The sequence below is a fragment of the Lissotriton vulgaris genome, chromosome 5 (genome assembly GCF_964263255.1).
Source record: "Lissotriton vulgaris chromosome 5, aLisVul1.2, whole genome shotgun sequence".
Taxonomy (NCBI): domain Eukaryota; kingdom Metazoa; phylum Chordata; class Amphibia; order Caudata; family Salamandridae; genus Lissotriton; species Lissotriton vulgaris.
The window spans coordinates 219,905,647-219,977,735 of record NC_141693.1 but is presented as its reverse complement, the minus strand read 5'-3'; positions in this window follow the sequence as shown (position 1 = coordinate 219,977,735).

Genomic DNA, 72,089 nt, shown 5'->3' with positions numbered 1-72,089 from the left:
CAACCATGTGTTCCACACATATTTCATGTTTTCTTCCATACGACTAGATTGCGGTCATCGGAGCTCTCAATATGAATTCAGTCTTGCTTTATTAATGGCAGAGAGAATTACACTCTATGTCCTCAGATTTTGTTAAAGGATGTGACAAAAAGCATTCCTCGATGTCTGTGCTGACTACTGCCTTCGATCTACACTGCGGATAGCAGAGCTCACTATTCACATCGAGTCGCAATTGCAGATGACGCAGTCCAGTAGGCACAGACATTGCTCCCAGTGTGGCCAGCCCGAACCACGCATCATCGCAGGCTGCACACACTGAATGCTTCTGATGCCCGTACCTCAGTGTACCACAACTCAAAGACCCTTTATGATAGAATGTTTTGTGTATGATTTGAGATCTGCTGCCCCTACCGCAGTGTACCACAAGTCATAGACCCTTTACGATAGAATCTTTTGTGTATTATTTCACATGTAGTGCTCCTATCTTACTGCCGCACAAGTCAAATACCCTTTATGATGGAATCTCTGTCTATGATCCAATGATTACTGTTGTTCTTGTTACCAGCACCATCTATTCCCGGAGGGCTGGCTTACACTCACCCCACATGCACCCAGCTCAGACATCACTGGACATGTGACCCTGGTAATAAAAAGGAGTCAAGCGCACATGCCCGTACCCAGTTCAACTATCTATCTGTGTCCGTGTATTCATTTTGTTTGCAAGATGCTGCCCAGGGTCCTACCACATTACATTGTGCTGTAGACAGCGTATGCAACGATGTTACCTCTGGCAGTAGGAAAAACTTTGGTTATGTAACTTTCTCTCGCTCCTTCTACAAGTACGAATGCAGAGACTGGATCATTAGAGTACTGCAAGCAAAGTGTATAGTAAATTTATAAGTGAGTGGGGGTTGCCAGATTTATTTTTTGGTTGCATATTTATATTGCGCGAACTCAACCCAAATTTATTTCAGATCTTTACATGACCACCGTATTTACATTACACATTCAGGCATGCAGAGATTACGTCATTTGCCCACAATCACAGGATGTGGATGCGACCCCGAGGTTCGAACCCTGGTTTCCAGCACCAAGTTCGGCAGTCTAGCCGACGGACCACATAAGTACATATGTTGGTGCAGCCCAACTCCGACCACGAGCTTCGCTCTAATTAGCTGCCCTCCATGTGCCAAAAACTGCAGCCTGAACTTTCCATGGCCCTGTATTGCTACAGTTACAACATTCCAGTGAATGTGCAATAAACATTCATATCCACAGAAATGTGTCAGGTCCACCATCTTTCATGTGTGGAACTATAGATGAATGTAGGGTCAGTGATTCCCCATACCTTCCATGTTGGCCATGTTGTGGGACTGTCACTTTACTCACAGAATGACACATTTGCGCTTGCAACCCAGATGACGGCAGTACTACAATACAGACACCCGCATCGGTTGATTTCTCATATACCTCACGACGGAGCCACGCCCATAGCTCTGGAGTCATTCTTCACAGCCTCACGCAGTACTAGCATACGCCACACCAGCACACTCCGCTTGCGCTTACAGGAAAGGACAACAACACTGCATGGCGCAGATTTTCATTGTAGTGATCTGCTGCTCACAGGTCTAGTTGTCAGTACACAGCCACTCCATCACAGCTGCTATACACTCACACCACACCCATCAAGCACTGGCATCACAGGACACGTGACCCTCCCAATAAAAAAGACCGGGCACACGTGCTCGACACCATTGTAGAGTTGCTTGCAGCGGCTGCACTGCGGTCGGCACAGGCACACAGCCACGGAATGGTGAATTTCGGTCCACTGAGGTAGGGGCATTGTAAGTGCTGATGGGGTATGCAGCCTGCGGTGATGGCCCATCCCGGTGGTCCGGACACCTCATGTATTGTGTGCCCTGCTCGACCACAGTGTAGGCCTGAGCCATGCAACAGGAGGGCCTACCGCCACGCAGTCACTGAGTTATTGGCACCGGAATGACTGAGCGGGTGAACAACCTGCGATGATGATGGGTGCACGAGTATGTCCTTTGCCATGGCGATATCAAGACTCAGCACCAAATGTGAGACTTCTTGGTTGCAGAGCGAGGCTGCATGATGTGGAGGGTGCCCTGTCCATGAAAAGGTGAGCAGCAAGGCCTGGGTGCGCAGTGGCGGGCAGACAACTCTGAGCCGCAGGAGTGGATGGGGTGCAACAGCCTGGATACAGAAAAGGGACACAGCGATTTAAGTGTACGCAGTCATATATACCCTATCTTATTGCATTTTGATTTTTTTTCCAATAGCTGGACAGTTTTTACAGTCGGCCAAATGTCCGTCGCTCCCACATCTATAGCAAAGTAGTGGAGTATTTATTTTTTCATAGTTTGTACCCTTAAATCTACTATCTTATTTTGAAAACCTTTCCTTTCCCTGTTTTTTTAGGGCTTGTGCCTGCATTGCAGTGTGCAGCACTGCTCGCGCAGCAAGAGCCCTTTTGTATGGGTTTTTTAAAGTTGACCACACGCTCGTGCATGTGATCAGCTTACGCCGTCAGGCATTGGCTTTTGTGTGTTTTAAAAAAAAAGTCATGCGATTTGGCAAAGGCGGGCGCATGTCCTGCCTTTGTAATGCCCATTTCTGATGGTGGCTCGCACGTGCAGCAGCGCACGTTTGCCTCGCTGCTGCTGCCCTGCTCCCTCTCCTCTGTGGTGCGCGCGCAACACTGGTTCCCAGACTCCACGGGACTGGCCTGGCCCCTCACCCGTATCTCCGTGTAGAGATTGAAGTAAATATCGCGACCCCCAGCCCTGAGGCAGACACAAGGAAAGCTTTCCGCAGCCCCAGCAACACCAGCCAGTGGGCGACGCTACTATGGCTTACACAGTACCTTTTGAAGTATATTGTCATCGGGGACAAGGTGAGTGACACCCAGCCCTCAGGTGAGGCGTGAGGTGGCCTTATGAACAGTGCAAGCATTTCCATACTGTTGATGCTGATGACGTGGGTCAGAACGGCCCCCGCAACGCCTCCCACACCAAAGCCTACTTGATAGCAGAGGAGGGATCTCCTCTTCTGTGTAGGGTACCCTTTTCCAAGGCTGGCCCCCAACAAGAGAGTATATTGCAGTTTTAAATGTGAGAAGGTTGGGAAGTAGAAATTAACAGGAGTTCAGTCATTCTTGATTTATACTTGCTGCATACAAGACGTGTTCTGAGGATCAATCCACATCAAGAGAATTACCGTCTCTGTCTTTTCATTCCTGCATACTGGACATTCCTACAATTACTAATTCTCTACTATAGGGTGCACTATGTCCCGGCACGTGGTGGGAGACACACCAGTGACAGAAAGGTGAGCTGCGAAGATTCTTTTCAGTGTCACTCTTTCTCTCTCTCTCTTCCTCTCTCCTTTGATGAACGCATGACGCACAATCTTATCTTGCTTTTAATCGAACAGGCTGTGTTTCACAAATTGGCGTCCCCCCCAACACCACCAGAGCTCAATGCCTGTAGAACCTGCGATGATGCGTGGACATCCTGACAATGCCTGAGAAGGTTGCTTCGGCACGTGGTGGATCCTCTTTCACGCACGCCGGTGGCTCAAGGTGAGCAGAGAAGCTTATTTTTGCAGCAGTGAGAAGTCACCTCTGGGCGGTGGAAGGGGATAGTGTGCAGCAGCCTGAGTGCACAGGAGCAGGCAAACACCTCTAGGCAGTGGGAGTGGATGGGGTACAGCAGTCTTAGTGTGCAGGAACCGGCAGTCACCTCCGAGCAGTGGGAGTGGATAGGATGCAGCTGTCTGGGTGCACAGGAACTGAGAGTCACCCCGGGCAGTGGGTGTGGATGGGGTGCAATAGTCTGGGTGCGCAGGAATGGACAATCACCTCCGGACAGTGGGAGTGGATGGGGTACAGCAGTCTGGGTGCGCAGGAATGGTCACTCACCTCCGGGCAGTGGGAATGGATGGGGTGCAGCAGTCTGGGTGCGCAGGAATGGGAAGCCACCGCTGGGCAGTGGGAGTGGATGGGGTACAGCACCCTGGGAGCAAAAGAGCGCACAGACACCTCCTTGCTGTAGGAGGTGATGGAGTGCAGCAGCATGGGTGCACAGAAGCAAAACAGAGAAATATGTGTGTGCAGTTGAATATACTCTGCAATTACAAATTGTATACTATCTTTCAGATCACTAAACTTGAGGGTGCACTATGACCCGGCACGTGGTTGGACACACACCGGTGGCAAAAAGGTGAGCTGCGAAGATTTTATCCATTGTCAACACTCACTCTCCATCTCTTCCTTTCTCTCTCTCACACTTTGTCTCTCTCTGACTCTTCCTCTCTTTCATTCTTAACTTATAAGGCCATATTATCAAGAACAGCGACAACACAGGCTCTAAGTTGTGAAACCAACTCTCCGTTGTGTTCAAAAGGGAACCATAAGGTGTACACTCTCCTACGATCAACACTCCACTTGAATTGTGAGCTCTGCTGCCTGTAGTGTTTGCTCACACAACAATGACATTATGAAAAATGGGGTGACCCAATATGGTCATAGACCTGGGTTATGTATAGTATCAAAAACAGTGGTCCAACCCTAACAATCAAAGTTCAAATTAATGCATACTTGTAATCAATATTTGTACAACTTAGTAAGCCTTCAAACTATTTGGTTCTGTGGTCTCAATCCGTTCAGTAGTTACTCTGGAAAAAAGTAGAGAGAGATGCAACAACCTGACAGGAAACACTAGATGATCAGAAGGAGTTTTAGTGAATCACTCCATCATTTAACTCAATGGTATACATTTTTCTCATACATTTTCACGGTACAAAGGAGAGTGGTGCTTCTAAGAATGTGCAAAGAAGGAATGTGCAGTGAGTAAGGAAGGGATGAAAAGCTAGTAGAGCTCGTGACACAGAACTGTAATTAAAATCAAATTTGAGATAATTTTGAAAAAGCTGGTTTAAGAATTCCAGCCCTGTGGGCAAATGGCCACTCCTTGCTGTATTGATACTTTGGTGTTATTCATTTTCATTTATACAGTCCGAAACATGAATTCCAAGGTAACATGTATAATGAGATTAGGTAGAAGGTGGTCCAATTTGCAATTTGAAAGGCGTCGACGATTCGACCCGACCCGACTAAGGGATCAGGGGTGAGTAGGGGCCTCAGCCTGTGGGTCTTCTTCAGGACGAAGGGGGCAGCCTTAGTACCGTGGGTGTGACGAGGTCACATACCCATGAACGATCGTGTATGGCCTGGTCCTCTAAGTGGTGCCTTGTGTGGTAAAAACTCTCGCTGGAGCGTAGTCCGTATCCGTGTGTAAGGGGTAGCGTGTGTCTAGATCATCTTCTAGGGTCGTTTTCCGTTATGCATAACATGCCGCTGCTCAATATCAATATAACCGCTGTCAGTGGATCGTGCGGTGGGGAATCAGCAGGTTTCCCTGCTCTCTCTTTCAAAATCCAAACCACACTTTTCTATGACAGGGCGGGAGCCATGAGGCTCCCACCCTGCCATAGCAAACAGCAGTGTCCCGGGGGTGGGCACCCCAGGACTCTGCAGGAGCCGTCCCTGGGGGGTGGCGGACCCCAGGGCCCTCGAGGGCTCCAGGAGGGGGGACACACAGCCCCCCTCCCACAATGTACAAAGCCCCGTCGGCTGGTGGTTCCCGGGGCTTGGGGGGTCCTTTGAGCCCCGCCACCTATTTACTAGTGAAGCCCCGGGGGTGGTGATTCCTTGAGCCGGGGGGGGGGCCTTTGAGCCCCCATCTATTTTGTAGCCCCGGGAGGTGGCGGTCCTCGGGGCTAGGGGGCTGTGACCCCCCACATATTTCATAAAAGCTCCACAGTGTGGTGGTCCCCGGGGCTGGCGGCCCTTTTGGGCCCCCCATTACATTCAATTTTTTGCCCCCGGGATTTGGCCACCCCGGGGGCTAATTATTAAAGAAGCGCGGGAGCCAGCGGGTCTTTTTTTTTCACGGCAGGATCCGCACACCCTGCACAGAATTTGCTGTTTAAAAATATCATAATTTTTTGGGGCCCTGGGGGTCCTTGTGGGACCCCATAAGCAGGTCTAGGGGATCAGGGTGTTTCTACCCTGCCCCCTTTTTACCTTTTGCGCACTTGTTGCACTGATTTCCTGTGCCTCGCTTCACACAATGGCTGCCAACACTTCCTGGTTTGGAGTGTTGACAGCCAGTTGGCAGGCAATTAGATTGCTGCTCGTGATCGGGAGGGTGCGCGCAGGGTGCGCGGATCCACCACCCCCATAGATGTATATGTGATTTTACTTTTGATTTTCTCAGTAACTACTGAACAGATTTACACCATTTAATAAAAAGGCACGAGTCTGAACCAAGGGATACCTCTTTGCAAAATTTGGTGTAACTCCATTCAGCAGTTCGGGTTGTAGCTGCGGCTAAAGGTTCCTATGGAAAATTGCATGGGGAAAACACGTTTTGGGACCCCCTTTTTTCTCACCCCTGCTTGATGAACCACCGCCAAACTTTCAGGATAGGAGCAGACTGGAGCGCCCCACGGGTTTTGAAAATTTGGCGAAGATTTGTCAATCGGCGCCAAAGTTATTCCAAATAGAATGTTGCGGATTTCCTATGGAAAATAGGTCCTAACTATAACTACCTACTGGCAACCGCCAGTAGGTAATATATATATATATATATATATATATATATATATATATATATATATATATATATATATTACCTACTGGCGTTCGCCAGTAGGTATATATAGTTAGAATTTTTTCCCTATGGGACTTTTGAAAATTCTATGTCTAATAACTTTGGCGTTTGTGGATGGAATCGGCTGAAATTTTCAGGAAAATGGCACATTTTGTTTCTGAGCAGCTCCTGAAAATTTGGTGGGGTTTCGTCAAGGGGGGGCTGAGAAAAAAGGGGGGTCCCAAAACGCGTTTTTTGCATTGAGTTTTCCATAGGGCGGTTGGACTCACTTTTAGCTCGAACGGCTGAATGGATTTGCACGAAACTTGGCAAAATTGTAGGGACTGTTAGCCCGATGTGCCTTTGCTAGGTCTCAATATATGTGCTCCAGTAGTTTTTGAGAAATTAACGTTCAAACCAAGATATATATCTGTAACAGCGCTCTGGGCAGCGATCCGGTCCGCTTACTTTTCGCTTATCGGAACTTTGCGCGCAGAAAGCTGATTGGCTCTCCGGTGTCTGTCAACATTCTAAACAGTCCGGAGCGGACGCCATCTTGTCTCTCGGTAGGATCGAGAGAGAAGAAGAGGTGGAAAACGAAGGGGGAATTTAATGAAAGGGGGCAAGGTATCCCCCTCTTGACCTCCTAGGAATGTTGTTGGGGTTATTAAAGGGTCCCGTGGGGAAAATAAAAAAAAAATGATTTTTCACGGTAGAAGCGCGGCCGCGAACTGGTAGCGAAACGGGAATTCGCCATTTTGTGCTTCGTAAATTAAATTACTAGTTATAAGTGGGTACGGGAGACGTATCCTAATCCCCTATGTTTCCTGAGGGTGGGTGAGGAGGCTGATATATGTTGATACATCTCTTCCAGCGGCTGTGCGTGAGCTTTTTTTTTTTTTTTGCTGCGTGACAGTCCGGAGCGGCCGCCATCTTGTCTCTCGGTAGGATCGAGAGAGAAGAAAAGGTGAAAAACTAAGGGGGAATTTAATGAAAGGGGGCAAGGTATCCCCCTCTTGACCCCCTAGGAATGTTGTTGGGGTTATTAAAGGGTCCCGTGGGGAAAATAAAAAAAAAATGATTTTTCACGGTAGAAGCGCTTCACGGGCCGCGAACTGGGCCGCAAACTGGTAGCGAAACGGGAATTCGCCATTTTGTGCTTCGTTAATTAAAGTACTAGGTATAAGGGGGTGCGGGAGACATATCCTAATCCCCTATGTTTCCTGAGGGTGGCTGAGGAGGCTGATATATGTTGATATATCTCTTCCAGCGGCTGCGCCATCTTGCCTTTTTTCGAATGCCACAATTTTGTCGTGCACGGCAGCCATTTTAGATGCCAGGCTGGTCCCAGGCTATCACCTACCCCTGCGGATGTAGTTTATGGCCCCAGCTGTAGAGAATTCAGACATGCCAATTCTCCTGATTCAGGCGTGTGAGTACTGATTTCAGTGCTAGTCTCCCGCCTCCCGATTTCTGCAAGCAAAAACCCGGGGGCATATTACTAACAACTAGCGATAATTTTTGTCTATAACTTGTTTAGAGACAAAAATTATCGCCGCACATCGGCGATTTTTATCGCAGATAAACCTTGCTATTATCGCAGAAAAGTCAGCGATATTCATGTATTATTGACCTAATGCTCTTAGCCATGTTATCCACCTCCCATTGGATAACATGGCTAAGAACTGCTCAGGGCAGGTGTTAGCTTTTGGAGATATTCGCGCTTAGTGCGAATATCTCCAAAAGTTGGTAATAGAAGGTAGCGATGTTAGGGACTGTTTCCAGTCGCTAACATCTTGGCACGCCACTTTGCATGTCATTAGTGATAAGTATCACTGACATGCAAAGCCGGGCCCAAGATGGTCGCTATCTCCTTTTAGGTGTCACTAACTGGTGTTAGCGACAGCTTGATAATAGGGAAATAATTTTATCTCCGCTTTCATGGTTTTTAAAGCCAAAAAAGCGGAGATAAACCCCCTTGATAATATGCCCCACGATTCCTTGGGGGTTTCAGCTGATAGGGCTTGGTATTGTGTTACATGGTAATTTTTCCATGAAACGTCAGAGGGTCGATGTAGGGGTTCTAGAAGAGGTGATAAACCATTTAAGCCTCATGAACAAGCGCATGGTCTTTTAAAGATTTCTGAAGTACTCGGGGCGGCGGTGTGTGTGTGCCCTCTTTCAGGAGCGGGCGGGGGGGCACTGCCAGCAACTTGCCAGGTCAGGTAGTGTTCAACACGTGCATCACCCTTTCTCTGCCTGCTATTGCGCTCCATGCTTCGGAAAGGTAAGAAAAAGAACGTGCATTTGAGTTTGAAATGTCCGATCCTGCAGCAGCACACTTCCAAAGCCCACACATGACAATAACCCGATTCAAGGCCCCATTCACCCGTTTTTCAAAAAATAGATAACACTCCAACAAAGTAAGGTTATAAAACTTTATTAACTTTTAACGATAATGAACAGAACAAAAACTAAAAACATTTAAACATTTATTAACACAAAAAGCAACAATGGTTAGAAGCTGTCTTTTGTGCGAATAGTCCCAAGGCAGCACAACGTGCAGAGTTCTGGACGGCACCCAGGTGATGTCGCCTGGGTGCCGCACTGGTTTAGGGATCCTACAATGCTGCTCCGAAAATTGGCGTGGGGCGTCCCGGGTGGGGCGGGGGGAGGCCTCGTCAGTAGCGGTCTGTTGTGCGAATAGTCCCAAGGCAGCACAACGTGCAGAGTTCTGGACGGCACCCAGGTGATGTCGCCTGGGTGCCGCACTGGTTTAGGGATCCTACAATGCAGCACAGAAAAACAGCGTGGGGCGTCCCGGGTGGTGCGGGGGGAGGCCTCGTCAGTAGCGGTCTGTGTCCAGTGTCACATGGCTGACACAACATGTACGACAGGCACCCAGGTGATGTCCAGTAAACTGCCGCACTGGTTTTGGTATCCTACAATGCTGCTCCGAAAATTGGCGTGCGGCGGCCCGGGGGGGGGGGGGGGGAGGCGGCGTGAACGGGCCTCCCCAGGTGGCGGCCATTCAGCTGTTTACCGCCCGCTCTTGCGACTACAGCGTCTCGCTCACCATGTAGTTGAGTTGTTCCCACTCTTGCGGTGCAGCGATAGGCGGCTGCCACATGACTCTTAAAATGGCGGACGGCTCTTCGGTTTTGGGCCTGGTCCACTGAAATGGCCCTGGGACACCTTGGAAGTCGGATGCTTGCCTGCTAGGGCTTGGGCTCCATTCTCGAAAAGCGTCCCCTCAGCCGTGAAGATTGTATAAAAGTCTTGGGGGCTCCCGACTCCCGCAGGCTTTCGGTGGGGAGCGGCTGCCATGATTGCTCGCGGAATGACCACGACGGAGCCACGAGATGGTGGTGCTCTCATGCTGACGCCAGCTTCAGTCTGAATGATCCAGAAACAAGGTGGGGCTTTCATCGTTTGGGAAAAAAAAATGTTCTAAACCAATGAAAAGTGTTATTTTTAGGTCATATGACCAAGCCTTCCATCTTTAGGAAACCAAAAGTAAAATGAACCAATGAAAAGTTTTATAAACAAGTCACATGACCTGTTATGCGACATAGGGCTACAAAAAGCGTAGAAAATCCGTTGGCACGTGAGGCGGCGTCAGTAGCGGACCGATGTGCGAATAGGCCGAAGGCAGCACAACGCGCCGAGATCCGGATGGCACCGAGGTGGTGTCCAGCAAATTGCCGCACTGGTGTGGCCATCCTACAATGCTGCGCCGAAAGACGGCGTGTCCAGCTGAATTGCGGTCACTGTTGCGGTACAGTGACTCGAACGCGCCGAGATCCGGATGGCGCCGAGGTGGTGTCCAGCAAATTGCCGTACTGGTGTGGCCATCCTACAATGCTGCGCCGAAAGACGGCGTGTTCAGCTGAGTTCCGGTCACTCTTCCGGCACAGTGACTCGAACGCGCGGAGATCCGGATGGCACCGAGGTGGTGTCCAGCAAGTGGCTGCACTGGTGTGGCCATCCTACAATGCTGCGCCGGAAGTCGGCGTGGGGTGCCCCGTTGGCTTATGAGGTGATGTCAGTAGTGGACTGATGTGTGAATAGGTCGGAACCAGCACAAGGCGCCAAGATCCGAATGGCAAGTCCTGGATGTTGAGTGCCTCAGTTGAGATTTCTGAGCAGTGCTTGTAGAACTGTCTGAAGCTTATTTGCACCTGCTGCAGCTTCACTAGGTCCGGCGGAACTTGTTGCTTTTTCCTTTCTGCTTCTTTTCCTACAATGCGTTTCTTCTGAAGACACGACCAGGTCCCTGAATGTGTGCAGGGGGACGCTATTGAATGAATGAACGCGCCGAGATCTGGATGGCACCGAGGTGGTATCCATCAAATTGCCGCACTGGTGTGTCCATCCTACAATGCTGCGCCGAAAGTCGGCGTGGGGTGCCCCGTTGGTTTATGAGGTGATGTCAGTAGCGGACCGATGTGTGAATAGGTCGGAACCAGCACAAGGCGCCCTGCACTGTTGAGCCTTTTTCAATGTCTGTTTTTTGTTCTTTCCCTTCCATCAAAAACAAAACAAAAATACAAGGCGCCAAGATCCGAATGGCAAGTCCTGGATGTTGAGTGCCTCAGTTGAGAGTTCTGAGCAGTGCTTGTAAGACTGTCTGAAGCTTATTTGCACCTGCTGCAGCTTCACTAGGTCCGGCTGAACTTTTTTCCTTTTCCTTTCTGCTTCTTTTCCTACAATGCGTTTCATCTGAAGACACGACCAGGTCCCTGAATGTGTGCAGGGGGACGCTATTGATTGAATGAAAATGGCGGCTTGACACAAAGCTGACTCAAGCGTTACTGTTGGTGCTATACAGACAAAAATTGGTTTTCAGTTTGTACATTCTTCAGGTTTTTTTTTCCATCCAAGTCTGATTGAGAGTTTGTAGAAAAATGGCTTCAGATTTTCCACATACTACTCTTCAACATTCTTCCTAAATGTAACAATGTGAAACTCACTAGGAGAACGGCTGTTTCTGTTTCCTTTCAAAATGCTGCCACCAATATTTTCTGAATGGAAGACATCATCTTGTAACATAAAGGGCCGAAAGGGGTTCTGGTCTGGCCGATGGTTGGTGGAGACATTTTGACTATATCTTGGACCTGCCCGGCCTCGCCCAAAATGGCGCCGGTATAAATGGGACTCGTAACTCTTTGCCCGCAAATGTATATCTAGAAAATGTTATTGTAAGTGGCCCTGTCGTATTTTAATTACAAAATGTACGTCCACCGATACCGCAACTGTTAGACACCTTTGTTCTTGTCACCTAATGGCCCGCTCGTTACGTTCTTCTACAGTGTAAATGTCTCCTCATCATATACGATTTGAGTTTGCTCCGTGGCCGGCCCACGTGGTTATAGGCCCGTATTTGTATACTGACATTTTCACAATAAAGGTTTTTAAAACAAAACACGGTAGTAGTATTTTCATTTGTAAAGTTTTTACTTTTAGTGACTGTTTTCGAATCAGTAAAAGGCAAGTGAAATAAAGCAGTCCAATTACATGACGGATAAAAGGTATAATATGTAGGAACGCAGTAAAGATAAATGGTCAAGGGCAGTTGTGTTTTTCATGTCTGCAACATAAAGTGATCGATAAGAATCTGATAATCAGGCGTATCGGCGACTAAGACAGCAGGCCGAATCTCTTTTACTCAACGGCTCCGTCATGGAAGGAAGAAACGCCCTTTTTCTCGAAAAAGGAATATATTTTACTTGCCAGACAGTTGTAAATTTTCCGGGAAAGTACATTAGCCTGGAATATTATAACATATGTTTGAAAAAAAAATATTGTTCGAAAATAATAAAAAGCGTAATTTTTAGGTCATATGACCAAGCTTTTCATCATTAAATTAACAAAAGTAAAATGAACCAATGAAAAGTTTTATTAACAAGTCACATGACCTGTTATGCTTACGTTACGCGCTGCGCGCCGCGCCTCGGATCACTTCCGGGTGCGCTAACGCGGCGTGTCATAAAACGCATTACGCGACAACGTAGGTCAAGAATATAGTCTAAATGTCTCCACCAACCAGCGTTCAGAACACAACCCCTTTCAGCAGTCCAAAAAGTTCTGTTAAATGACAACAGAGGGGACAGGCAACAAGAACCATCAGTCAAAGAGGGGAGGGCAAGTTCTTCTCTTCCGGGTCATGTTGGGGCGCTACCGGAACTGATCGAATTGGTAGTCTACAGTGTTTCTGGATGTTTCAGACTAAAGCTGGCGTCAGCATGAGACCACTACCATCTCGTAGCTCCGTCGTGGCCATTCCACGAGCAATCATGGCAGCCGCTCCCCACCAGAAGCCTGCGGGAGTCGGAGGCCCCCAAGACTTTTGTAGAATCTTCACGGCTGAGGGGACGCTTTTCGAGAATGGGATCCAAGCCCTAGCAGACAAGCGTCCGACTTCCAAGGTGTCCCAGGGCCATTTCAGTGGACCAGGCCCAAAACCGAAGAGCCGGCCGCCATTTTGAGAGTCCTGTGGCAGCCGCCTATCGCTGCACCGCTAGAGCGGGCGCATCTCAACTACATGGTGAGCGAGACGCTGTAGTCGCAAGAGCGGGCGGAAAACAGCTGAATGGCGGAAGAGGCACAGTGTAGCAAAAGCGGGCGGAATGGCAACTAAAACGATAAAGGGGCGCCTCACTACAGCTTGTCTTCAGGTCAAACGGATTGTGGGACAAGGTCCAGAATTGAAGAGTCATCAAAAGGCAAAAAGTACCGCCGGACCCCGGGAGCCGGCCGCCTATGTCGGGGGCGATCTCAGGCTACACCAGTGCTATAAGACTTGGGGAGGGTGTCGGAGCCAAGCGTCTTCTCCGAGTCCATGGCCATCACAGCGCCCCTCAGGGGCCTCCGTCAAGCTGTTTAGGAAGGTAACATATCATATTGTTTTCTAATGCAGTCAGGTCCACAAACGACACTCACTTACTTTGAGAATAGTGAAGCTGCAGTAGGAGGAAATAAGCTTCAGACAGTGTTACAAGCGCTGCTCAGAACTCTTAACTATGGCACCCAACATCCAGAACTTATGCTATTTGAGAATGGTAGTGACATCGAAGCATCTCGGGGACCAAAACCATTAACGTACTTTCACGTATGAAAATCTTACTTGGGGAGGGGGCAGGAGCGAAGCGCCCCCTCCCAGTCAGCGCCACCACACCGTATGTTGAAAATCTGAAGCCATCGTTCTACAAAGTCAACCAAACTTGGATTGAAAAATCTAGAAAAATGTACAAACTGAAAACCAGTTTTGGTCTGCATAGCATCAGTAACAACGCTTGAGTCAGCTTTGTGTCAAGCCGCCATTTTGATTCAACAAAGCACAGGCATTGAAAAAGGCTGAAATTCAGAACTCTAAACTATGGCACCCAACATCCAGGAGCTTGCTATCCGGATCTTGGAGCCTTGTGCTGTTTTCGATCTATTCACACATCGGTCCACTACTGACATCATCTTATAAACCAACGTTATGTAAATAGTTTTTTAATAAAATGTTTTACCCTATTTCTTTGCTGGTGTGTTGTCTATATTTTTAATATTTGCATAGGGTTTGTCATTATTTTGTGCGGGATGGGTGATGGAGCCGAGCTGTCTTGCAGCCCTCATGGTGTGGAGCTCAGTTCATCTCACTATTTTCGTATTTCTCAAGAAGGGTTGTTCCTAATATTTCTATTTTAGCGAGGTCAAAAAGAGATCCAATTAGTGGCCTACTGATTTTGCTCGATTACTTTTATTTTTTTACACGATTTTTCACTATCTGCAAAGACTAAACAGAGTATTGCGACTTTGTGCTTGTTTGTAAATAGAGAATGATCCAAAGAGAACCAATTCTAAAACAGTAAATGCTTGGACAACAATCAATCAAATGGAGAGACAAGGAGGTACGACGGATTACAACGGGGGTAAAGGCCTGCGTTAACTACCCTTCTGTATCTGCAAAGAGAGAGTACTAACAAAGGCAAAAGAGGGGAGGGGGGGGGGGCAGCGTTCAAAGCACATCAGCGTGCATAAATACGAAAATGTTTTTATCTATCACGTACTTGACATTTTAAAGCTTTTCATATTTGCTATTAAAAAACCAATGAAATTCACAGAAAAAACCATAGGTTATAGTGGATATATAGTTAGGAATTTGCATTTACAAAACCTTGAAAATTCAATGAAAAAACCATAGGTTATAGGCCATATATAGTTAGGAATTAGCATTTACAAAACCTTATTTTACTCGCATAAAACCATTGAAATTCCATATATAGTTAGCTAACTATAAGCGCTAACTATATATCGCGCACCCGCAATCCACTGCTGATGATGTCACATATTACATCATTCATGACATGGTCAGTGACATCACTGATGACATCACTGATGACATCTCAAATGACATCACTGATGACAACTCAAATGATATCAATGATGACATCTCAAATGACATCACTGATGACAACTCAAATGACATCACTGATGACATCTCATTTGTCATCACTGATCACATCACTCATGTGATAATACAATGAACCTCTTCAGACTCTAATATAACCTTACATACACTCAGTATAAACAGACACTCACAGACTGTCACTCATCCATGGACTTACTCACACACCTAGTCAGTCATGCAAAGAATCAATCACACCTCCATTTCCTCAACTATACAGTTATACACATCTTACTTATTCAAACATATAATAACACATATTTACTCTCTTATATAATCCCTGATACAAGCTCACAGTGATCGATACAGCCACTCACACATTCACTGGCTCTTATGTTCAGTTATTTATATATCTCAACTCTCACATGTATTGTGTTTTACATACGTACTTACTTGCACATGTAGCAATGAGAAATCCATTCACTCACCAACACACCCATGCACAGTCAACCGCTCATATAGCTGTTTCCACATGCACTCTTGAACTCATACTCCTAGTGAATCAACTGCTTACACATCTATGCACAGAGTCACGCACCTCCCAGCCACCCACACACACACTCAGCCTCCCATTCAAATATTTTTGGGCAACCAATCAATAACCCATATGGCTACTCTTATAGCTACTGATCAACACATGCAGCAGCTTACACAACAACAAACATACTGATGCACGAATTAAGACAGTTTAGTCACTAACCCATGTACTCAGTGAGACACATTTAATCACTCACTCATACAGTCAGTCATGCACCTACTAAATTCTTCATCCAGACACTTATACATCCACTCATTCTTCAATATGTGAAACATATTTTAACTTTACAGAAACATACAGTCACTGGATGTTGTAATCAGTGATGTCATCAGTGATGTCACTGACCATGTCATGAATGATGTAATATGTGACATCATCAGCAGTGGATTGCGGGTGCGCGATATATAGTTAGCGCTTATAGTTAGCTAACTATATATGGAATTTCAATGGTTTTATGCGAGTAAAATAAGGTTTTGTAAATGCTAATTCCTAACTATATATGGCCTATAACCTATGGTTTTTTCATTGAATTTTCAAGGTTTTGTAAATGCAAATTCCTAACTATATATCCACTATAACCTATGGTTTTTTCTGTGAATATATATATATATATATGTGCAAAAAAGCAGTCTACAGCTTCAGGTGAAAGTTCGACTAAGTTTGAAAATGCCGAAACAGTGCAGTTTTCTGCATGATTGCTATCATCGATGTTTGGATCAGCAATGCTCACAGAAGGTTGTACCTGGGTGATGTTGCTCTCATCTCGTACTTAACTCCCACCTAATCGTAGTGGTGAAGTCTCAATTAATGCCGTCATCAGGATTGGTAACCGCTGGGGACAACACGATGCATGAGCCGTCACAGGACTTAGCAAAGTATCGATATTCATTGGTACTGCTGATTGTAGTGTAAGACAGGTGTCCAACACGCATTCTTCTCTGCATAGCATACATCGAAGCACAGGTAAGATGCAATTTTGCCAGATTGGTCTGAATGAAATAAACCAGGTCATGTTCAGATCTCTTAGCCGGGCTAGTCCAAGGACTCTAGTTATACGGTCCGATAGCGTATGGCTAGGATCATTTCTTCCATTGTTGCTGGAGTCTTGTCTGCAACTTGGCTTGCCATATCGGAGCAGAAGTATTAAAAATAGAATTCCTGCTACGAGTCCCAAAAGTAGAGGTAGACCGCCAAAGACAGAATGAACAACATTGGGAAAGATGCCCAGGACTGCTTCGAAGGGTGTCAACAGTCCCGAAAAAATTGTCTTAAATACATGTGCGATCCCACTGGTATCTGACATGTTTAGGATTTGGCTTAGCATTTCTACGAAATGCACGGGGCAATTTGTTGATAAAAGGGTATGTATCTCTGCTGTTGTCTTTGCAACTTGCAGATCATACGTTTCTTTTGATGACGTAAAAGGCACTGTTGTCTGTAAGAGAACAGACTTCATTCTGCTTAAAGTATCAATTCGTATAGAAGAGATATTCAAAGAAGGCCAAATCGTCATCTCCGTATCAGGAGAGGCGTTTGGATACAATACTTGCATACAGCAAGTAACCATGGAACTAACACTTACGAGATAGTCTTTCCCTGGCACCATGCCACAACAGCTGTGGTCCGTTATTAGAACGTAACTCCCGTTAGAAAGTTGTCTAAAGAATGGCTCTATTTGTGTTGCAGGTGTGCCGTGCTGGTGGCATGAAAGGTTATTTGAAGTCCCCTCACAGGCCCCATGCAAGTTAATACCTTGGCACAGAAGTATACCGCTCAGTGATCGTTTACAATTGTTACCACTAAGAAATACATTCTGTTTTTTGTCACTATAACATGTGTGTGTATAAGGTAATTTCCATGATGACTTAATGTACCCTTTACCTAACCTTTCATACTGGCCTGCTGGTATATACTCTTGACAATTTTTAAATTGGAAAGTTGTTATCGGAATTGTGATTATTCCGTGTATTATCCATTCAATGACAGGTCTTTCTGACATTGTCAATGATAATCTCTCTGTTTTTTCAATGCTCAGAATCGTATAGTCTGCTCCTTTCTGTGCCAAACTGATTTGTTTATCAGTAAGGTTAAAGATAGAGAATAATGACGTTGCGTTGATTAAACACCAAGGCACATAGCCTGAACGCAGATTTTGCAACGTCCAGCCAAGCTGTACAATAGAACGTAATTGGGACTGACTGTGTTGTAACATTAGTAAGTCCTGATCTATTATATCGATAGCAGATGATACAATACTGTCTAGTGAATATATTCTGGAGGACAGAGTCATTAACCCATTGTCCACCACAGAAAGTGATTTTTCCAAATTAATACGATCAATTTCTCGTATTTTCTCTGCCGTTTCAATTTGCATTACTTTCCAAGCTTCGATGTATGCAGCGTATATACTGGCCGCTATGAAACATTTTTGGCGCTGTTTGCGTGGTCCCATTAAGAAATCACCCAAGTCAGCACCTTCTTTAAGTAAAGTCAAGTGTTGCTTAATTTCAGCCAGTGTGGATTTCTCTAGCCATTCAAGGCATAGTTTCCCTACACTGTATGTTGTAACTATCCCTGGATGTTGTCTCTGGGAGTATCTAGGGTCTGGCCTGGTCATTTTGAATCCCTCTTGTTTGTTCAGGAATCTATTTTGACAGTTATTAGTGTCTGTGGGCCAGATCAGCCATTTTTTCCAATCAGGATGTGTTCTGTTTTGGTGTAAAATATGGGCTACGTCTATCTCAACGTCTGTAGTGCTATTATAGTCAGATACTGGTTTAGGAATAGACGGTTTGTTTAAGTCTTTAATTATGACTAGGCCAAGACAGGTTGTTTGTTGAATGGTGTCATTCAGGAATATAATTTGTTCAGGGATCATGCAGCTCTAAATAATGCTTCTATACCTTGTACCTGCCAGTCTTTTGAACCCCAGATGGTTTTTGCTTCAATGTTGTTTTTCCAAAAATCAAAACCAAATGTAATCATTTTTTCATAAAATGTTTCTGAATATATCAATGTAGTATTTGTCAACATTGTTTTTAAACCTGTTTTTTCTGACAGTTTAAAATAAAATGTTTCTGCATCACCTGTGTTAAACCCTGAGAAGTATGGACATTTCTCAAAAAATGTCTTCGAACTGCTTTTTGGTGGAGTTGCACAATGTTCCCATTGATTAAAGTTAAAAACATTTCTAGGTTGTGCAGATTTATGCAAGTAGTGATGTGCGTAGTGATTGTAGCAATACATCTGTTCATAATTCGATGAACCTTGTAAGTAATCATGTTCTGTAAATTTTGCTGACATTACTAAATCAGACATCATATTATTTATACTTTCAAAGTCCCAATCATCAGAGAATGTACTTGGTTTTACAAAGTCACTTAATGAAACCTTGAATTGATGTGGATACTTTAAGAGTTCAACCGGGCCATAGATTTAGTAATATGTTTTGTCCCAAGCTACCCCGCCGGGTATTGGAATGGCTGTGACATTTACTGATGAAAGTTCACGTTTCTCGATGTGAGATGATTTGTGTGGTTTCAGGACCAAGTTGATGTTCTGGCTTGCTGTGTCCATTGTACTGTATTTTCCTTCAATGAATTGTCCCAGGCAAAGGACCATGATCAGCCAAAGCAGGAGGAAAAGTACACCTAACACAAACCAAACTTCAATCCATGGAGAAATCAAATATGTTTTTTTGAATTGATCCAAGAGTTCAGTTACTTTGTCTTTAAAACTTTTTCTTGCTTGCGCTTCTTCATGTTCGCTTGGATCTTCCGAAAAGTTATCAAAGTTGATGAAGTAGCCAGATGCAGTTCTGTCTATTGGTGGAATTGCTTCCGAATTTTCATTTGCTTTATCATCTCTTCTTTCATTAGCATAGTCTGAGGCTACATCGTTGTAGACAGGTGTTTCATGACGAACTGTTGTGATTTGGGTTTCAAGAGGCACAAGTTCCATTGCATTATTGCATAGTCCTTTTTTGTTCACTGCAGGTTTATCAAATGTGATTAGTCTCTCAGTTTGAACCTCTTGGATTGTAGCAAATTTTGGTATTCTGCTACTTCTTGGGAGACCACTGGGCCTACTACTTATTATTGGGCACATGATTGTGGTTTTACCAGGTCGATGGATACAACTCGGTTCTCCTTTTTACCAGCAAGGGGCGGTAGTACGACAGATCTTGTTCCGTTGACAGCTAAGACCGGTACTGCTTTTCTGTAAGAAGGCCCAAATTCCTTCTTTACCGCGATTTTTTCTCTGACCAGATCCCCAATCTTTGGAATCCAGACAGGCCTTGCTGGGACAGGTGGTGTATCTTCAGTGGCTGTCGGCTGTTGTTTTAACTTCATGTTGCTCAGGGCTTTTCTTGTTTCATTTAAGTCCTGTAAAACAGCCAAACGATCTTTGATATCAAAGCATTTCTTTTCTACCACTGAGATCTGACTATCTAAGTCCTGAATATGCATTCTAACACCGAACAATAGTTCGTACGGACTGAAACCTTTTAGAGAATTTCTTGGCAGATTGTTAAGACGACGTTGGACACTTGTTAAATGCTTGACCCACCCATCACCCGAACCTAATACCTTTGACGTTATAGATTGCTTTATGTCTCGTTTTTTTCTTTCCACAATCCCATTTCCCTCAGGATGGAAGGAACAAGAGTACCGCAATGCGATGCCCATGCTGGTCATGGCCTCCTTATAAGCTTGAGAGCTAAAAGCAGGACCTTGATCAGAATGTAGCATGCCAATTGCGTATATGCCGATAAAGACTCGCAAATCTTTTATAACAGTTCTGGCGTCAGCCGAGCGCTGGGGCCACATCCAAATGAATCTCGTACAGGAATCTACTGCGACCATGATATATTTATAGTTACCGTCCCTTTGTAAGGGACCACAGTGGTCCAGGTAAACACATGCTAATGGTTTATCCGAGATTAGGAGGGGCGCCTGTGCTGGTCGTTTCACTGTTGATACCTTCATTCTTTGGCGTATATTTCATTCTAGAACATATTTCTTAGTTTGTATTCTCATGCGCGGCCAGTATCTCTGTTTTAATAATGATATTGTGGCGGAAACACCAGCATGTGCAGAAGCGAGCCCTTCGTGTGCAGCTGTAACCAGTCCTAACCTGTGTTCCGTGTTTGGAATTACCCTATCCCCCACTCCAGGGATTCGAGCAAAAGGAACATTATTCGCATCAGTTATGTATGAGTACTTTACTGGAAAGCCTTTCGGGAGTGTTTTTCTGTCATCTTTTTACTGTACACACTTTACTTTACATTAAGTATTGCAATTGTGGCAATTCATTTCTCTTGCATGAGAAGAAAGACTGCTCAATAAATAATGCCTTTTTATTGAAAATGCCCGTCTCTCTTTTCTCTGCACTCTGGTGAAACTAAGTATGCACAATTGACTGAGTAAAATAGCTGTCTATTGTTTTCACACGACTCTTGAGATACACTCTTATTCTGGGAGAGCAAAGTTGTCATGTTATATATATGATAATGAAGGCATAAGTTTGCACAAAATAGCATGATTTTGCACATAGGGTATTTATACCGTGATTCAAATGTGAGCTTTGCACATCAGCGTAAATTTGCACATAAAAGTGGTGTTTGTTTACAAGTAAAGCATAATTTGCACACTGAGAATTGCGGCTATGAGTAGAGATTTGCACAAAAATATGTACTGTAATGCGTAATTTGCACAGTTATTTTTGTCAAATATGTAACCAATATATAAGGTTTTCCATGTATTGTACTGTAAGAAACTGGTCAGTTAAGGCACTAGACCGATACTGTTACCACCAAGATTACCGAGTAGCACTGTTTCTATGCACAAAAGAGCACTGTCACTTTAACACTGCATCACCAAAATAGAAAAAAAGTGGTTTGTTGGCATTTAAGGGATCAGGTGACACTACTCCGTGTCATGTGATCAAGGTACGTTGTGTACCGAAACGCGTAATGGCCGGCATGCTAAACAGCTAAATAAAGAAGATCTTAAGCACTTACCTGGGTCTGTGCTCCACGTTTTTTTCCTGAAGGAAACGCGCAAGCGACTGCTCGTGGGAGTGGAGTGGCGTTATATATATATATATATATATATATATATATATCTCCAATTACCGCTCCGGTGCTTGAACCCACCACGTAGAGAAAAATGGACGCTTTCAAAATGCCTTTTCATTCACTGCTGGCAACAGTGACTTTTATTCAGCCATATGTGCAAATACAACGAACAAAATGACGCGTTTCGGCCAGCAGGGTGGCCTTGCTCACATACCTGCGTTGCTTAGAAAATGCATTTAAATACACAAGTGTCAAAATCACGTGACAGTGAAAACTACCATTACATTACCCATTTCAAAACTTTCCTGTTAAGGAACACTTCGGACCTGCCCTTCTTGGTGAGGCGATCGGGGCGGTAGAGGTATTGTACCTCTCATTGTGGCAGTTTGCCCCTGCTCCATATCAGCTTCACCCTGGGGGGCGCTGTGACGGAATTAAGGAGATCGGAGGAGCGGCTTTGAAGAAGGGGTACGGGTATGATGACAACGAGCCCTGCTGACCCTGGCTACCGCTACAAATCACAGCTTGAGAGCCTCTCCATTACACCGACCCACTGTGTCTGAACATGCGGCATTGTGGGAGTTGTAGTGCAACGATGTGTGTCAGCACTACAACAGGTGGTTTGAACATCAAGGGGGAGGAGCGGAGCCAAGTCGTCATCATAAGGCAGCAGGAGGCACTGACCGGGACAGTCGGTCGGGTGTAGGGCGCTGAGGAAGGCGGAATGTGCCGAAATGCATTCGCTGCCACCAGACCTTGAACTCCATCAATAAAGCCTCTCCGAAACATTTCTCCTTTGTGGTTGCTGCCTTCTTCCGTGTGTGGAGTGCTTTTGTGGACATTTTTATGCGCTAGCCAATTGCGCATATAATTAACCCCTGTCACGCTTTTGGAAAGAAGTTAATTGGCGCTGCCTCACGGCTTTCAAAACTTTCCTGTTAAGGAACACTTCGGACCTGCCCTTCTTGGTGAGGCGATCGGGGCGGTAGAGGTATTGTACCTCTCATTGTGGCAGTTTGCCCCTGCTCCATATAAGCTTCACCCTGGGGGGCTGTGACGGTATTAAGGAGATCGGAGGAGCGGCTTTGAAGAAGGAGTACGGGTATGATGACAACGAGCCCTGCTGACCCTGGCTACCGCTACAAATCACAGGTTGAGAGCCTCTCCATTACACCGACCCACTGTGTCTGAACATGCGGCATTGTGGGAGTTGTGGTGCAACGATGTGTGTCAGCACTACAACAGGTGGTTTGAACATCAAGGGGGAGGAGCGGAGCCAAGTCGTCATCATAAGGCAGCAGGAGGCACTGACCGGGACAGTCGGTCGGGTGTAGGGCGCTGAGGAAGGCGGAATGTGCCGAAATGCATTGGCCGCCACCGGACCTTGAACTTCATCAATAAAGCCTCTCCCAAACATTTCTCCTTTGTGGTTGCTGCCTTCTTCCGTGTGTGGAGGGCTTTTGTGGATATATATATATATATATATATATATATATATATATATATATATATATATATATATATATATATATATATATATATATATATCCAATTACCGCTCCGGTGCTTGAACCCACCACATAGAGAAAAATGGACGCTTTCAAAATGCCTTTTCATTCACTGCTGGCAACAGTGACTTTTATTCAGCCATATGTGCAAATACAACGAACAAAATGACGCGTTTCAGCCAGCAGGGTGACCTTGCTCACATACCTGCGTTGCTTAGAAAATGCATTTAAATACACAAGTGTCAAAATCACGTGACAGTGAAAACTACCATTACCATCAATAGTGAAAAAATACTGACAGGTAAAAACTACAGATCTTAGTTTCAATGGCAGAATTGAAATAGCCAAAATAAATGGTCCAAAATAAAACAACTAAATGTCTTCAAATGGGCATGATTAAATTGCAGATTAACAGCAAATGTACTCATCATTGTCAAATCAAATACATTAGTTATCAACATCCCGGCTGTAAAATAAAATTGATTTATACAGGATGAATGTAATCAGATATAAGCGTATAAATACAAAACTAATGTATTCTGTTCAGACTGACTTGGACAAGGGCATTAATATAGTGAAATGTGTAATTGGCAACAATAACAGATGTAACAATTTTCAAAATTTTTTTTTATAAGATGTGCCCACACTTATTTGTCTATTTTAAACTACATAGCCTGCATAATATGTCATATAGCGGGTTTCATATTTTATATCTGCTCAAATGCAAAAAACCTCATATACAGTTAGAGCAAACTCTAAACACATATAAGATGTTTAAATGTAGGTGCCAGCCTAATCATCCAAATGATGACTTCTAACTAGAAAATTGATATTGTTGATGGTCACAAAATAACAATGTAACCAAGAAGTTGCCGTGTTGTCATCCTATGTTCCTAAAACCCTGTCAGCGGATACTCCAGCCATCTAATATCATTGACAATCTGAAGCAAGCAAAAAGATTTTTTTCATGCAAGAAAAACGGGGATACTACCAAGGACTTAATTTTGTATATTAGCTATGTACTGAATCTGTTCAGCCTAGTGTGAAAACAAAAAAGTGCTAATGAAGTGACTTGTGCATAAATTAAAAAAATGTGTGAAGTTCACATTTATTCATTCTAATTCGAGAGAAGAAGGTACGGCCATGAACTGATACCGAAAATACTCATATGTGAAAAACCCTTCGACAAATTGGTAATCTACATGAGAGGGACCTGATTGTGAGGTTAATGTCCATATAATCTAGTCCCTAATTTGCGAATATGTATAGAAGGGAATCTGAACTGGTATAGCAGAAGACTCTCCATAAGACAAAGAAGGCAATGGGTACTGAAAATAACTGGAGAAATCAGAAAAGAACTACATCACTGTGTGTATCTGCAGGAACCCTGATCTGACATGCAAAAATGGTCTAAAGATAGTGATGTATGTCTTCGCTCATATTCAACCCCTTCGGGGCCTTAGTGTCAAGCTCCATGATTCTTTTCGTGGTTACCTACTCGCTTACTGGGGGGGAGGCTGTCGATGACAAAGTACTTGAGCACATTGAGATTGTTTGCATGTTCCAAATTTACGTGCTTGGCCACTGGATAAGTGGGATCAGAATTACTGGTTGCACGAAGATGTTGCAAGATTCTCTGATAAGCAAGCAGCTTCGTGCTGCCAACATAGCGTAATCCGCAAGTACATTGCAGGATGTACACCACATGGTCTGTGCGGCATGTGTAGTGTACCTTCAAAACTAATAGGGGCATCTGAGAAAGCGGTTGTGTAGGTCTTTACATTCATGCCGAATTTACATGCTCGGCATGTACTGCACTTGTGAAAGCCTTTGCTCGCAGTTAACCACCCTGATTTCAGGTCTGATTCTGGACTGGTTCTGACTAAGTCGTTTCGCATAGAGCGAGCTTTTCTATATGTAAAGTTGGGTTTAGCAGGTAAGACTTGTGACAACACTGTGTCAGTTAGTACAATCGGCCACTGAGCATTAATTATGCTCTTGATTGAATTGGCCTGCCTGCTGTACGTAGAAATGAACCTACATGGGACTGGAGGACTAGACATGGGAGTATCGCTCTGATTCAAAGTCAAGTGGGAGTCAGTCACTGTCACTTCCCATGTGGGTTGTGTGTGTAATAAGTCCAATCTATCGTGTGCATTGGCTTTGATGAGGGCAGAGTCTAGTAGCTTGGCTTTGTAGCCTCTTTGCAAAACCCTACTTCTTGCTGCTTGCTGAGCTGTCACCAATGCTTCTGGTGTACTACATGCTCTGCGTATCCTCAAAAATTCACCATACGGAAAACTTGTGATCGTATGCTGGGGATGGAAGATAGTGGCATGCAGCAGTGTGTTTCCCGCTGTGGGCTTGCGAAACCACCGTGTTTCAACTTTGTTGTCTTCAATATACACTGTGATGTCTAGAAAATTAACTGTACAGTGATCAATGTGGGCTGTAAACTGCAGATTAAGCTGATTATTGTTGATGTTGTTAACAAATTCTAAGGCTTGATGTTCTGTGCCTTTCCAAACGACAAATATGTTGTCGATATACCTCCATATGTGGACCAAATGCGTGTCTACAAGTGTTTTGTGTTCCTCCATGAGGACATGCTTCTCCCACCAGCCTACGTGCAAGCACGCGTAGCTGGGGGAGAAGCATGCACCCATGGCTACACCCTGTTGTTGCCTGAATATTTTGCCCTCAAACTAAAACAAGTTATTGAACAAACACCACCGCATCATACTCAGTAGCATAGTATTATGTTTGTACAAAGAAATGCACCTGTCTAAGAGGAAATGTTCAATTGCTGCAAGTCCATCATCATGACTAATACTCGTGTAAAGGGAGGTAATGTCTATGGTCAAGAGCATGTATTCACTAGACCACTGAATGGAACTGAGCTTCCTAAGGAAGTCCTTCGTGTCTCTGAGATATGTCGGCAGGGCAACCACATGTTCTTGCAAATAGTGGTCGACATATTGTGATGTATTTTCAAAGACTCTATCTCTTGCTGAGATTATGGGGCGTCCTGGGACTGGGGTTACCTGTATATATATATATATATATATATATATATATATATATATATATATATATATATATATATATATATATATATATATATATATATATATATATATACACATATATATATATATATATATATATATATATATATATATATGAATATATATATATATCAATATATACCTACTGGCGGTCGCCAGTAGGTATATATAGTTAGGACCTAGTTACCACAGGAAATCCCCAACATTCTATTGGGAATAACTTTGACCCCGATTGAGGAATCTGCGTGTAATTTTCCTTAAAATTGCTTTGCTCCGCTCCTTCCCTGAAAGTTTCGGGGGATTCGTCAAGCGAGAAAAAAGGGGGGTTCCAAAACGTGTTTTCCCCATGTTAATTTCCATAGGGACCTTTAGACACGGCTACAGCCCGAACGGCTGAATGGAATTACACCAAACTTGGCAAAATGGCAGGGCCTGGTATGCAGATGTGCCTTTGCTATGTTTGGTGAAAATCCCTCCAGTAGTTCTTGAGAAAATTGAATTTGAAATTTTTCAAATGGCATTTTCTATGGGACCTTTAGACACGGCTACAGCCCGAACGGCTGAACGGAATTACACCAAACTTGGCAAAATGGTAGGGACAGGTATGTAGTAGTGCCTTTTCTATATTTGGTGAAAATCCCTCCAGTAGTTGGTGAGAAAATTGAATTTGAGGAAATTATATATCTATATGCGCTCACCGTACGCGCACCGTAAGCGTATCCTTAAGTGCGCGAGCGAGTTTCTGATTGGCTGGCAGTCGACTGTCAACATTCCAAACTGTCCAAACCAGGAAGTGTTGGCCACCATCTTGTTTTTCAGGAGAACTGAGGCACAAGAGAGCCCAAAACAAGAGTGGAAAACAAGAAAAGGGGGCACGGTAGAGACCCCCCAAAGCTCTAGCCCTTCTCAGGGGGTCCCAAAAGGACCCTCAAGGGCAAAAAAATAAAAATAAAAATTCAAAAAAATCACGGGGTACGCGAACCGTGCGCGTACCCCACGATTTAATTTTTTTTTCTTTTTTTTGCACTTGGTGGTCCTTCTGGGACCCTCTGAGAAGGGCTAGGGGGTCAGGGGGTCTCAACCCTGCCCCCTTTTCGCGTTTTCCACTCTTGTTTTGTGCTCTCTTGTGCCTCACTTCTCCTGAGAAACAAGATGGCTGCTCAGGTGGTCCCAGAAGGATAATAACATATATAAACGTTATTCGCTAATAGAATTAGCATTCACAAACCCTTTGAAATTTATTGAAAAAAAATATAGGTTTCACGCCTGATATAGTTAGGAATTAGCATTTAAAAAACCTTGCAAATTCACTGAAAAAACCATAGGTTTCAAGCCTTATATAGTTAGAAACTAGCATTTAAAAAACCTTGCAAATTCACTTAAAAAACCATAGGTTTCAGGCCTTATATAGTTAGGAATTAGCATTTTAAAAACTTGCAAAATCACTTAAAAAACCATAGTTTTCAGGCCTTATATAGTTAAGGATTAGCATTTAAAAAACCATTGAAATTGCTCCTATATAGTTAGTTGTACTAACTATATTTCGCGCACCCTCAATCCACTGCTGATGATGTCACATATTACATCATTCATGACATGGTCAGTGACATCACTGATGACATCTCAAATGACATCACTGATGACATCTCATTTGACATCACTGATCACATCACTGATGATATCATTCATGTGATAATACGATGCACCTCCTCACACTCTAATATAACCTTTGATACACCCAGTGTTAAATACAGACTACCATTCTTGAAACCATTGACACACCAATACCAGTTACTACATACGCACTCACTGATTCCTTAGTCTACACACACATTCACCCATAGAAGCACTCATACATACAGTCACTCATCAATACAACACTATCATATGCACTCATACACCTATACAGACCCTCACACACTGCCACTCATCCATGGAGTTACTCACACACCTAGTCAGTCATGCAAATAATCAATCACACTTCCATTTCCTCAACTATACAGTTATACACACCTTACTTATTCAAACATATACTAACACATACTTACTCTCTTATACAATCACTGATACAAGTACGCAAGGATCCATACAGCCACTCGCACATTCACTGGCTCTCATGTATAGTCATTTATATATGCCATCTCTCACATGCACTGTGTTTTACATATGTACTTACTTGGACATGTAGCACTGAGATATCCATTCACTCACCAACACACCCATGCACACAGTCAACCGCCCATATAGCTGTTTCCATATGCACTCTTAAACTCATACACCTAGTGAATCAACTGCTCACACATCTATGTACAGAGTCACACACCTCCCAGCCACCCACACACACACTCAGTCTCCCATTCAAATACTTGGGCAACCAATCAATAATCCATATAGCCACTCATACAGCTACTGATCAAAACATGCAGCAGCTTACACAACAACATACATACTGATGCACACATTCAAACAGTTTAATCACTAACCCATGCATTTAGTAAGACACATTTAATCACTCACTCATACAGTTAGTCACGCACCTACTAAATCCTTCATCCAGACACTTATACATCCACTCATTCTCCAATACGTAAAACATATTTAAACTTTACAGAAACACACAGTCACTGGATGATGTCATCAGTGAACTGTTTAGAAAAACAACTGCAGGAAATAGCCTCTTGCACGCTCGTAGTTGCCATCCAAGTTGCTTGATTCAAAGCATTCCAGTAGGCGAATTGCTTAGAGCCAAGCGTAATTGTCGCACCAGCAAGAGCTTTGCTGCTGAAGAAAGAACAATGTACGAGAGATTTACAGCTAGAGGTTATTCCCCCAAAACGATCACTAAAGCTCAGAAAGCAGTGTCGTTAAGAACAAGAGAGTCACTGCTAAAATTGAACAAGATGTTGAGAAAAACATGAAAACCAGATTCATTACTACTTATAGTAGTAAAGCATTCTAGTTAAAGAAAGAGCTTGAACAAATTTTGGCCTATTTTACAGACTGATCCAGACATTGCAACCAGTGTAGAAGTATCTCCCCAAGTAACTTTTAGGAGAGCAAGATCCCTGAAAGATTATCTGTGTAGAGCTACAGAACCTATGAAAACCATCATGCCAAGTGTGGAAGGTTTTTACACGTTTAGGAATTGCAAAGCCTGCAAAAATAGTCGCAACTTGAAAGTAGCTATTTTATTATCAGCAGCTCAACCGTTTGCCATACACGAACATACGTCTTGTAACACTGAATACGCTGTTTACGCACTGTTTTGTCCATGTAAAAAAACATACATTGGCAGCACAATTAAAAAAGCGAAACTGCGCGTTCTTGAGCATCTAAGAGCGATTAAAAATATGGACAGAACCTATCCAATTGCTAGACACTTAAAAAGTCATCCCGATTTGAATTCCAATCTATTAAGTTTTTGTGTGCTTGATACCATCAAATATAATGAAAGAGGGGGCAATAGAATGCAATGTCTGAGAAGATTAGAATCCCAAATCATAATTCAATACAGAACAATGTCCCAGTTAGGAAACAATAATGATGAAGAAATGGAAGTACATTTAGGTTTAATAGCCTAAAACCGAATAGAATGAATTCTGACTTGTTCTCCCCTTTGGAGCCCCGAGTTTGAGCCTACTTTGTGAATCCTAATCTGATAAAAATAGATGTACCCGTATGAAATCTCTTTTAAACTCTGTATGTTTATCAAGTTTTTGTGTTTTTTAATGTAATTTGGGAATCAACTATGTGATTCATAAATATTATTTTGGTTTTATTTCAGGGAACGTGCCTCTAATACAATTCCGCACTTCTGTTCCATAAAATGATCGAGAGAATAATATTGAAATCAATGCCCACTCGGGCTGGACTGTTGGTGATGCTTACGATCAAGAATGTTTTCAATGTTTGGTAGCATTCATTAAGGGCCAGATGTAGGTCGACATTTACTGACCGGTAACGGCCGATTCGGCCGTTACCGACCGGTAAATGGCTATTCTAGATGTAGGTGGCCTATTTTACCGATTCGGTAAATTTACCGAATCGGTAAATTTACCGAATCGGTATTATTACAGATTCAGTAATTTTGAGATGTAGGTGGGCTCTTCTGAGTCCCACAGGTCTTACCGAATCGGTATTTTACCACCCAATCCAATTGGGTGGTAAAATACCGATTCCAGGTGTGCATGCACATGTGTGCATACACACCTATGGCATGTGACAGACAGACATGCCCTTAGGGCATGTCTGTGTGCCACATGTCCCACATGCCTGAAATCGGGGTGCTAGAGGGTGTCAAAGTGACACTCCCTGCACCCTTGCAACATTCGGTATTTACCGAATCGGTAAATACCGATTCGGTAATGCCCATTGATTCCTATGGGCTTCAATGCCCATAGGAATCAATGGGCATTACCAAATCGGTATTTACCGATTCGGTAAATATTGATTCTTACAGAATCAGTAATTCAATTACCGATTCCAACTACATCTCCCCCCTTCTATTTTACCGATTCATAAATACCGAATCTGTAAAATTCGGTATTTATGAATCGGTAAAATATACTTACCTACATCTGGCCCTAAGTGTTTTCTTTCTAAATATCCTTTAATTTGTAAGCGCAATGCCCACTTGGACTGTATTTGATTATTGATCCTTTGATCGTTTCCTTCTTAAGCGCTTCTTGCCCACTGGGGCAACAATCGAGCTGAATGAAAAAACTGTTAAATGAAAACTTTATTAACACCGCTACCTTGTAGACAAAATGTGTATACATCAATTTGCTGAAATCGACTTTTAATGTACTTTGAAATTTTGATTCTTTCGTATCAGTTAATTTGGATAAATTACATGTGGAACCAAATGCTAAAATTATACGCAGAAACTGAATTTATAGGCACTTTCCGACTACTTAGCGCATTGGAAGCGCGTAAAGTAGTCTGTTGTTTTTGTTCATGATGCACGGTGATCACTTGGTTTTGTTATTTAAACTAATCAAATACTCACTACTTGACTCGTGACCAAGGGTGTTTCCCGAAACGCGTTGAGTATTTACTTTGTTGCCTTGAAGCCCGTCAAATAAAATCTATTTGATGCAGTTTAGAGTTCGTGTTTTTCATACTTACCTTGTGAAGGAATACAAGGATTGGAGTGTGGATTTGATTTGATATATGGATTCGCCATCCAACACGAACCGCTGTCGAGTTGTGGAAGAGTCATGGCGTTGGTCGGCGTTTGCCGAACTTCACGATTTATAGTTATGATTTGACTCAGCCCACGGAGTTCGATTTCTGAGGAGAAAAAGACCACAAGAGATGACGATTGACGGATAAAAGAAGGGACTTTTTTCCAAGTAAGTCTTAATCTCGGAAGCAGTAGTTTTTTCACATTTCTTCCTGTAATTGTACAACTAACTCCGGAGACAGAGAAAGTTCACGACGCTCGCTTTTTCCAATTAAGTGCAACACGAAATACATTGACATGATGGCAACAACCAGGAGAGATAAACGGGCACAAGTGGCAAATGAAATGTTTGAGCAGTGCCACATGACTAAAACAAACGTAGCCAGTATGGGAGAGGCTACGACAATGAACAAATCAGCCAAAAGGATTCTTTCGGACAAACTGTGGAAGGCACTGAAGGGTGAACAGAACAAGTGGTGGGAATCCACTACACTGCAAAAGTACACTGACGTTGCTAGGATTCCAAGGGGATTACGGATTTTTGTCACTCCTACCTTCCAAAATCCAGATCCGGAACTCATAACGGAATGGGCAGAAAATAACCATCAATGCTCAATTAATATGCTTTGCATGCTTGTTAAATTTGCTTCCAAAGATGTTGATAAACTGAGCCTCGAAATAGATGAATATACAGAGGAATTAAAAAGATATGCAGCGAAGATGAATTTAAAAGCGAAATGGATAAAATGGAAGTCAATTTGGGTAAAATTGAGGATGACATAAAAAGTAGAAAACAAAGGAAGTTGCAAAGAGACTTAATAGACTATCAAAGGGGGCAAATACTAACATTTGCAAAAAAGTACGACAACTTAAGAGCAGCTATGCAATCGACAGCCCAAACTTCTGTGCAAACAACCAACTCAAATACCTCTGAAAATCAACTAGACGATGAAGAACAGTCTGGCTTGAGCGCAACAAGTGGCAGTGAGGTCTCAGTTGACTCACAATTTTCTGGAGTAAAAACCAGCGTTTTAACAGAGTTCGATATGGTGATGAAAGACAAACAAGGGAACAACAGGCAAGCATATCAAAGGCGAGGAAGAGGAAACAGATGCGGCAAAAACAAAAATACCTCAACCTTAGAAGGACTAGGAAGCCCTGTGGGAACACGCACAAGGGGCCAACTGAAGGCGAAATGACCGACAAACGGACTGTTATCAATCTATCGGAATGAGAACTTTCAGCTTGTGAGGTAGATTTACTCTCCATGGGATTAACTTTGTGTCCGTCAAATGCCTTTGATTATACTCAAAGTAAAATAGATTTATTCTTTTTCACCAGAAAACTCCGCATCAGAAAAAGGTATGCGACTAAAACCAGTGATAAACAGTTACCTGAAATCATTGAACCTAGTCATTTGAGTATTACTGAAGTTGAACTTGCACATTGTTTAAACGTTTTAGCCGAAGAAGTTGATGAAGATAGCGATCCATATGCAAATCTAGTATCTGAAAATATTCCTTTGGGACTTAGTGTGAATAGTGGTTTTAAACCAAAATCGGTGTTCTTACCACCGATTAAAAATTATATAATTGATGTATTTGAAAAAAGTATGAGCAAGGAACTACAACACATTTCCAGAAATAACAAACACAAAAGTTGGTATAACATCACACAGACACAAAGAAAGGCACTTGAAAACCTTAAAAATTACCCTACCATTGTCATTAAAAAATCTGACAAAGGGGGAAATGTGGTAGTCCAGTCTGGAACTAAATACATAGCGGAATGCTTAAGACAACTTTCAGATACCACAACTTAATGCAGAAGTAACCGCATGGAATATGAGAACTCTGTGAAAACTTATATCTTTTACCAAAGATACATAAGAGTTATGATAATCCACCTGGAAGGCCTATCGTGTCATCAAATGGTAGTTGCCTAGAAAACAGCTCCAGATATGTAGATTACTTTCTGCAGAATTTGGTTCAAAACTCCCCTCTTATGTAAGGGACTCGGGTGACTTCCTGAAACAAATCTCTAATATTGAATGGGATGACAGCTTTTCTCTTTTGTCACTTGACGTCGTAAGTCTCTATACTAGTATCCCGCATCAGTTGGGATTAGAGGCTTGCAGGCACTTTTTGACAAAAAGATCAGTCTCATATTTGCACCATACTCAAATGCTTTTACAAATGATGCACACATGCCTCACACAAACCTATTTCTTATTTGACAATAAGATTTTTAAGCAAACTCTCGGTACTGCCATGGGGACTTGCTTTGCCCCGTGTTTTGCGGGTCTCTTCATTGGGTACTGGGAGGAGGAAGTCACATATAGATCGTCTATGTATAAAGAACAAGCAATTAAATGGATGCGCTACATAGACGATATCATTGTGATATGGAAAGGGACAGAAGAAGAGGCGAGGATGTTTGTGCAGACCTTGAATGAGAACACTTTTAACCTAAAATTCACAAGTCAATGTTCGAAGAACACACTTGAATTTCTGGATCTAAAATTGAAGATCATCTATACTACTATTATAAAGAGAGAACTCTCACCTTTGAGCCAGGTAAACTCGGAAACCACAGTGCCAATCTACACACCCGATACACCGTTGAAATTGGCAGGGTGTGTAGATGGTCATAGGCGTTAAAAATTAAAAAAAAATACCTTATATAAAAAGTTAATTTAAAAAAAAAAGTAGTTCCCCAAAGTAGCGCCGGCCGCGACGTGCGTCATCACGTCAGGAGCAGGGGAGGAGCGGCGGACATGGCGCGCGGGGGGAGAAGCGGTAACGTGCAAGGCGCTTGAGATAATTAGACTGACACATTTTGCCACGATCTTGCCTCGCTAATGCGTCCTTCCATCCAGCTAATAGTGCAGAATGGGCAGTGCTCCTACTCCGTAGGGTGATCCATTCACCTCGAGTTCCATGAAAACCTGCCAGTTATGTGCAATGTGCCCACTAGATGGCAGTAAACGACTGGTTAAATGTGCCAGTACGAAACAAGCTACAAGAGAAGAATGTTTTTCGTGGTACATCAGTCACGTGAACTGAAACCAATTAATGACAGTGATTCCATGCATCTGCTTAAAGACACATTAAGCAAGACCATTTTTTCTGAAACTTGCCAGCGCTATAACTCATAGCAAGAAGTCCATTTACCGGTGCATTTGAAGGATTACAGCGAGAAGGGAATGCCTGTTAGAACCTCATTTTCAAGTGGGCCGTTATTTGGAATGCAATATTCCACCCAGTAAATACGATACTGTTTGGTGCGGTATTTAACAGGTGTGGAATTACCGTCAAATTCAAAGTTCAGCACCTCGCAATGTGGGATAACATGAGAATGAGGCACAGCAGTGACATGTTGGCATTCTATCCCTTCATATGGGTTTAACACAATGACATCTAAACATGGAGGAGTACACAAACAAAGTGTAATCTATACTACTATTATAAAGCGAGAACTCTCACCTTTGAGCCAGGTAAACTCGGGAACCAAAGCGCCAATCTACACACCCGATACACCGTTGAAATTGGCAGGGTGTGTAGATGGTCATAGGCGTTAAAAATAAAAAAAACCTTATATAAAAAGTTAATTAAAAAAAAAATAGTTCCCCAAAGTAGCGCCGGCCGCAACGTGCGTCGTCACGTCAGGAGCAGGGGAGGAGCAGCGTCCCAGGAGCGGCGGACATTGCGCGCGGGGGAGGAGCAGTAACGTGAGGCCAGCGGCGGAGCAGAGAGGCGGACATGGCGCGGGGGAGGAGCAGCGGCGGACAGGTGGTGAGTACCAGAGCGGCAGAGCTGGACCGGCGGTGAGGAGCAGAGGCTGAGGTAAGGAGCCGGGGTCGGGGCAGGCGGGGGACGGGGGACGGGGCGGGTAGAGGCACGGGCTGCTGAGCACTGACACAGGGCAGGCGGGGGTAGGGGAAGCCAGCATTTCAGGCTTGCGTGCACTCCCGCCCCGGCCCCCGCCCGCCACGACATTGTTCGGGACACAAACAATGTCGTGGCGGGCGGGGGCCGGGGCGGGAGAGCACGCAAGCCTGAAATGCTGCCCGCAGCCCTCTTCTGCCCCAGGCAACGCCGGGGCGGGCTGCTAGTATATGTATAAATATCTGGTTAGAGGATTTAGTAGCAGTGTGGTTGATTGTTTACTTGAGTAAGTTATAGTGTCACACTAAATTTATTGGATAGTGACTAAAGTGTGTGAATATCTGTATTACTTGGTCAGTTGTTGTGTAAACTGCTGCACCAGTTGGTAACTAGCTACGTGAAAGTCTATATTAGTTATTGATTAGTTAACTGTTTATTTGTAATGTTGAGTAAATGTGTGTGTGGTTCGGTGGGGGATCTGTGACTGCCCAAAATTATGTGAATAGTTAAATCAGTATGTATATGAGGTTAAGGCCTACGTGCTATAATAGTTGTTTGGGTGAGTGAATATCTTTATCAGTGTGGTGATGAGCAAAAACATTTCTCAATGGTACATGTCCAACAAAGTAGAAAAAATAAAAGACAGTGTATGTGACAGTTGTATATAAATAAGTGTACATAAAAAATTGCATGAGTGACTGTATAGATAACTGTATACTTGTAATAGTGATTTCATAACACACTAAGTATGAGTTACTATCTATATGAATAAATGAAGTGCTATTTGTAGAAGTGTGTAGCTGAGTAAATGTAAATAGGATACATTGTTTGCAAAAGTGAGTGGGATGACTGCATAACTGAAATAGTATGTGTGCTGATCTGTAATGTCAATATAAATTCCTAACTAAAACCTGCTTGAAACCTATGTTTTTTCAGTGAATTTCTAAGGTTTTTTAAAAGACAATTCCATAGTATAACCTGCCTGAAACCCAAGGTTTTTTTCAGTGATTTCGAAAGATTTTTTCAGTAACAATTTTTAAATGTATCAATTGTTATATTTATTTCTTTGATACTGATTTACAATTTTTTTTAATATATTTATTTTTAGATATCCTATTTTTTAGATTACAATATACATTTTTTATATATATTTTTAAAAATTTAATATATATATTTTTTATATTTTTAAAAATATTTTTATGATATTTTCAGGTTTTTTTTCTCAATTTTTTTGAGGAGCTGCGCACCCAAAACGCACCTTTCTCAACCACTGCGCAAAACGTAGCCGTCATTTTAAAATTCCTCTGTAGGACCCGCGTAGGGTGTGCGATGGGTGCCTATTTTCATGCACGATTGCTATGCGACCCATACGTGACTTCAAGCGCATACGCAACATATACGTATCACGCCACACCGCGCGCGCGCGTTTCCACATGATGTCATGTACGTGTTCAACGCAGTGGGCCCACGACTTCTGCGAAATTTTTCGATATAAAAAAATATATATATGTATTTAATATAAATATTAAGGGGAAACAAATAATATTCTTTTAGTTTTAATAAACTTATATTACTTTTAAATGCAATTTGGAGAAGTCGCGCTAGATGTGTATTGCGTGTACGCACCCAAAGCGGATCCCATGTGACCAAAAAAAAGAGATTTCATTGGTTTAGAACACTTACTGTTTTAACTATTGAAGAACCCCACCCATTTCAATTACTCTTATTAGACCTTCCTTAGGAGAAGACCTATCCTGAAAATAACGTCACTTTTTGTTTATTGGAAACCTGAACTTCTTTTTTGGAGTAAATGATGGCTACATCACTGCAAGAATCATCTGATTCTGATGATTTTGTTGCTGAACAATTACTCCCAGAACCTCACCCTCCCAAAAGATACACATCCATTGTATGGAAATGTTTTACTTTTCCGGAGTGGCAAAAGAAATGTAATGCCACCAAAGTAATATGCAAGATTTGCCAGGCAGTACTGTCCAGAGGAGATCCAAACAAGAAATACTCCTGTGGCACTGCTAGTATGGGCAAGCACCTCCAATCCATGCATCCTGTGAACTATGCTCACAAAGAATGTAGAAGACTGCGCCAAAATGCACCTCCACCACCGGCAATACCAAGTACCTCTGCGGCATCACCTTCAACATCACCACCAGACAAACGTCCCCAATTCGTGAAAGTTAGAATGCACTGCGTGAAGTGCAATCATTTAATTTGTTATGGGGAGCAATCAGTAGTCCTAGTTTGCAGAGCAATTGATAACCATCGATGCTAGCTTTTTTTTTATTCCCTCAAAGTTTATGGTTTTGTTCGTCCTGTTGACTTTTTTTTGTTTTTTAAAACAAAAAAAACAAAACAAACATCAAAAAAATAAAAAAAAATATAAAAGTACAAAAAACAAAAAAAAGTTATTTTCAGAACTAACTACTCGGGTTAAAGAAAGAGCTAAATATATATGCTAGCGTGTGAAAGTTTACATAAATGTATACGTACTTCATCATTGACAGAAGCATTTGTGGTATATGGTGAATGTATAACTGCAACTCACCTGTTGCCTCTGCATTTAGTGGAAGGAGTTCTGGACTGCGAGCACGCTGGAGCAGCTCTTCCTTTAGCCTCCAATCTCTAATCCTCGCGGAACCCGCTTCGCGGGTCCCGCATCGCCTCTGGACATATCGGACTGCGCTGTTGGAAGTGCGCTGTGCTGTAAAGTTGCAAGGCTGAATTGAATAACACTGATTGAGCTTCTGTGGCGGTGGTGAGTGCAGGGCTGCGAGCGAGGGCAGGCGCAGGACTACTAGTCCCAGGAGCGCCTGACCCTCGGCATCTTCATCAGCTGACCCGCTCTCCCTGCTGGCTCCTCCCCGCCTCAGCGCAGCTAAAACCAGCGTGTCAGTTTCCTTGTCGGATTGCTCACCTGTTGCCTCTGCATTTAGTGGAAGGAGTTCTGGACTGCGAGCACGCTGGAGCAGCTCTTCCTTTAGCCTCCAATCTCTAATCCTCGCGGAACCCGCTTCGCGGGTCCCGCATCGCCTCTGGACATATCGGACTGCGCTGTTGGAAGTGCGCTGTGCTGTAAAGTTGCAAGGCTGAATTGAATAACACTGATTGAGCTTCTGTGGCGGTGGTGAGTGCAGGGCTGCGAGCGAGGGCAGGCGCATGACTACTAGTCCCAGGAGCGCCTGACCCTCGGCATCTTCATCAGCTGACCCGCTCTCCCTGCTGGCTCCTCCCCCGCCTCAGCGCAGCTAAAACCAGCGTGTCAGTTTCCTTGTCGGATTGCTCACCTGTTGCCTCTGCATTTAGTGAAAGGAGTTCTGGACTGCGAGCACGCTGGAGCAGCTCTTCCTTTAGCCTCCAATCTCTAATCCTCGCGGAACCCGCTTCGCGGGTCCCGCATCGCCTCTGGACATATCGGACTGCGCTGTTGGAAGTGCGCTGTGCTGTAAAGTTGCAAGGCTGAATTGAATAACACTGATTGAGCTTCTGTGGCGGTGGTGAGTGCAGGGCTGCGAGCGAGGGCAGGCGCAGGACTACTTGTCCCAGGAGCTCCTGACCCTCGGCATCTTCATCAGCTGACCCGCTCTCCCTGCTGGCTCCTCCCCCGCCTCAGCGCAGCTAAAACCAGCGTGTCAGTTTCCTTGTCGGATTGCTCACCTGTTGCCTCTGCATTTAGTGGAAGGAGTTCTGGACTGCGAGCACGCTGGAGCAGCTCTTCCTTTAGCCTCCAATCTCTAATCCTCGCGGAACCCGCTTCGCGGGTCCCGCATCGCCTCTGGACATATCGGACTGCGCTGTTGGAAGTGCGCTGTGCTGTAAAGTTGCAAGGCTGAATTGAATAACACTGATTGAGCTTCTGTGGCGGTGGTGAGTGCAGGGCTGCGAGCGAGGGCAGGCGCAGGACTACTAGTCCCAGGAGCGCCTGACCCTCGGCATCTTCATCAGCTGACCCGCTCTCCCTGCTGGCTCCTCCCCCGCCTCAGCGCAGCTAAAACCAGCGTGTCAGTTTCCTTGTCGGATTGCTCACCTGTTGCCTCTGCATTTAGTGGAAGGAGTTCTGGACTGCGAGCATGCTGGAGCAGCTCTTCCTTTAGCCTCCAATCTCTAATCCTCGCGGAACCCGCTTCGCGGGTCCCGCATCGCCTCTGGACATATCGGACTGCGCTGTTGGAAGTGCGCTGTGCTGTAAAGTTGCAAGGCTGAATTGAATAACACTGATTGAGCTTCTGTGGCGGTGGTGAGTGCAGGGCTGCGAGCGAGGGCAGGCGCAGGACTACTAGTCCCAGGAGCGCCTGACCCTCGGCATCTTCATCAGCTGACCCGCTCTCCCTGCTGGCTCCTCCCCCGCCTCAGCGCAGCTAAAACCAGCGTGTCAGTTTCCTTGTCGGATTGCTCACCTGTTGCCTCTGCATTTAGTGGAAGGAGTTCTGGACTGCGAGCACGCTGGAGCAGCTCTTCCTTTAGCCTCCAATCTCTAATCCTCGCGGAACCCGCTTCGCGGGTCCCGCATCGCCTCTGGACATATCGGACTGCGCTGTTGGAAGTGCGCTGTGCTGTAAAGTTGCAAGGCTGAATTGAATAACACTGATTGAGCTTCTGTGGCGGTGGTGAGTGCAGGGCTGCGAGCGAGGGCAGGCGCAGGACTACTAGTCCCAGGATTGCCTGACCCTCGGCATCTTCATCAGCTGACCCGCTCTCCCTGCTGGCTCCTCCCCCGCCTCAGCGCAGCTATAAATCTCCCACTTGGTACCGCAACGCGGGAGCGCGCGGGTGTGCGCCGGGAGAAGCCCGGGACAAGGGCGGGACCGTCTGAGGCCGTCAGAGGCTGAAGTAGGCTGGGCTGGGCCCCCTCCCTTTGATCGCTGGTATTAATTAGTTTGACATTGTTTCTACAGGCTTGTATTGTACCTTAGGGTTCTGAATTATTTTTTATCTATTACTTTTCTTTCGTAATCTAGTCTCATGACGGCTAAAAAACTGCGTTCTGGACGCGTTCTTGTAGGGAGATCTGGGTCTAAAACGAAATCTAACCCTTTACGTAATAAAATTACTTCCTCCATGCAATTGAAAGGCCAGTGTCAGCTTTTCAATTTATGGGACAAAGGGAAAGATAAGTCGATTGAGCTGCAGCCCCCGAGCGAAATTCCAGAATATAACGGTTCGGAGCCTGCTAATATGGTTATTAATGTTTCCTCTAGCCTGAGTTTGGTTCCTAGTCAATCTTTGTTTATACCTGCTAGCCCCGAAATAGTAAGGGGTTCGCCTTTGACTTCAAACAACTCGCAATTGAAACTGAATTCTCTCCTTGAGTCTTCGGGTTGTAAGGTTTTAAAACCCGACAGTATCGCCCCCCCCCAAGTGTCTCTTATGGAAGTTCCTAAAGTTATAGTGAACACTAACCCTTTGTCAGTTTTGCCAGTTAAATCGCCTGTACTAGGAAGTGATTTTACATTACCTGACATTGATCTAACAGCTCATAGGGATCGGTTGAGATCCCTACAGGGGAAATCTAGGGGTATGCCAAATTCAGATGAAGTTATAACCATTTCAAGTACCGGCCCTCTAAGTAGTACACCCTCTAACAAATTAGATTTTTCTCTTGCTCAATTAAACTTTACCTCTTGTTCTGGTCCCATTTTGAACAATTTAGCTGAGGGTTCTCCAAGTATTAATGGGAGGTTAATCTCCAATTCATTGTCCTCTTTGGAATCTATATTATCTTCGATTCTGAGTCTACTTGAAAAATTTGTTGGAGGTTCTGAGTGTATTTTTGACACGGTAACTCAAATTTTACAAGTTCTCTTGCTAAGTAAGAATGGTCCAGTGTCAGATCGCCCTCCAACATCTGCTACTCTGTTGGTGCCTCCCAAAATGAGTTCTCCAAGTGCTCAAGCAGTACTAGATTCAGCTCAATCTCCTCTCCTGACGGAAGGCCAAAAAGCAATGAATCCAGTAGCGCTACCAGCTGACCCTAAGATTTCCAAAGCGGTTTCGGCTGGTGCTAATTGCATAGCTTCCATTAGTGATAAGATAGAGGTAGTATCTACGTCCCCACTCATCCATAAAATTGAAACTCCCTCTCTCTTCCCTATATTTTCTTTACAGTCAAACAAAGAGGAGGAGATCCCTAAAGCAAATTCTGGAATGGTTGAAAAATCGATTCCCCCAAAACACAAAAAGATCAGAATAAAGAAGAGAAAACCCATTCGTAGATTCTCTAAAAAAAGACAGAGAAAACTTCTATTTGTTAAGAGTGTGGAACCAATTCTAGAAGGTCTCCCTCAGGCTGAGCAGTCTTCTACCCCTCAGGAAGAAGATATGATTGCCTCCCCTAAAGTGGAACTCCCGTCTACAGGTTTAGGTCCCATAAGTTTCACTAACCCTTTCCTCTCCAAGGTCACCTTACCCTCCGTTAACCCTTTCCTTTCTTATTTCAATCCTTCAGCAGGGCCCCTCCAAGTTGCACCCAAGGTTACTTCTCCCTCTGTTAATCCGTCCCTCTCCTCTCTCAATCCTTCAGCAAGACCCTTCCAGGATCCTTCCTCAATTGTAGTCATTCCTCCTAAAGAAAAAATAAATGCAGATACTCTGTTTCTTGATTTTTTTCCCTTATTTGAACCCGATTTAATTCTAAATAGATCTGCCCTACTTATCTGTTTCAAAGAGATTGAAAGTTTAAAATTAATTCAAACGTCTGATTTGGACGTAGTATTCCTTCTTAACTCTTTGGTAGGGAGATCCACAAGATCCACAAGGGTGAAATTCCAATCTAAAGTTGTGTCAAACCTTATTCTGCAGTGAGCAGAGGAATTACAAGTCAGAGGGATAGATGTTATGCCATACTTTGGGGAAAAACGAAATCAAAGTGCTCTTTCCAATTTATCATCTCCCTCCAATACGGGTGTGATGTTGTCGGATTGGTCTAGTTTTAGATTGGAGGACTTAAAAATATGTGTGTCTAGGAATGAAAGGCAAGTTTCATATAAAAATCCTCCTCTTAAACAAACGGTGAAGGATGATCAGTCTAAATGGAGTTGGTTACCTGGAGTTTTAGCGAGTAAATCTGCTCCCTGTCCCAAACCGCATCCAAATTTTTAACAGAGAGCTTAAGCTCATCTCATGGAATACTGCAGGTTTTAAAGATCATAAGGAGAAATTGTGCTTCTTGCATTCCCAAAAGGCAGATATAATCTGTTTACAAGAAACATGGGTGGAAGGTAGATTAGCCTTAGAAAAGGATTACTTTGTTTTGGAAAACAGCGCAACCACCTCCAGAAGAGGCCACGCAAAGGGAGGAATAGCATGCTTGTTATCAAATAGATTAAAATGGAATTATTCACATTATCTCGATCCAGGGAAATTGTTCCAAGCAATAACCTTAAAAGATGTATTTGAGGATTGCCCCAATAGATCGCTGGTTGTGATAAATATCTACATTCCCCCAAATTGTTACTTTAATGATGGTCTAAAAACTCTGTTCTCTTTTTTAACTAAAACGATGGACACTTCCCCGTCTCCTCATGTATTAATGCTTGGGGATCTGAACTGCAATATATCGAATTGTGGGTTGGATTTGTTTAGAAACACCCACAGGGAAGAGTCCTTGAATATACCATCGGCCCAGTTACCTGCCAAAATTAAAACTAACAAAAGAGGCAAACTTGTCCTAGAAGGTCTACATAAAGTTGACTGTTTAATAGTAAATGGGAGGCTCCCTTCCGACACCCCGGCAGCCTTTACGCATAAATCAAATAAGGGAAAATCTATTATTGACTATGTTATGGTAGATTATGCTTTATTTTCCCAGTTGAAAGATATGAAAGTCATTGAGTCTAACCTTAGTGACCATAATGCGTTGATGCTTACAGTCTCCGTCAGTCTCCCGAAAGTGGATTCCTGGAGTATGGATACGGACTTGGTGAATTTTGACTCCAACTCAGGGAAATGTTTCTGGAATTTTCGCTCCTTTGAAAGTTTGGTGTCCCTTTTGTATCTAACTGTCGAGAATTTACCTCTCTGGGAAGGGAGAAAGCTGTTGGGATTTGCTAATTTTTTAGAATCGGTAACTTCCATAGCGAAAAAGAAACCCTGTGTGAAACAATCTTTTGCAGTCCCTCATCCCCTACGGGCTATAAATATAGAAATAAATAAAGTTATAAGGGGGCAATTTTTATTTTTTACCCAAGAAGCCAAGCACAAGTTGTCAATTTTAAAAAGAAGGAGAGTTAGGCTTAAGGCCCGTTTAAAACGCACCAAGGAAGACGCTCTTTGGATACAACTGAGGGAAGCTTCTTATAACGGCCAAGCCAAGACTTTCTGGTCTTTAATCGGCAAGGGTTGTGGTACCAGAGCCAGTCCCACTCCTATTGCCATTGAGGAACAGACGTGGGTTCAATACATCGAGAATTTGTACAGTAACAATAATTCACAAGTATACAAAGTGGAATTTAATAATGTCTCACGTGTATTTGATTGTCCAACAGAAAAGGAAATTGAATTTGCTATTAAGAATATGCGTTCCTCTGGTGCGATGGGTCCAGATAAAGTCCCAATCTCTGTATTAAAACAACAGAGTGAACTTTGGAGCAAAATCCTCTTTCCAGTGTTTAAATTTTGCTTTTCTAGTGGAACAGTCCCCCCTCCTGGAAAGGAAGTATCATTGTTCCTTTATATAAAAAAGGGGCAAGAGATCTTCCCCAAAATTATCGTCAAATCGCTTTACTTGATGCCATTGGTAAGGTTTTCGCAAAATGTATTCTTATTTTAATGAACCAATGGGTAACTGAATCTAAAATCCTCCCTATTGAACAAACAGGTTTCAGACAAAATCACGGAACTCTAGATAACTTGACGGCATTACAAGTTATCACGGAAAAATATGTGAAAGTCCGTGGTGGGCAGGTATATGGCGCTTTTATTGACTTCTCCACCGCATTTGATAAAGTGGATAGAATATTGCTGTGGAGAAAGTTATTTGATTTAGGTATGCCCCCCTTTCTTATTAAGTTAATTCGCGCCCTCTACTCAGATACCTGGTGTAGAGTTCTACTGGGAGGTGAATGTGGTTTATCTAAAATAATTCCTACTTCTAACGGGTTAAAGCAAGGTTGCCTTCTGGCTCCTTTGCTGTTTTCCCTCTATACAGTTGATTTACCCGTTGCCCTCTCAGCCTGCGCCGGTATTGCCCCGTCTTTGGGTGGAGTTTCAATTGCATGCCTTATGTATGCAGATGACATCCTGATTTTGGATCTTACCCCGAAGGGCTTGAATAATCGTTTGCAAGCGCTTTCTGAATACGCTGAAAACCATTACCTATTGATAAACACGGCAAAAAGTAAAGTGATGTGTTTCTCTGGTAGGAAGAAACCTAAATTCCCTAACTTTCCTTGGGTTGTGGGGGGTCAAAAATTGGAAATTGTGAAATCCTACACTTTCCTTGGCAAAATTGTCACAAATAATCTAAGTGACAAAGCACATATAGACAATAACTCCCGGAAGGCTATTTCACAGGGAAAGAGTTTAGTATCTTTGTATAAAGCCACAGGTAGAAGGCATTTTTCTATTCTTTTAGATGTATTTAGAGCGAAAGTTCCTGCCTCCCTGTTATACGGAATAGAGTTAATTGATCTAAAAAAGTGGAGTTTTTTAAACTCAGCGGAAGGGAAAATTTTGCGTAGTTTAATGTCTGTTAGTACAGCAAATTCGACTGCTTCCCTGAGACAGGAACTTGGTATACGCAGTAGCGGGGTTCAAGGTTTGGCCAGTACTATACGTTGGGTAGTAGGTATAGCAAAAAGTGAGTCTAACACCTTAAGACATCTTATAAAAAATGAATTACTGGGAAACTTTAATGACTATTCCTTGATTGTAAAAAATTTCAGATTTGCCGTGGCACAATTGAAATTGGATAAAGAGATTTTATTTTCTTTATCCTCCTATCAATTAAAAACCATCTTGAAGTCTGCCACATGGGAACTGGGGTTTAGTCAGGACAGAGATTCCCGACTGTTGAAAAAAGGTTGTACTCCTGTTATTGAGTCTTGTATTTTGCGGAAAGCTCAACCTTATATGTACTGGAACATCTCTCATGGCGTTAGACGCTTAGTGTACTTAATAAGACAAAATCTGCTTCCGTTGAAAGTTTTCTCTGCCAGATGGTATGGCCATTCGGCACTCTGTGATCTTTTTCAGATGTATGACCAGGACTTAGATCATGTTATTTTTGTTTGTCCTGCCCTGATGCCTTTCAGGCGTAGATGGTTAAGACCAATTTGCCTACAACTCAACATTTTATCAGCTTCTTCATTTAAGGCGGCCATGATTAACCCACCTAATGAAATGTTTTGTTTTAAACTGTACAGTTTTTTTAAATGTTTCTTGGACCTGTATTAAGATGTTTTTTATTGTTGTTAAATGACATCTTACGTGCTTCTTGTTTTTGTATGTATATCTTTGCTTTTATGTGGACCTCATAAAGAGTTCCTTTATCATAATAAAATAAACTTGAAACTTGCAGAACTATAAGGAAGTGCTGTAGCATGACAGTGTAAGCTCTTTAGCTACAGCGTGCTGAGCTACTTCTGAAGCACAGAGATGCAACATATGTACGTAAATATGTTGGAAGTCTGTCCTTTCCTCTGCACTGCTGCTTAAACTGCAGGCATGTGGTGATACAGGCACCCTTGCACCATGGTGCAAGAATATCTGTGTCGTGTGGAGTTTGTTTTTGTGCAGGAAGACACTCCTTCCTGCACAAAAACAATCAGTGAAGGCATTTTTCTCCTACAATGTATGCTGTGCATTGTAGCATATATTGGAAGAAAAAATGAGGAAAAATGAAAACAATTCTGCAGCAGATTTACAAGCTCTCTGCGCCACCAGTAAGTCACTTCTTGTGACGTACTGGTTGCAAAGGCGGCTCCTCCATATTTACAAGGAGATAAAAAGTTACCCTGCATGACTTTTCCTTTCCTTCTAAAAACGACCCATTCATACGCAGCTCTTTAAGTATATATATTACATCATTCATGACATGGTCAGTGACATCACTGATCACATCACTGATGACATCTCATATGACATCACTTATGACATCAGTAATGACAGCATCCAGTGAATGTGGTTTGGTTTGTTATTTAAATATGTATTATATATATAGCAATCTGCATTGAAGAATGAGTGGATATAAAAAATCTGGATAAAGGATTTAGTAGCATTGTGATTGATTGTTTACTTGAGTAATTTATAGTGTCTCACTAAAAATATTGGATAATGACTAAACTGTGTGAACATCTGTATTACTTTGTCAGTTGTTCTGTAAACTGCTGCACACGTTGGTTACTAGCTACATGAAAGTCTATATTACTTATTGATTAGTTAACTGAGTATTTGTATGGGAGAGTGAATGTGTGTGTGGTTCGGTGGGGGTATCTGACTGCGCAAAGATGTGTGAATAATTGATTCAGTAGGTATATGACGTTAAGACTACATGTTATAACAATCTTTTGGGTGAGTTAATATCTTTATGGGTGTGGTGATGAGCAAATATATCTCTCAATGGTACATGACCAACAAAGTACAAAAATAAAAGGCAGTGTATGTGACATTTTTTGTATATAAAGAAGTATACATATGACTCAGTGACTGCATGAGTAACTGTATGGATAACTTTATACTTGTAATAGTGATTTTATAACACTAACTATGAGTTACTATCTATATGAATAAATGAAGTGCTGTTTGTATAAGTGTTGGGGGTAGTGTTTTAGGGTTTAGGGTAGTGTAGTGTAGTGGTGTTTGTGTAGTGAACGGGTTGTGCTGGTGGTAGATTTAGGGTTTAGGGTAGTGCAGTGGTGTTTGTGTAGTGTAGGGGTCGTTCTGGGGGTAGTGTTTTAGGGTTTAGGATAGTGCAGTGGTGTTTGTCTACTGTAGGGGGTAGTGTTTTAGGGTTTAGGGTAGTGAAGTGCTGTTTATGTAGTGTAGGGGTTCATGCTGGGGGTAGTGTTTTAGGGTTTAGGGTAGTGCAGTGGTGTTTGTGAAGTGTAGGGATTGTACTGGGGGTATGTATTAACATTACACTATCACCACCCTAAGCACAATTATCAGTAGTAACCACCCAAAAATTCCAGGTGAAGTTATCAGCAGAATGCTAGGAAAACGTTTACCAACATTAAATGCTTCTAATCAAGTAAAATTCAAATCATCACATGCAGTGTGCCACAAATGGTATTACCACAGCAGTAAGTCTCCGAAACTTAGATTTAAAGTGGATAAACATTTTTCATGTGACAGACCCATAGGCCAACTCTGCAACTTCCACATGCTTCAACACCCTCCACATACTCAGCAAGACCTTCAAATAGATCCACCCCCCGAATCAAGGAAGACCATCACCCATGCACTCATCACCAGCAGGCTGGACTACGGGAACACCCTCTATGCCGGAATCAACAAATCTCTACTTCACAAACTTCAGACTGTCCAGAACACCGCAGCCAGACTCATCCTCAGCATCCCACGACAAGACCACATTACCCAGCATAAACGAGCACTCCACTTGCTCCCCGTCGAAAAAAGAGTGACCTTCAAGCTGCTCACACACACCTATAAAACCCTCCACAACACCGGACTCCAATACCTCAATCTCCTTCTACACCCCCAAAAGAAACCTCCACTCCGCTGACCAGGCCTTGACCAAAATCCTCTGTATCCACAGAACCAGACAGGAGGTACACCCTTCTCCTACTTCATGGCCAAGACCTGGAATGAACTCCCCCTCAGCATCAGATGAAGCCCCACACTGAAAGCATTCTGGAAGAGCCATAAGACCTGGCTTTTTGAATGACCAAAGCTGCACAAATCCCCCCACACACTCCCCCAGCGCCTGGAAACCCTCACAGGTGAGTAGTGCGCTCTATACATCCTTGACTGATTGATTGATACGCCACCACAGTGTGTGTTTGAGTGTTATCAACAGGCCCTGCCATTGGTTTGACTGGCTGTAACTCTAGAGGGTAGTGAAATGAGCAGTGCTACCTTCTTTAATATACACAGACTCTCTGAGATTGGCTTGGTTTGGCTTCATCTCTGAGAGCTACTTTCAGGGTGCTGGTGAGCTACCAGTAGCTCCCGAACTACTGGTTGGAGACCCCTGGTATGTAAAGTGAGTAGGGAATTGTAGTCCTGAAGCACAAATGTGAAGGTTATTACACCACTACATGCATAATACATAGCACTTTGAATCACTCCATTCCCTAAAGCCTGGCTCACTGCAGGAGTACAAGCTTACTGACTGAATGATTTTATTAATATAAGTAAACACACTGGGTGAATTCTTAATTGGTTGACTTTTACTTTAGTGAATGAATTACTACATGGTACTGAATGAGTCATTATGAGATTGCAACAGCAGTCACACTGTGTTTTCTGGAGTATATGGATAGTGACTGTGGAATTGTAGGCCTGAAGCACAAATGTGAAGGTGGTTACACCAGTACATGCATAATGCATAGGAGTTTGAAGCACTGAGTACCCTAAAGCCTGGCTTACTGCAAGAGTATATGTACTTATGTAACTGCAAACACATCAACCAACCAAATCATTCTCTCTCAATTTTCCAAAAGGAACACTGACTCAGTGTGATTCTAGACAAATAACAGTATCCCTTGCAATGTATGAAGAAAGATTAAAAATATTAGATAAATAAATGTATTAAAACTCGGAGTAATGGAATTAAATACATTAATACTCGGATATAAATTAGAATACTCTAAGTTTAATAGAGAGTATCGCTGGCACAGGATGCAGGGAAAATAGGGGTTTAGGGTAATTAAGAATAATAAATAAAGTTTTAAAAAATGGGAAGTTACTAGAATATTATTATTATTAATAAAAAAGTAACCTCTAAAAATGCTTTAATAAGAAAAACGAGTTTAAATAAAGCATTTTAGAAATTATACAAAAGTTAAAAAATATGGTAAGAGGCACATTTACATAAACATGTGACGTACTAAAACAGTGGAAATGAGAACACCTGTCAACTGAAAAACGTGAGTTGAAAGTGGGAGGAGCAATAAATTGATCTAATAGAGTGTTAAGTAACCAAAACGTATATAAACCACACCCGTGGGATGATTAGTTTAGTTTCAGAGAATCAATACCGGTGAAGAAACTATGAGCCAGGTAATGATTGGGGGCTGCGGAAGCATCTTGAGAATATCTTTCATTTCCTCAGAGGGAACATATTGTTCATGTATATTTAATAATACATAAAACATTATGTCCCTCCAGAGGAGTTGGATGAATTTCGACGGAGGAAGGAAAGAATATCGAAGAGAGGTAAAATATCTGAATGTGTATATGTTTGATATTTTTAAAAAAGAAACCAAAAATATTTAAATGATTATAGATTGTGGTATGATTAAGTTTAAATGGAATATAATAACGAGTTGACGAAAGAACCATTACAAGAAATATAGGTTAATTAAGGAATTGCTACGTGCAAAGTAATGATGAGGAGCGATGCCATCATCTTCAGTGTATCTTTCATTTCCACAGAGCGATCATATGTTAATGTATGGTTTAATCTACATTCAACTTCATGATCCTTCAAGTGGAGTTGGATGACTTTCAACAGAGAATTTGAAAGAATAATAAATAATATATTTTTTAGTATATAAGTATTTCTTAATGATTGAAAAATGTAGTATAAATAAACTATCGACGAAAAAAGGAAATACTTTGGAATAAAGGAGAATACACTTTATCTTCTTGAGGGAAAATGGGCTAAAAGTATTAATATTGAGTAGTGCTTTACCAATTTCAACTCTGAAGAACAGGACGATTATCTTCGCAAGCACTTTTTTTGGAAAAAATAATATAATTGTGGCTTCAAATGTTATTAATAATGCTTTCAATTTTTAAAAATGATTGTTAATTGTAATAATGGAAGGAAATGTACATACAAAAAAAAGATGAAGTAGAGAGGGAGTGTTTGTCGTAGCACTTCTACTCTACTTTATCTGAAAGTAAAAAAAGTCCAAACATTTAAATAAAGATGATGGGGCAACACTTATATAATGTAAACATAAGGAATGAGTGCTTATGATACAATAAATATTATTTTTAAATACCTTTACAGTCAACAAACTCGTAAGCAGAGTACACAGTTTAAGTTAAAAAAACCCTACCACAACTAGTTTTTGAAACGCATTGTAAAATAAAGTGCGTCACAAAATGGGCTACGTACATGGTGAGGGTATCGTAACGTCACATAGAAAAAACAAGCCAATCAACATTAAGATCAGGAAGGTGGAGTTAACCACACAACAGCCAATCAAATGTTTTTAAAAATCTGCGCAAGGAAAGGGATTGGTCGGTAATACGTGCTTTACAACTAATGAAAAAGAGGTGTAGAAAGTTTCTGTTTTTAACATTCGAGCAAATCAGATGACCTTGCAAGTACACACAGCAGGAGGCAATTATTGAAGATGACTTGCTTTCGCAAGACCCCGAAAGGCTTCTTGCAGAATAAGTACGCACTTATCTGCCAGACCCCATTTAATGATTAATCAGGCTCTTAAGCCTAAAAACGTTGGAAATCATCTCTCGTCAATTTCTCTTCTTCCAGGTTCACCGTGAAAGTGCGTGTTTCCTTCTCCTTTAACTCCTTTCTTTTTCATAGTAATTGTTACTCATACACTATCCAGCAAATACCCCACAGATGCAACCCCCTGTATTTGCAATAGTAATTGTTACTCATACACTATCCAGCACATACCCTACAGATGCACCACCTTGGAGTTAGAATAGTAATTGTTACCTCTACACTAACATGCACTTACCCTATAGATGCACCCTCCTGCAGTTAGAATAGTAATTGTCACCCCTACACTAACCTGCACTTACCCTATGGATGCCCCCCATGGAATTAGAATACTAATTGTTAACCCTACACTAACCTGCACTTACCCTACAGATGCACCCTGCTCTCTCTTTCAAAATCCAAACCACATTTACAACACCATTGCACCACTTTTGCATCACTTTTCCCATCTTAAAAGCAATGCAAAAGTAACGCAATTAACTTGTAAATCTACCCCTATGCACATTACGGGCAAACCAAGTACAAAACTCATTCAATTCTTTATCGATCACAATTAGACAGTGTTGCTTCATGATTCACAATGAACTTCAATAAATACTTCGTGCCTATTTAAATGGAAGACGAGATTGTCCACATTATAAAACTTAGTGGCATATTTATAAAGACGCAGACGCAGTTAAAATTGTCGTCACTTTAACACGTGCAAACTACACCAAAAACGCAGAAAATGGACTTCAAAATCCTTTGTTATCTTACCGGAAGATTTTCTCAACATTGCTGTCTCCTATACAAGAGTGAGAGCCACCCCCAGGTGCTATACAATAAATGGTTGGGGGGGGGGCTCCAAGGCCCCACCAATTTTTATTCTTGCCTCAGGAGGCGACGATCCCCGGGGCTGCATAACATTTAATAATTTTGACCCTGGAATTTAGCCGCCCGGGGGGCTAATTATCAAAAAGAGCTCCGTTTTATATATTAATTATTTTTTTTACGGCAGAGTCTGCGCACCCTACACGCACGTGCTGGGTCTTTTTTAAAAAAAAAAAAATTTGTTTTGGGCCCTTGGTGTCTTTCTGGGAACTCCTAAGTAGATCTAGAGGATAAAATTATTTCTACCCTGCCCCCTTTCTACATTTTGTACAAATATTCCACTGACTTCCTCAGCCTCGCTTCTACCGAGGCACAAAATGGCTGCCAACAGTTCCTAGTTTCGAAGGTTGACAACTACTTGACTGCCAATTAGCATTCAGCGCATGATCGGAAATGTGCACTTATAGTGCGATGACGCTGCGCACAGACTCTGCGGATCCACCTCGCCAGTGGCGGTGCGTCCATTAGGGGCGCTGGGGCGTTGCCCCACAAGCCGCCCACGCAGCTCCCTCGGGTCTGTGAACTTTAAGTAAACTCTCCGTTTAGAAGCGAGGGAGAACTGACGACACGACAATCAAGTCAATCAAGATTATGTCGGACCGCCCACCCCCCCCCAGACTAGTCTGAAGGGGGTGGGCGGTCCAGCGTCATTTTGACTGACAGCATTGTCAGACAAGCCTGGGACACACTAGGCAGCAGCGCAACACAAGTGCGCATAAACGGGGACGGAGGGCGATTTTTTCGCCGTGCCCAGTCATGCGCACCTGTGTTTTTTCCTGCCTTGCGCATGCCCATTAGGAGCCCCTCGGTCTCCTAATGGGCGTGCAGTGGGCAAAGAGTAACGGTGCCCTAACCCGAATCGATTGGCTAAGAGAGTCACTTGGCGCCAACGACAACGGGACCCCAGAGCCGCCTCCCTCAACCTGTCGGTGTTTTGGTGCCTATCAGCGGAGGAAACGAGTTTTTTAACCTCCCGGTGGCTGCCAGCGCGTGGCCCGCACCACGGACTTAATAAACATCTCCCGTCAGGAGGGGGCATGCCAGCTGCACACAGGACGGTGAGAGGGGTACAGAGGGCATAGGGGCAGGGCACAGAGCGGGAAGAGCGAAGAAAAACAGAAACCAGAGAGATTAAAGGAAGAAGAAAGAAGACGCGCATAGAAAGACAGGAAGAGAACTTAAAGTAAAACTTCAAGAAAGGGAAAGAAGGCAAAGGGAGGCCTCGGTCCGTACCCGGCCATGAAGCTGCGGCTGCTCCAGGGGCTGCTGCTCGTGCGGCTGGCCGCCGCCTTTATCCTCGGGTCTCAGGCCAAATGCTACTTCCAAGCGAGAGGTGAGTGCCCTCCCAACCCTCCCCCCCACAGAGGTCACCATCTCAATGGTACAGGTCTGCATACCTGAGGTCTGGGCAGCGATGGGACACTGGGAGGCGGCGCGGACCCAGTCAAGACCAGGTAAGTTTTTTATTTTTTTATTTTATTTATCCCTCCCTCCCCCCGACCCCCACTGTGAGCGAGCCGTGACTGGGAACAGCGGAACGTTAGTCGCAGCTGCTGCAAAATAGAGGTTCGCCTCTACCAGCCCCGGCAACACCATCACATCGTATTGGCTGACAAGCTTCCAGGAAAGCTGGCAGCACTTCGTGGGGTCCCGCATGATTTCTTTGTTGCGTGCATGCATGGGTACATACAGCACAGGAATATAGTGCAGTTCTTTTTCAATGCCTAATGAGGTGTGCTTCAGGTGGCAGGCAGTGATAGACACAGAACGGCCTTTTTACTAGGAAACAGAAGCGTTTCTCTGCCGATTTCGGCCTTCTTCCAATGACTGGAACACTGCAATGCCCATATTTTTGAACAGTCAGTTACGGGCAATGATTAAATAAATATGACTTATGTACTAAGTCTTATTTATTTAATAATTGCCCGTAACGGACTGTTCAAAAATATGGGCATTGCAGTGTTCCAGTCATTGGAAGAAGGCCGAAATCGGCAGAGAAACGCTTCTGTTTCCTAGTAAAAAGGCCGTTCTGTGTCTATCACTGCCTGCCACCTGAAGCACACCCCATCAGGCATTGAAAAAGAACTGCACTATATTCCTGTGCTGTATGAGACATTCAACGTTAACGGTTTTACTGTGAAATATAAAAATGGCATATTGTATAACGGCTCCATTAAAATAATGGCCCTGCATCAGGGAGGGGGCAATTGTTTTTTATGCAAACACAGACCGGGCCCATTACTGCTTGCGTGTGTTAGCACTTTAAATTAGAGCTGTCAGCTTCGCTAATGCTTGTTTAAATTAAAATGTAAACTTCTTTAATGCAACCGGGACAAGGGTGCAACTTGAAATTATTCAACAGGAAACAGAGACAAGTGGAGGGCATTTGCACCCCTACGATGCTTTTCAATTTCACGTTGTTCAATATTCTTGTGTTAATGGTATACTGCTTTAAACTCACTGACTTGCTTTGTTGGTCCTCACGGTTCTCCGTTAATAAATTCTGAGATCAACCTCATTTAGTTACAAATATGGCACTCACAAACGTGCTGGTGACATAAGTGATTTCTGTTGTTGATTGTAAGGGACTACAGTGCCCTGTGCCAGCGAGTTCAGCCTGCGAGTTTGGAGTACATGGTGATATGAAAGCCCCTTCTGCAGGTGGTTGTTAGTCTGTCAGTGCTCTTAGCGTACGCATACATGTTTCATTACAGAACCCCTTTTTAATGTACCCCATCTCCAGAATTTAGCACAGGCGGATCTGTCTCTTAGCAGTTTTGTACTTTTTCTGTCCTCTTTCCTGAAGAACTACATTTTGAAGCCGTGTTGGACTTTTGAAGTAGTATTTTGTTTTTACTGATTACATCTGTTACTTCTGGGCTGCTTTTGTGGGGTATATGTCACAAATGTATTACTTTATACTGGGCCGGACTGGGATCCAAATTAAGCCCTGCCAAAATGTTCTTACCCGGTGAACTTTACAAGGCGAGTAGACCTCACATATTTGCTTGCTCGCTGCAATAAAGTATTAATATTGATTTACGCCCCACCACTTCCAAATGTCACCAGCCGCCACTGCACCTCGCCCATAGATATATAAATGATTTTAACTGTGATTTTCTCAGGAACTACTGAACAGATTGACACCATTTAAGCAAAAGGCGCAAGTCTGAACTGAGGACTACCTCTTTGCCAAATTTGTCGTAATTCCGTTCAGCAGTTCGGGCTGTAGCTGTAGCTCAAAGTCCTGTGGGGAAATTGCTTGGGGAAAAGACGTTTTGGGACCCCCCTTTTTTTGTTGGCCCCCGCTTGATGAATCACAGTGAAACTTTCAGGATAGGAGCGGACCAGAGCTGGCCAAAAGTTTGGAAAATTTCGCAGAGAGTCATCATATAGTGTGACAAATTAATGGATACAGAAAAAATACTTCATGTTGATTCAAAATTAAATAAAATGCCTAATACTTAAAAGTAAATTCCAATAAATAAAATGAATACTCTAAATTATGTGGTAACACTTGTAGCATGGTGAATAACAATACTCATCATTTTGTTGCCAGTATTAGTGTGCTCACATAATATATCAACATTACATTGCACATTGACACAAAATATAAAGTAACGCAATTCATGTGTTTAAAACCACTTCTATAAATTAATTAAATGATTACCGCAAACCTCCTCAAGTAGCACTACCATGTCACATGGGCTGTGACTGTTTATGACGTGGTGTAGACGAGAATTGCCTTGATTCATTATTCGTTCCGCTTGCCTCACAAGTGCTGAACAACATAGCTCTAATGCCTATGTGTCGAAATACATCAAATCCATCTATGCCTCAGGAACAAAGTTATGAGATCATACATGCTCTTCCAGGAAGTGAACAGTTATTGCACACCACACCTGCATACAATTAACGTCAGTTAGAGTCCTCATGCTGCCACACCACTATAGGGAAATCTCAAAGGACTACCATAGATATATATATACACACACACACACACACACACACACACACACACAGACACACACACACACACACCTACGTGCCTCAAATACTTACATTTACTTTTATAAACACTTACTTGCCTCAAACATTTACTTTTACCATGCATATGCCTTTACCAACCTTGCCTTTTGGTTATAAAGGCATGCGTGGTAAAGGCATATGCGTTGTAAAATCCTGCGTGGTAAAGGTTATGGGTCGTCAAGGTAGTCGCGTTGTAACAACTATGTTGTAAAGGTAATGAGTTGTAACAGTTGCGTTGTGATGGCAGTTTCTCACTGGGAATATATGATGTTACTTAGCAGACCATTACTATTACTACGCAAGATTTAACTGTGCATGCTTTTAGTTAGCAAATACATTTAAAAGTACTAAATATGCATTTACTTTGCAGTATATTACTAAGTATACAACTTCTAAGCATTTTTTACTCTTTAACCCTTACCCTCATTGACTACATTACCCTACACCGCCCAAACACCACTACACTACCCTAAACCCTAAAACACTACCCCTACACGTCTTACCCCCTTAGCCCAGTCCTGTCCCTACAATCTTACACTACCCTGCATGACCCCTGACACAACCCTTAGCCCTTAAACACTATACTACAAAAAACACCACACCACTACCCTAAACCCTAAAACACTACCCTTCACTACACAAACACCACACCACACCACAACACTACCCTAAACCCTAAATCACTACCCCCTGCACGACCCTCCCCCTTTCCCCATTCCACCAACCACACTCAAACACTATCCTACACGCCCCATCACTTCTCTTAATGCCTAAAACACTACCCTACACTACACAAACATCACAACACTACCCTAAACCCAAATACACTACTGTACACTACATAAACACAACCCTAAAACCTAAAAGACACCCCCCTGCACGACCACTACCCTAAACCCAAATGTGCTACTCTACACTACATAAACACAACCCTAAAACCTAAAAGACAACCCCCTGCACGACCACTACCCTAAACCAAAATACACTACTCTACACTACATAAACACAACCCTAAAAACCTAAAAGACAACGCCCTGCACGACCACTACCCTAAACCCAAATACACTACTCTACACTAAATAAACACAACCCTAAAACCTAAAAGACAAAAACTGCACTGCCCCACTTACCTTCGTGGTCCCTTACGTGCTTCCTCTCTTCTCCTGCTTCAGGCGTGCTCGTCAAAGTAATTGACTTTGCGAAGTAACTGTATATGCGAAGCCTGCAAACTTAAGATTACCTGATCTTCCTGCCACGGTCGGCTTGTCAGAAAGCCAACTTGTACGTGGTGAACTTATCTGTACAATCAATCAATCAATCAGGGAATTGTGAAGCACGCTACTCACCCGTGAGGATCTCAAGGTGCTGGGGGGGGGGAGGGGTGCAGCTCCGAGTCAGCCGAAGAGCCAGGTCTTGAGGCTCTTCCTGAAGGTGTGCAGAGTGGGGGAGCGTCTCATGTTCATCGGGAGCTCGTTCCAGTCTTTGCCGTGATGTAGGAGGAGGATCTTACACCAGCTATCGCTCTGCAGATGCGTGGGTTTTCGGCAAGGGTGAGGTCGGCAGAGCGGAGGTTTCTCTTGGGTACATTGAGGTATTTGGGTCCGGTGTTGTGGAGGGATTTGTAGGCGTGGGTGAGTAGTTTGAAGGTTACTCACTTCTCGACGGGGAGCCAGTGGAGGTCTCGCAGGTGTCGGGTGATGTGTTCATGTCGTGGAATGCCGAGGGCGAGTCTGGCCGCACTGTTCTGGATGGTCTGGAGTTTGCGTAGCGGGGATTTGTTGATTTCAGAGTAAAGGGAATTTCCGTAGTCCAGTCTACTTGTTATGAGTGTATGGGTGACGGTATTTCTGGATTCCATTTGAAGGTCTTGCGAATATTCTGCATTCTGCGACTTTGCAAACTTTTTTGCGTTCACGTTCTCAAATGCATGTTCGCGAGATATTTCCCCCCGAGCACGCAAACAGCGATTGCGAACAGTAAAAAAGCATCGCGAACAAGCAATTCCGCACGTTCGCGTAATTTCTGCATGTTCGCTGAGATTTTTAACCATTTCTCTGAGATTTGCGTAACGCGATTACGCAAATTTTGCCCACCCCTATATAAGGCACATTGCAGTTTGTGAAAAATGAATGGATTACAGTTTAAATATTTCAGAGTCGTTTTTCATGTGCTGACAATGGCTATAATTATAATAATCTAGATTATAATCGGCCACGAGGGAGCAGCACCCCTATTTACAGTATATTCCGTAGATTGATATTGGCACAGAGTAACTCCCTTTTACCTTGTCATGCAGTCCCTGAGTTGCTCTAAAATTATCTGAAGATACACTGATATATCAAACTTTCCAACAGTGGTGGAAATGTCCTATAAGCATTAGATGAAGGTGTAACTGCAAATGCCTCTATAGGAGCCGCGGACAGCTCTTTAAGGGTGCTTCCTTGACAGGCGATCGATGGCACATGGGCGATAACCATGCAAACTCTTCATGCGCGTTCATGAGGATCAGGCAGTCCTGTTGGTCCATAGAGTGGATGCAAGGCTTGGTAAAAGACTGCTTTTGGTTGGAACCTGCTGGATAAAAGGTGGAGCAGCATTGTTGGTGAATGTGAAGCTTCTGGAATAAAAGATCAACCATTCAATCTGGTGAAAGCACACCTGAAGTCCACATGTTTCACTTAAGTAGAAAAAAGAATCCCCCTGAATATTATGTTGGGTCCACAGTTTAAGGGTATTATTTTCCAGTTGATGCCAGGCTGCAGTGCAGATACTTAAGGATCTGTAGATCTGATTTGTATACAGAAAGTAGGCCTATTTGGGTATTAATTTGCCTGCCAAAGCAGGGTGTCCACCTGCCTGTGCCTCAAATAAACAGTTTGGAATTGCACTGGTATTTTCAGGCCCAAGGGGCATCTACTCTATTTTGACCTATATTATGATCTGGTTTACATTTCCAATTGAATCAAATGGAACACCTACTACTTTGAGGCCTTTTAGATGTTCAGGACCTAGTGAAGGTTCTAGAACTAGTAGAGATTCGCTATGAAATCAGCCGAAACAATCCTAAATACAGACCCTTCATTTGAAAAAGCGCTTTGAACACCTGTTGCCGATTACCGCCAAACACCCTGCTACTTTAGGGTGTCCTTAGCACATTCTAGACCCCAGAAAGAGAATGGTAGAAACAATTTTGCAAATAATTGTCAAACTTTATGGTAAAGCACAGATTATAATAAACCGTTAAAACAACTACATTATTCTTGGTTCCTGCGTAATCAGATTAAGCAAGACTGTTCCTAAAAGAGGAAACTGTCATTGCAATGCGACTGCTACAACTCATTACCTTTACAACATGGTTGTTACAACGAGACTACCATGACGACCCATGACCTTTACCACGTAGGATTTTACAATGCATATGTTTTTACCACGCATGCCTTTATAACAAAAAGGCTAGGTTGGTAAAGGCACTGCGTTGTAAAAGTAAATGTTTGAGGCAAGTAAGTGTTCATAAAAGTAAATGTAAGTATTAGTGCAGGAATTGTTCATGTATAGAGAGACAGATTCCAGAGTTCAGAGATTTATTATGAGATGTCTTCCACTAACAATATGTGCAGTGATCAGAAACACCCAGATCTCCATTGACAAGATCACTGTCTGCCCAGTTGTTTTCTGGGAATCGAACTATATTTATTGACTCGAAAATAGCAGAACTTTTCTTACTTTTGGTTTTGTACAAGGCTGACAGACTTCTCACAGAAACAAAGGGTTCTATTAATAGTGTAATGTTTTGTGCCAGTGTTGTTGCGGAGTGAGTTCCCCCCTTATCCCTTATGTATTTTATCCACCTTATTTGTACTGTGCCACTTTATCCTGTCTCTCTTTGGTTTGGGCTAAAGTGGCACAGCGCTGTGGGAAGGGGAGGATCACAACTGGGTTGTTTTTGCCTCACTAGTCCGCCTCCTTCATGCTTCTTTAGGTCTCGGACTAGCGTTGCTCTGCGCAGCAGTGCTCGCGCAGCCGAGAATTAATGTCTCTTAGTAGGGGGCCTTGAGCCCGCCCCTTTTCTCCATTGGCTGGCTTACTAAACAGAGGCCAGCCATTGGAGGAGAGGGGCATCACTTGGTTCAAGCCCCGTCTTTTCCAGATTCGGGGGCGTGTTTTTTCTCTTCTTTCTTGTTTTCGTTCTCTCCTCTTCCCATTGGCTGGAATTTTACCTTCCAGCCAATGGGAAGAGGAGAGAACGAAAACCACGCCCCCAAATCGGAAATGTCGGCGCTTTGCTGAAGCCATTTCAGCCCGCCCGCCGCTGGAAGAAGTCGTCCTCAGGTGAGTGCTTGCTGTCCTGCCCCCTCGTTGCTCGTGCTTGCTGTCCTGCCCCCCTCATTGCTCGTGCTTGCTGTCCTGCCCCTCCTCATTGCTTGTGCTTGCTGTCCTGCCCCTTCGTTGCTCGTTCTTGCTGTCCTGCCCCTCCACGTTGCTTGTACTTGCTGTCCTGCCCCTCCTCGTTGCTTGTGCTTACTGTCTTGCCCCCTTGTTGCTCATGCTTGCTCCCCTGCCCCCTCGTTGCTTGTGGTTGCTCCCCTGCCCCCTCGTTGATTGTGCTTACTGTCCTGCCCCCCCTCGTTGCTTGTTCTTTGCCTCTTCCTGATCCTGTCTACGCGTGTCTCTTTCTCCTGGTGTCTGCCGGTATTCGATGTATTTCCTTTGTGTTGTGTTTTCACTGTAAGCCCCGCCCTTTTTGGATTGAGGGGCGTGTTTTTTTCGTTTCTTTAAAAAAAAATGCCCCCCCCCCAGTCTGAAAATGACTGGAGCTTACAGCGAAAATACAACGTGCTCCTGATTTCGTAATAGCCTAAGGTTCAATGTTGAGAATCCAGATTCTCATGGTCCTCAAACTACACAACTGTCTCAAAGACCCTTACGGGTCAGGAGACTTCCTCAACACTTGCATGATTTCATGATGGAGTGATTTGCCTTCACTGTTATTTATTCCTGGTGGGATGTTTTCCTCTCACTCTTATTTCATTGTCCTTCGCTCTTTTCACTGCTCCATTTTTCTATCTTTTCTTGCCTTTCTCTTTGCCCTGTTCTCGTTTTGCTCTCCTCCTCTGTTACTCCTCTACTCATTTGCTCAACCTGCGTGTAGAGGAAAGGGGGGTATGTTATGATCTTCCTGTCATCGAGCGCCTCTGTAAAATGTCCATGCTATCAACATTCTAATGAGTTGGCTGTGCGCTCGCGTCCTCAGGTTAAGGGGCTGCTGGCTGACGGATGAGACGCGCTCATGCTATGTGCTAATTGAATAAACTTGTTAAATCTACAGTCTGGTTTTGTGTCATGTTGTGATTACAACCCAATTCTTTTACAAAAAAATCACACACATTTAAAATATATACTAAAATACATAACACAAATGTAAAAAAATCGATATTTTAAACAACTATATTTTTACAAACGATATTAATGACTTCTATATTTTTTAATTCGACATTACCTTCAAATCGATATTCTTGACAACGATATTCTTGTGCTCGATTTTTCCACTCCACAATATTTCCAACTCGATATTCATGTAGTTCGAATTTTTTGGCCTCGATATTCTGTCATTACCCCACAACCTCCCTGCAGCAGCTCCAGTACTCCATTACCTCCATTTAGCATTGCATGCACATGAGCCCCTCTGGCCCGTGCACCAGGACAATGTCCCTGAACTTGTGGGTCCCATGACCACGGTGCATTGTACCATTGTCTGGTATTCAGCGGTCACTGTGCCCCTGAACCCTTAGCGTGTAGGCAGACAGCAAGGAATTTTGATGGCCTTTGTGTACCAAAGCACTGAGCAGCACCTTACCTTTGAAGTAGGAGCCAGTCCTAACCCCCTTCATCTTTTAGAGAAGCTCACCCTAGAATAGGAGCCACTCACCATGCATTGCTACCTCTAACAAGGGAGTGGTGGGGGAGTCCAAATTGCCATGTTAATGCAAACAGGACCTGGCCACGTGAAACATTTTTGTGTAAGGTTACTTTTATCACTCACATAATGCTTCTTCGACTCCACCTGACAAAACGACCTATCTCTCCTCTTTCACTTATGTAGAAGGGTACACTGGCAATTTATATCCAAACCCCCTAGCACCTCCCCAAACCACCCCCTCAGTTAATAGTTTGAAACTATGGGGCTCATTAGGATGGCGGGCGGATTGCCCCCTGCGGGCCGGCGGTAGCTACAGCCTGCCCGGCGGGGGCAATCCGCGCGCCATTCTCAACAAAATGACCCCAGCCACATAAGGATGGCTGGGGGCTGGGGGATCCGCAACGAACGGAAAGTCCGTCCTCCGCATTTCCGCGAGGTCGCGAAGTCGACCGGCAGAAAAAGTGCTTTTCTATGGTGGCGGTGTCTGCGAGCCCCGCCAACCATATTAGGATGAGGGCGGTCCGATGCTTCTCCAATGGCGGCGGCATGCAGTCTTTACTTTGGGGGCACGTTGCAGGCCCCCATGGTGAAGGCGACCTGTGGTACTCCCCTGCATGTGCATACACAATGCGGCAGGCACCGCGCGGTGCCTGCCGCTTTGTGTATGCAAATGCTCAACATGCATTTGTAACATTGCAGCGGGTGCTGGTGTAAACACCGCCCACCGTAATGTTACAAATGCATGATGTGCCCGCCAGTGTGGCGGACGCATCATAATTTGCATGGCGGGACCGCCGCTCAGGTCGCGGGCGGTCACGTTTTCCACGAGGATGGCGGGCGGACAAAGTCCGCCCGCCATCCTAGTGTGCCCCTATGTTTCAAGGAAGTATCCAAATCTACTCCATATTCTATTTACATGTCACTTGATCACTGTACAATTCAATTGAAAATAAACACAGCATCCACTAAAGAAATCTGCAACATTATATCCTCTTTTAAAGCTAAAAACCATCTTAATGCACTTACAAACAAACTCCTGATCTGCTTCATTGCCAACCACTAAATACCGATCTTAGGAAACTATGCCAGCACCCCACCTCATTCCTAAAAGGTAAATGAAGACCTCCAAATAAGAATGTATTCACAAAAAAATGCGTCTACCAAACTATCATTAAAGAGTCTTTGGAGCAAAAAACAGCAACCGAGATCTCATTAAAGTAGTAAGTTTCCTCTCCTTAAAATGTACTGACACTCCCGGTATTCCAACCAGACACAAAGAATATTCATTTATTCTCGTTTTTCATTGAAAAGGTCCAAAATATCAGAGAATCCATCTTTCAAGAAAAAATTTCAAAGCCAGTCTCTGCTCTTCTTTTCAGGTCCCCTTCTCCCTCCTATCCACCCCGACCATCAATTCACCTTCACGGAAGTCAGTGCAAACACTCATGCAGAGATGCAAGACTCAGACTACCCTTACCCAGCAGCCACTGCTGCCTCTGGGAAACGCTCCACCCCTGCCCACCCTCATTTACTGATCCCGTCTCAACAGTACCTTCACCTAGGCCATGACAGACTCACTTAACGGGACAGTCCTCAGAAAAACTCCCTTGGGTGACATTCGCAACTACTTCCCCTTAGTGGCCCTCCAAGATCCTCCAGGAAGTAGTTGCCCCAGCTCTAATACTCCAGATGTGCACTATAAACTGGGCAAATGGCCATCAGTGTTCCAACCCATTCATAACACTGAAACAGAGCTCCTAGTGGACAGTGACTCCTGCCACTTCATACTGCTAGATCTCTCCTCTGCTTTCAACAAGGTGGATCACACTTTACAAGTTCAGGGAGTCCAGAATGGGCCACAAGAACCTCCACAGGCTCACATCCTTCCTAGTGGAGAGACAGAACTCTGTCAAACTAGAGAGTTTCACCTCCGACCTGACGGTGGTTACTTTAGGAGTTCCACAAGGGCCCGCGCCCTGAACCATCTTTTCAGCATCCATCTAAACCCATCTATGGACCTCCTACACCATCCATGGTCCAATCTGATGATAGACATAACTACTGGCAGACAGTCATTTATCCATGGACCCTAACTCCTCCTGCAGGGGTGAAGGGAGAAGAGTCAAGCCTGGTGATGAGGAGTGGAGGATAAGGAATGAGGGATGAGGGGTCATCTGAAATAAGGAGCGTGGACGATGGGCTGAAAAGGACACTTGGGGGTCAACGGCTAAGGGGGAAGAACTGAGGAAAGAGGGGTGAGGAATGGCAAGCAAGAGATGAGTAGGGAGGACACATGAAGAAGAATCCAGAGACTCTCCTAAAATGGATGCTGCATTTGGACTTGTAGTTTTGCATGTCCCTCATATATGTATTCAGCCTACAAGCCCCAGCATGCAAAGTGGCGTTGAACAGAACGTCAGAAATGGATGTAGATAATACCACACGGCATCGGACCATCTTGCGTCTAGGTGCCTTAAAATAATAGATTTGCAAAGCAGGAACGTTTTGTGAGAGGCTCAGACGTTGTCGCGGTGCTGTTCTGACAGAGGGGGCTGGCTCCCGTCTCACCTTTCCCGGCAGTAGAATGGGCTGCTTTGCATGATGGAACTTCCTGATTAGTTCTTTTCCTAATTTCCCTAACAAATCTGGAATCCGACCAGCGAAGGCGAGTAACAACCGAGAGCTTCTGGTCCTCGTAGCTGCACAGAGGGGGCTCACAGGTCACCTGCAAAGACTCAGCCAACTCTGGACCCAGGTATTTATTCATTTGGGAGGGCTGTATAGCGCTACTCGCCTACCCAGCCGCTTCAGAGCGCTAGAATAGAAAGATAAAGTAAATACCTTCATTGGAAGCTGCTTTTCATTTTTTGGGGAGTAGAGGGGAAGGAAGCCACTAGGGGTCGCATGATATCTAACAGGTAATATTTGGAAACTAATACAATTCAATGTCTGAATATTTTGAAATTTAAGTTGTTCCTTTCTGGGTGTTTGAGATATTTCCCCGCTCACACTCTGGGAAGGGAAACCAACGGATAAGGGCTCATCTAATAAACTGTACACCCTCCATTCCCGAAAAGAAAGGATGGTAAACAGGGATGGAAAGATTGATGCCAGTATGTTAGGTAAAGTGCATAAAACTGTAAGGAATTAAGGAATTGTGTCGTATTTTAATTCAAGCTAATGTGAAATGTTCTTAATCTTGAACTCAGTCATTTGAATGTTTTATTTTTTTCAGTAAAAATGTCTAAAATGGAGTAGAGCTTTCAAATGTGCTAATTCAATGAGAGCATATCCAACGTATGTTGTTTACCCTTCTGGGAATTGTAATCCTGTTTGTCACATAATAAATCCAGGACTCCAAGTACCACAATGCAAAGAGTAGGGATTGAATGAGTTACACAGTCATGGAGTTCGGAAACTCGAAAGCTCTGTGAGTCGGGAATGTTTGTTGTTGTTTAACTGAAGCACTGTATTGTAGCCAAAAAATGGGTTAACAATGCAAAATGTGTCCCCACAGCTATACAAACTCACGCCTGAAAGACAGACAGGGGAGAGCTCACACATCCCCTAACCATGCTACATCAGGAGGGGGGTCACATTACCTACATTCATATATATGGCCAAACTTTGCTACCTCAATCCAGGTCGTCACATACTGTTTCTAATCCTAGCTTTTCACCCACAAATCATTGCTGTCGAGTGAGGCTTTCAGGCGCATTAGTATATTTTGGTCAATAGAAGGAAAATAAGACTACAGCACCTACATTAGGATGTGCTCGAAAGCCAGGCTCTGGAAAGAGTGCCCATAGTGACATGGTCATCTTAGATCTTGCGCGTGGTTTAGCGCCTGCAAGAAAAGGGGGCTTCTAGTGGGTGAGACAGTAGTCGATTGACAGAGGCGAAGGAGGTGAATCCATATGGGCGAGCTGAACAGTGGTCTAGAGCAACATCTTAAGCGAGGCACCGAATTCGAGGGAAAAAACACATTTTATAAAGTTAAATAAATGGGGGGCACTAACTGCACTGTTCACCTAGGAAGACCATTGCTGCAGCTATTCTAGACCCGGCCCTGGACGAAGGAAATATCATGGGACCCCCTTGAAAACGGGCAACCGAAGGCGTTCCATCACTTTCCCCCCACAAATAACCTCGTTATAATTGCTGTGGATTTCTCACCTGCACCAACTGAATGGGTTATTCGGTTTTTAATGGCTGACCAGCCCATGGCGTTGATTATTATTCACTGCTGTGTTCGAGCCCTGGTTTTTAGGTCTGACTTCACAGCACAGCAGCCTGCAGATGTATTGTTTGTGTGTATGTATGTATGTATATATATATATATATATATATATATATATATATATGTATATGTATATAACGGTTCCATATAACATGCACATACTAGTAACATCATTACATAGCAAGTCTCTAATACACACCAACAGTTTAAGCCCTTGCACACTTTACTCACCCACTCCAATGCTTCCCCGCACCTCTTTACATTAGGTTTGGGTTCCACATTACTCCTTGTAAAAAACATGCAAACAGTACCTTCTTTGGGAACCACTAGTACATCTCTGCAAACGTATTGTTTCCAATTCTTTAAAATATACAGGTTGAAGCTTTGGCTCCAACCAGAGGAGTATAATCCTGTAACCTAATTCTATTTGCTGTCAGAAGTATCATACCGCCTTCCAGGAAGTGCTTTCCTTTGAATTCAGGAGGGACTTTTTTTTACATATGAAAAGTACAGTTAATCATCATACTTTCAAAGAGCATTTGTGAATGCCTGCGTTCACAAGCTAGACAAGTGCTGACACATTAAAGCTACATCTGTTGGCTTTGCCAGTGCTTATTCCAGTCCTGTCACTGACTTCTAGAGCTCTTAGACCACAGATTGCTAATGTAGTGTAAGGAGTACTAAAGTATGAACCGTTTATTTGGGGATAGTCGAGTTCTTGTGTGCGAACAGTGTCTTTAATTTTAGGGAGTACCCACCAATCCAGACCCCTTAGGGATAGGGCACTTGTTGGAAAGTGGGTTTCTGTTGCAGTACCCACCATGCACACTTTCTGCCAGATTTCTGATGCACTTTGACTGAGTGTGCCCTGGGTTCCTGACAATCAGGTTTCCAGGGCCTGTGTTCTTTCCCAAAACTGTACCATTGCTCACACAATTGGCACACCTCTGGCCCACTTATAAGTCCCTTGTAATAGGTACCAGTGGTACCAAGGACCTGGTGACCAGAGAAGGTCCTTTAGAGAAGAGAATCACCTTCAAGCTTCTCACCCACGCACACAAGGCCCTCCATAACACCAGACCTGCCAACCTGAACCACTGCCTCACGTTCCACGCTCCCCAGCGTTCTCTATGCTTGGCCCAGCTGTCCCTCGCAACAGTACGTCTGATCAAGAAAACCAGAGCAGGAGGGCGCTCCTTCTTCCCCCTCGCAGCCAAGGCATGGAACTCCCTCTCTCTCCACCTCTGACAGACTACATTGCTCCCTTGGTTCCTAGAGGTCCCCAAGACCTGACTCTTCGACAGACCTCATTGACCCTCCAGGATCTGCAGACCCCACCCCCCATCACTAAGCACCTTGAGACCCGTTCCTGGGTGAGAGGCATGTGGTTAACCCCTTCGATGCTGATGACGAGCTCAGCTCGTCATCAGCCACGGGGGGCGTGTGCGGATGACGAGCTGAGCTCGTCATCTTACACGGCTTTTAGAAAAAAGCCAAGGAGGGGAAAAATAACCGCCTCAGCGATGTGGTTAACATACCCATGATTGATTGATTTGGTTTAGGGCTGCAGCATGTATTGAGCCACCCTAAAGGACCCCATTCAAAACACATACACCCTGCCATCGCTGGATATGTGTTGTGGTGTAGCTAAAGTAATAGAGTCAACATGACACACCTTCATGGGTGCCATGCCTACACACCACTACCTGTGGTATAGATAAGTCACACCTCTGGCATGCCTTACAGCCCTACGACAGGGTGCACTATACCACAGGTGAGGTCATAGCTGCAGGAGCAATACGCCCTTACTGTGTTGAGTCCATTCTTGGACACTGTAAGTGCAGTGAAGCCATTTTGTGTACGTGGGCTGGGAGTTTGTCAGCCCTAACTCCACAGCTCCATGATTGCTTTATTGAAGACTAAGATGTTTGGTATCAACATTCTCAGCATTATAAACCCACACTGATACCAGTGATGGATGTATTATAAAATATACTCAGAGGGCATCTTAGAGATGCTCCCTGAAAAGTGACCAACTTCTAGTTTATTAGCTGACAAATCTCTGCTAGCCAGCCACCATCAGACAGGATTCTGACCTCATGGAGTAAGAGCCTTTGTGCTCTCTGAGGTCAGAAACAGAGGTCTTTCTGCGTGGAGGTGCTTCTTACCTCCCCTAGCAGGAACAGCAGCACTTGGTGCTGAGCCTCAAAGGCTCTCTCTTTATGCTATGCTGATTTGGGAAGCTCTAAATAGTGGATTTGCCCACCCCCTGTCCTCAGCAGAGTAGGAGTGTCGCCCTGGGCCTGGCACACCCCTAGGGTGACCAGGAGCTGAGGTGAACCCCTCTCTTCAAAATTCTGTCTTGGCGAATTAGGCCCAATAGGAATAGGGATGGGCCCTCTCCCCAAAGGCAGGAGGTGCCCAAAGGGTTTAGTCACCTTGGGGACAGTAGCCATTGGCTATTGCCTCCCAACCTCAGTAACACCCTTACATTTAGTATTCACTGGCTTCCCTGAACATTGGTCCTCAGATTCTATGACCTAAGAAGAAGGACCGAAAAGCCATGCAGCAGCAGAGGAGGAAGACAACAACAGACTTGGCCTCAGCCTTACTGGCTTGTCTTCCGCTTCAAGGATCCTGCTTGCAGAAACCGGTGTGTCCCACAGCTAACAACCTCTAAGAACCCAGAGACCTGAGCTGCATTAGACCAAAACTATTTTCTCCCACGAACACCAGATTAGTCCAGAAAGGAACAACCCCAGAGACTCAGGATCCAGGCGTATCCGCAACCCTTGCACCACTCTGCACCAGTCGCCTATGGCCCGAGTACAAGTACCATCAATCCAGTAATGTCTCCCAGGTGATCCTGACCTTGGATCCAGCATTAGACAATCTCTACTGACCTCCCCCACTATGCCTGCAGCCTTGTTCTGAAGGGTCTGTGCGACCGGATCCGGAGAGAGAAACCTGACACCTAAAGCTACATCTGCACCCGCAGCCCCCAAGCTTTGGAGTGCCCAACTGACAGTGTCCTGGCATCCCTCCACTATCCAACTTACCTCTACAATCGTTAGATTCCTTCAGCCAGCCTTCTGGAGCAAGCCTGCAGTCTTTTTCTCTAACCGAGGATCTCTATTGAATTCTACAGGGCACCCAACACCTCCTCTGCACCTGCCTGCTCCTGTGCCGCTGGTGGTGCAGCCTTAGTGCTACTTGGTGGCCCATCAGTGCCCACCTCAACCCCCAGGGACTATCCTTGAACTGCGGTTACTTACCTGCAACTGGTGACTTTTTCGAGGTACCCCCAGCTCCCATAGGCTAACAATGGGCCTATTGAGATCTGCACCCGCCCACTCCAGTGAAGCTGGTGGTGCACTACCTACCTTGGTCTGACCCTTGCCCAGTGTTGGTCAAACCCTCCGAAGACTGAACTTGTAAGTCAAGTGCTTATCTGAAAATCACTTACATGTCTTTCCTCCCATAGGATTGCATTGGTCCTTCTCTGTATTTCACTAAGTGTTGATTCTGAGAATAATACAAAGTATCTCCTTTAACATTGAAAAGTATTAACTGTGCCTGTAAAGTGTTTTGAATGCTTATACATACATTTGCCAACTGTATATTGAAAGTATTACGTTTCTGAAAAGTCTACTTATCTGTATCTGAGTTCCACTTGGTTCCTAAAACAAAAAGTAACTAAAGTAATATTTTTGCAAACATTGGCCTGGAGTTAGTCTTTGACTGTGTGTTACTGCCTTGAATGTGTGTGTACAACAAATGCATTCACACTATCCTCTGATAAGCCTAACTGCTCAGCCCAGCTACCACTAAATTCAGAGTAAGGTATAATCTACTTTATCCTCTGCTCTACCTATGGGGACTAACTGGTCTCTGTAAACACTACATCTCCTTTTGATATAGCATGTACAGAGCCAGCTTCCTACAACCCTCCCATAAGATGCAGTGGCTTGTGTTAAGTTCATGTTGATGCAGTATATTTGCATAGACTCTCAGGCTTGACACTCATAGCTGCTCATGCCGTTTCCAACTACCTTAGCTGAGAGAGATTCCACTAAGCACATCAAAAGCTACATTCTGAGTGGTCGAGGTCTGTTGGCATCACACTGGAATGGGCTGTGATTAGCTGCCTCAATGCTGGTAGCTCCACCCTTGCTTGCATACTGGTGGGAGGAGATGAGAGGAATGGGCTTTATATGGTGGAATAAACCAATCTATTGTGTGGGTTCCTTAAAAATAAGCAATGTTTTGATAAACAGACTCGGTAAATGTATGAAACCTACTTTCCTCTCTCATAGCAGACTTTAGTGTGCAGGGATTTCTAGTCGTTTATAGTTACACGTCAATTACTTCTTATTTTGCCCAGAGTGATTTTAATAACTTCAATTCGGGGTGCTTGGGGCTCGGAGGGTTCTTCCTCGGCTCTCTACCACCAAAATGAAATGGATGCGGTGAGAAATGCCTGCACCTTTCATCGTAGACGTACCTACCAATATGATCTTAAAGTATGGGCTCCCTGTATGACTAGTGCGAGGAACTAACAACATTTACTTGGTTCTAAGCATCATGATATCAGAAACAACAAAGGAGTGATTATGTGAAACGTAACATACGTGATAAGCAAAAACAAAATAAAAGTGACAGGTTGTTCCAGGACCCCTACCTGGTTCAGGCAAAACTAGGATTTGCCATGTCCAATCCTAATAATCAGGAGGCAACAACCCTGTGGACAAGAATGACTGCATCCAACAGGGAAAGGCAAGTAACCTCTTGTTTAGAAGGACCCTCACTCACCACTAGTTGGTGACATGCTTCATCATCGGGTCCCCGCTGGGGTGGCCGAATGCCCCCCCAGCGTGCTACAACGCCTGAGTTACAGCGGAGCGGGTTGATGGTGAGTGTAATAGTGATTAAACTCAAAAGAATGTGCAAAATATGTGAGTGCAAGGTTGAAAAATACAAGGTTGGTACCCAAACAAAATATTTAATGCGGGCCAACCCGTATTAGGGTTAAAAGCGTGAAAGCCGGACAACCAAAGGTTCTTTATTAGGAGACCTGTGTCTTTAATTACAATATCTGGTCAACATGGTTCTGCTGTCAAAAAGCGGGATCGCACAGCATTCGTCAGGACCACACCTAAATGGCACTCCGGTGGTATGTACGCGCTAAGGTACACCCTCCCGTGAGGCACTTAATGTGAAAAAAAATGTAAAAATTAAAGAGTGAAAAAGTAGTTACTCACGGATATTACCCGTGCCGGCACACTGTGGAGTACAGTAGCCAAAGATACAGTACCCGACGGGCAGAAGCAGTCCTTGAACATAGGTGCTGGGCGGGGAGCCACGAGCGTAGAAAGAGGACGCAGCGTGAATATTTCCCACACCGCTCTGACCCAGGAAGTCATTGTTTTTCCTCGAATCTGTATCTTTGGCTACTGTACTCCACAGTGTGTCGGCATGGGTAATATCTGTGAGTAACTACTTTTTCACTCTTTAATTTTTACATTTTTCACATTAAGTGCCTCACGGGAGGGTGTACCTTAGCGCGTACATACCACTGGAGTGCCATTTAGGTGTGGTCCTGACAAATGCTGTGCGATCCCGCTTTTTGACAGCAGAAACATGTTGACCAGATATTGTAATTAAGGACACAGGTCTCCTAATAAAGAACCTTTGGTTGTCCGGCTTTCACGCTTTTAACCCTAATACGGGTTGGCCCGCATTAAATATTTTGTGTGGGTACCAACCTTGTATTTTTTTACCTTGCACTCTCATATTTTTCACATTCTTTTGAGTTTAATCACTATTACACTCACCATCAACCCGCTCCGCTGTAACTCAGGCGTTGTAGTACGCTGGGGGGGCATTCGGCCACCCCAGCGGGGACCCGATGATGAAGCATGTCACCAACTAGTGGTGAGTGAGGGTCCTTCTAAACAAGAGGTTACTTGCCTTTCCCTGTTGGATGCAGTCATTCATGTCCACAGGGTTGTTGC